Source organism: Procambarus clarkii, chromosome 13 (genome assembly GCF_040958095.1).
Source record: "Procambarus clarkii isolate CNS0578487 chromosome 13, FALCON_Pclarkii_2.0, whole genome shotgun sequence".
Classification (NCBI taxonomy): Eukaryota; Metazoa; Arthropoda; class Malacostraca; order Decapoda; family Cambaridae; genus Procambarus; species Procambarus clarkii.
This window is the reverse complement of record NC_091162.1, coordinates 33,892,057-33,964,145: the sequence shown is the minus strand read 5'-3', so window position 1 is coordinate 33,964,145 and position 72,089 is coordinate 33,892,057. Positions and strand designations below refer to the sequence as shown.

At 40.4% G+C, this 72,089-nt stretch overlaps 1 protein-coding gene across 1 annotated transcript; it reads right to left on the bottom strand.

Moving 5' to 3' along the window:
* Positions 1 to 34,115: 34,115 nt before the first annotated feature.
* On the bottom strand, positions 34,116 to 52,235 carry LOC138364451 (uncharacterized). Its single transcript, XM_069324087.1, has 5 exons — positions 52,211 to 52,235; positions 51,084 to 51,278; positions 49,212 to 49,936; positions 42,977 to 43,176; positions 34,116 to 34,293 (listed from the first exon to the last, which is right to left on the bottom strand). The coding sequence occupies exons 1-5, from the start codon at positions 52,233 to 52,235 to the stop codon at positions 34,116 to 34,118; spliced, it is 1,323 nt and encodes a 440-aa protein (XP_069180188.1).
* Between the last annotated feature and the right edge of the window lie 19,854 nt (positions 52,236 to 72,089).

Below are 72,089 nucleotides of genomic sequence, written 5' to 3'. Positions count from 1 at the left end.
ATATCATCAAACCTACCAAAAGCAGACCTAACCCAATACGGCTAAGGCCAAATTTAACCAAATTTTCCCCAATTTAAGATAATTTCCACCTAATTTGCCACAATTTTATCCAATTTCCACCAAATTTTACCATAGTTCACCTTATCATAGCACAGCCAAAGCCCCAGTTTGTCCAAGTTTCACCCATTCCATATAACTTTTATGTGTATTTCCAGTATCCAATATCCAGTGGTCGATGTCATACTTCATTCCCAGAGACCATTTCATAGTGATAGTGTAGGGTCCGACGAGCCATTTCCAATATACAGATGCGTTTATATACATCAATCCTACCTAAAAACCAGACCGAACCCTAACATGGCTAAGACCAAATTTAACCAAATGTATCACAATTTAAGACAATTTCTACCTAATTTGCCCCAATTTATCCAAATTTAAGACATTTTCTACCAAATTTACCCGATTTTACGTATTATAGCAAGGTCAATGCCCAATTTTCCCCCCAAGTTTCGCCTATTCCATACACTGCAAATTTAAGGCGCATTTTCAATATGCAGTCCAATAATCTCGACTGTTTTCTTTTTTTATTTGTTAGTTATGGATCTTTGTTAAATATTGTATTTTATATTCTTAGAAAAGTATTTGTTTGGATATTAACCCAACCACCCGGTACCCTAACCTGCGTGGATCTTTGCCGAATATTCCTGTCAATGTTGTTTATGGACTCAACAACCCTGAAGCTAACCTGCCTTGACCTGACGTTAATTGTTGCACCTTCTTTTTTTGGGGGGAAAATCTTATCTTTTATCTTATTCTTGGGACACAGCCAATCCATCCCAACCTAACCTCTATTAACTATGGGTTTAATGACCATTTTCTCTACATCAGTTCAAACACAACCCAACCTCATATAAATGGATCTGAACTCCATTTGTACACATGTTCTTAGGAAACATGATAAGATTCGCCATATCTCTATCATTAAATAATAAAATTTTTCCTTAACCTGGCCTATAATCCCCCCCCCCCAATTGGGACAAATTTGTGTTAGATTTGGGTTATATTAAGCTAATGTGAAAATATATTCCTACTTTAATTCTTTAATATCCATAATTTGCCAGAATTTCGAGGGGGGGGGGCGATTATAGGCCAGGTTAAGGAAAAATTTTATTATTTAATGATAGGGTTGGGATGGATTGGGATGGGTTGGGATGGATTGGCTGTGTCCCAAGAATAAGATACCATATATGGAACCAAGATTTTTGGTATCAGAGGTATGGGCAAGGGCGGTTGGGTTGATGCAAAAACATCACTTTCCCCCCAAAAAAAGAAGGTGCAACAATTAACGTCAGGTCAAGGCAGGTTAGCTTCAGGGTTGTTGAGTCCATAAACAACATTGACAGGAATATTCGGCAAAGATCCACGCAGGTTAGGGTACCGGGTGGTTGGGTTAATATCCAAACAAATACTTTTCTAAGAATATAAAATACAATATTTAACAAAGATCCATAACTAACAAATAAAAAAAGAAAACAGTCGAGATTATTGGGCTGCATATTGAAAATGCGCCTTAAATTTGCAGTGTATGGAATAGGCGAAACTTGGGGGGAAAATTGGGCATTGACCTTGCTATAATACGTAAAATCGGGTAAATTTGGTAGAAAATGTCTTAAATTTGGATAAATTGGGGCAAATTAGGTAGAAATTGTCTTAAATTGTGATACATTTGGTTAAATTTGGTCTTAGCCATGTTAGGGTTCGGTCTGGTTTTTAGGTAGGATTGATGTATATAAACGCATCTGTATATTGGAAGTGGCTCGTCAGGCCCTACACTATCACTATGAAATGGTCTCTGGGAATGAAGTATGACATCGACCACTGGATATTGGATACTGGAAATACACATAAAAGTTATATGGAATGGGTGAAACTTGGACAAACTGGGGCTTTGGCTGTGCTATGATAAGGTGAACTATGGTAAAATTTGGTGGAAATTGGATAAAATTGTGGCAAATTAGGTGGAAATTATCTTAAATTGGGGAAAATTTGGTTAAATTTGGCCTTAGCCGTATTGGGTTAGGTCTGCTTTTGGTAGGTTTGATGATATATAAACACATCTGGAACATGGAAATGGCTGGATGAACACTGCACTATTACTATGAAATGGTCTTTGGGAATAGGCTGTGACATTGGAGGGGGCGACCTGATATTGAAGATTCACATTAAATTTAATTGGGATAGGTGAAACTTGGTCAAATTGGGGCTTTGGTTGTGCTATGAAATGGTAAACTCGGGTAAATTTGGCGGGAATTGGATTAAATTTGAATAAATTGGATCAAATTAGGTGGAAATTGGATTAAATTGGGATAAATTTGGCCTTAGCTGTGTGTTAGGTTAGGTCTGGTTTCGTAGGATTGAAGATATATAAACACATCTGGATATTTGGAAACAGCTGGATGGACACTGCGCTATGAAATGGTCTTGAGAATAGGGCGTGACATAGGGCACCTGGATATTAGATATTGAAAATGCACATTACATTTATATGGGATAGGTAAAACTTGGGTGAAATGGGCTTTGGCTGTGATATGATTTGGCATATTTTTGCCAATATTTAATGGGGAATTGTCATTAATTGGGATGAAATTAGGTAGATGGCCACAGCACTAACACTATGAAATGGTCTTGGGAATGGGGAATATGTGGTGGCTGGATAATGGGCATTGGAAATGAACGTTATTTTTAGATGCGATAGAGAAAACTCGGGTGAATTGGGCTTTGGCTTGAACAAATCAGGCCTATTCCTGGGGGGGGGGGGGGGGGTTGAGTGGGTGGGGGATTATTGATTGATGAAGATTAAGCCACCCAAAAGGTGGCACGGGCATGAATAGCCCGTAAGTGGTGGCCCTTTTGAGCCATTACCAGTATCAAGAGCTGATACTGGAGATCTGTGGAGGTGCGACTGCACCCTGCGTGACGGGAGATATCTCCCGGACCAAGTGGTGACCAGATGGTGGGGTGGGGGAGGGGGAGGGACAGTATATATATATATATATATATATATATATATATATATATATATATATATATATATATATATATATATATATATATATATATATATATATATATATATATATATATATATATATATATATATAATATATATATATATATATATATATATATATATATATTGGGTATTGGCAATGCATTTTTTTAAATTTAGATGGGATACCTTGAGGTTACCTTGAGGTGCTTCCGGGGCTTAGCGTCCCCGCGGCCCGGTCGTCGACCAGGCCTCCTGGTTGCCGGACTGATCAACCAGGCTGTTGGACGCGGCTGCTCGCAGCCTGACGTACAACGGAAAAGTTGACGTATAGGGAAAGTTTAGGGGAGTATATTGGGGTTTTGGTTGTGCTATGACACGGCGAACCCCGCTGAATATAATGCATATTTTAGCTGAAAATAAAAGGGATCTCCCGCATGTAGCGGGGGAAAAGGGTTCGAGAGCCGTATAATTGATTTGGAAACTGAACCCTACATATTGTTTAGCTATGTAAGTGACAATCTCTTGAAAGCTCGTTACATACACACACACACACACACACACACACACACACACACACACACACACACACACACACATATATATGCACCCTAAGTGATTCAACAAGAGGCTTGCAACGGTCTCTATGCAAGGCATGGGATAGATGTTCATGATAATGACACGAAGTGTAAACTATGTGGTATGTTAAGGTCTCACACCCTTGCCCATTATATTCTTGATTGTCCGTTGATTAATGTATATAGAAACACTGAGATAAGGACTGTTCCTGAACAAATAGCCTGGATGTGTCACAACGGAAAGGTTGATGATATTCTTGAGAGATATAAGAATTTTGCACCAAGATTGTAATATTTTGTTGAATTATCTGCAGGTGTCTTGCAAATTGTCTATACAGTATACCTAGGTCATAAAAGTATTTGTGTGTACGTCTGATACCATACTACTTGTGAAGGAGGAAATGTATATTTTTATCTCTCAGAATGTTTGGTAATGTGTTTATTTGTGATGTGTGTCTATGTATATATTAACACGTTGTTAATATATACATAGTATATACAATAATATATATACGTTGTACTGAATGGGGTGAGAATAGCTTGAGCTACCTCATCCCTTTGTGTGTATTTTACCTCAATAAACTTATTTCAATTTCAATTTCAATTTATGCAAGGCATTTTTACGACTATGGGAAGTCTGCAGTTGCTGGTCTCACTCCACAACCGCCTAACCGGAGAGTCATGTGCATCCTGCACATACATACAGTAAGCAAATATTTTGGTTACTTTGCTAAGATTCCTGGCAGCGCATCATTATGAATGAAGTACAAGCGTATTTCTTGGACTCCATTGATGGTGTTATCTCTGAATTCTGCGAATTTCCTTTTCGTATTCCATTATATAATGACGCAAAGTATGCGAATAGTTAAACTTGCTCAATGAATTTGTGTTAGCTTGCTAATGTAATTGTATGGGGGTTGCATAAGTTTGTTGAGAATATAATTGAATGCTAGTTTAGTTCATTTATTATGAATCCCATCATGTGGGGCGGGTAGTGGGAAGGGTTACCACGGTGGGAAATGGACTCTGGTAATGAACCCAACAATTCATTTTCGGCTCAAGCAAGAAAAACAAACAAATAATGGGTAAACGAAATTGCCAAAATTAATTTGTGCAAGTTTTGCAAATGTGATTGTAAAGTTTTTTTTTTGTTAGTTTTAATTCATTTTATTAATGCAGCCCCCCCCCCTATTCCCATCTTGCTACGGGGGGGGGGGCTAAGCCGAGCAGTAGTAACATCTAGAAGTCTGCTGCTTTTATTGGTAGATCCATAGATGTGTACTGGCTCCTCTTGCATCATCATCTAATAAATTAAACAACTAGCATATGTAAAGAGCTAGTCTAACAATTTATGTTTATTTTTTTTATATTTTTATCAGGCCCACTGCCCTTCTATCCAGCAGATAGCTGCTGGATGGGTTACAATTGAGCCAAAAACAGTTGGTCAGGGCGAGATACGGCCTCATTTTAGAGACATTTACTTTAGAAAAAAGCTTGAACGTCGGGGACTGAACGCGGGCCTGCACGAGAGTTGTTCTTGACACTCAAATGTTTAGATTAAAATCTCTATAATTAGAGGGGGCAACTAAAATACCGCATTATTTAGTGAAATTTTGCAATGTCCAATAGTTTGGACGTTGGGGAACTGAGTCAGGACTTGCACGAAGGTTACTCTGCATCCGGTCCAAATGAGGACACACGTGGGAGAAAGAGAGGAAGCAAGATTTACTTCCTCGGAAAACCTTATAAAAAAATTTGTAGGCCAGAGTTTTGAAAACATTAGCAACCTTTTGATACAGAATGAAATTCTTAAACTGGTACATATATCTTGAAGAATAAATCTTCCTCTATGAGATATATCTTTTTAGTTTGTTAAAAGTAAGCATTAATTGTAATGATGATGCCTTCCTAACATGGCTCATTAAAATATTTTTTTGTTTATGAAATCGTGTAAGTATTTATGCAATATTTATTATAAAACAATCATAATACGCAATGGCATATCATTTTTATAAAGAGGCTTTATAAGGTAAATATAATAGCAACGCGAAAATCTTTCTATCTGACGTATTTTTATTTTAAATAAATACACTTGGGCGAAAAACATGTCTATTGCCCGCGTGAGCGACTTTGGTGGGCTCTTGCAGATTCTATGTATTTTAATCTCTAAACATTTGAGTGCCAAGAACATCTCTCGTGCAGGCCCGCATTCAGTTCTCGACGTTCAAACTTTTGCTATAGTAAATGTCTCTAAAAATGAGGCCGTATCTCGCCCTGACCAACTGTTTTTGGCTCCGTTGGCTCCGTTTTTGGCTGGTTTGGCTTCTTGACTGGCAGGACCCAGTGCAGGTTTGGAAGGCTTTGGAAATTAAAGCACCGTAAGATTGTGAGTGTTCAAGTCTAGGGGGGGACTAAGCATTTTTTTTTGTGTGAATGTGCAAAGCCTGTGTTTATTTGTGTAAGTTAAAAATTGAGTTTTTGTTTGTGTATAAGAGTTTAGCAATGTGTTTAAGTAAGATTGTGCAACAGTTTTAAGTTTAGGGGGGACTAAGCACAGATAGCGCCAGTCGTTGCGCTATATGAAGTTATTGGGCCTCCACCACAATACCTGAAAACTATTATGATGTTAAAAATGAAATTTAATACAGAATACGAACAGATTCCCAGTACGTATTAAATTGCTTAAAACACTCAACTACTTTCCTTTATAGTATATTTACGAGTGTCGAATTAATATATGGAGTGTCAAACCCAACATAATATGGCTGAGGCTCCACTATTTAAACTTCTTTTCGTATGCTATGAAATGTCACAAGTATTGTTAATGCTTGTAACGTTTATTACAGAAGATAGACATACATTTTATGCTATTTTTCATATTAAAATCTAATTTGAGGCCCGAAAAATATATCTATAAAATCTATAAACAGGTTAGAACCATACAAATGCAAGTATGCCTTTTTCACCAGTATTCAACTGAATACCACAGAAAATGGAATCTTTACTTTAGCTACAGAAAACGGAGCAAAGCCAAGGGGGGATGACTGAAATAAACAGTTTCCAACCTGACTCTTCTCGCACATAAACATGTCTTTCTTGACCTCATTTCAAATTATATAGAGTACTGAAAGCTCATTTTCCATAGCAAATATACTAAGGAACTCATTTTACGACTAGAACGCAAACTAGGACCCCTCATTCAGATTCAAAACACGAGAATTATTGACTGAACATTTCCCCACTATCAAGCACACAGGACTCTTTAAAGCTATCTTAACTTCTTTAAAACCCCAATATGACCCATCTCACATGCAGATCCTGTTCTATGACTCGCCCTTCATGTCAATGTACCCCACAGTATCATGCAAATTCAAGATAAGGCTTACTACACCTATATATCCAAACTTGGTCTTTGTAAGGAATCTTGACCCCCCCTTGAATGCTTGACCCCCACTGGGGGTTATCCACCTCTGACCATTACAGAAAATGGAGCTGTGCCCAAGGGCTCCCTATACTATTCAGTCATAGCCTCATTAAAGTACTCCAAAAACTTCTATATTCGCTTTCAACTGTGTTTCTTGGTTTGAATCTATTGAACATTCACCCTCTGATCCATTCAAAAGTAAGGGCCCCCAAATTGATACCGTAGTACTCTCGTAACACCCCCGGGACAAATCGTGCATTTTTGCTCATGCCATTAAAATACTCAAAAAACGTTTATACGCCTTTCACCAGTGTATTTTTTGGTTTCCAACTATTGAACATTCATCCTCGGTACCTCTCATAAGTAGAGACCCCCTCCTTGAGGCCCTAGACTCATCTTAAAAGCTCGAGACAAATCGTGCAAAAAAACAGGTTAGGATAGGGCACCAGTTCCTCAGGTACACCATTGGTGGTGGTCCCCCTGGGACCCCAGGGGGGACCATCACCCGACCACCGCCAGCCAGCCAGGAGCGCGCTGACTGTGCCCTAACCTAACCACCCAAATAAGAGGAATGGACGGTCTGGCCCGACAGGGTCAAGTCGGCATGGAAGTGCCCAACCGTGTCTGAAATTTTTTTACCTCAATCTGTCTCCTTATTCACTACTAATAGACACCATACAGCAGATTGACAGCACATATAAGACAGCAATGATCACAATGGTAAAGATGTTCAGATTGGGTACATAAAGATTGGGAGACTGGGTAGCAAAAGATACAAATAAACAAGATTTATAAACACCATACTACAGATTGGCAGCACATATAAGAAAACAGCAATGATCACAATGGTAAAGATGTTCAAATTGGGAACATAAAGGTTGGGAGATTGGGTAGCAATAGATACAGTGCAATTTTAAAGCAAAAAGTGAAAAACTATGAAGATGAAATTAGGTACTTTTTAGTATTGATTTTGAATGATGTAAAAGTTGGACAGCTTTTCAATTCAGTAGGGAGTGAGTTCCATAAACTGGGTCCCTTTATTTGCATAGAGTGTTTACACAGATTAAGTTTAACTCTGGGGATATCAAAGAGATATTTATTTCTGATATTTATTATAGATATTCTGATATTTATTATAGATATTTATTATAGATATCGTCTGGCAATAGTTCTTGATCCAAACAATGTTGTAATATTTCATTCACCAAAGTCCACTTTTTATCTGCGTCATTTAACTCTAGGACAATTCCTTGCCTAACAATACTAAATTAGACTTGGTAAGCTTCTTGATCTCTACCACTGAAGGATCCTTTACCAGTTCCTGCATTTTAGCCTCCATCACTAATTAATTTAGCTCCTAGCCAAAGAAAAAATTAAAAAATATAAATCGGAAAAAACTAAAATTTGCACGGCCCCTAACACAAGGCCACACTTACCTCAATCGTGAAGAGATCCAGCTGGGTGTCCAGTCAGTAAAAATGAATCCTTTGCTAGATGAGCTGGACCCTAGGCTAACACACAACCGTTCTGCAGTTAGTTTAGTTCATTTATTATGCACCCGATACCCATCTTGTGGGCGGTAGTGGAAAGGGTTACAGAGGCACATAATGGGCTCAGGGACTGAACCCCACAATTCATTTAGATAAGCAAGTTACAATCTTGATGAGCTAGTTACAACTTGCTTAGCTAAATGAATTGTGGGGTTCAGTCCCTGAGCCCATTATGTGCCTCTGTAACCCTTTCCACTACCACCCACAAGGTGGGTATGGGGTTCTGCAGAAAACAAGAATTTTTAGTTTTGGCACTCAAAAATTAAATTTTTTTGTTTAATTGACTGTTCCTTCTGGTCAGGCCAACCACTTGTTACATATGGGAGTCTGTACTATGGGGATATAGTATAACATGGGTGTAGGGGCAGTAGTTAGCATTAAGAGTTATCAAATATGGGAGAACTATAAAAGGCCCGGCCCCCAAAATAAACTATCCACAGTAATAATAACTTGCTACTAGATCATATCAGTCTAGAGGTTGATATAGATCTCCCACACAGGAAGAATGGATACTCCTTTAACTAACTTACTTATTTATTAACCCCTTAACAACCCTCCATATACACTCACACCAATAACAATAATAATAATTACTTTAGCACACTATCTTAACTCACACCAATAACAATAATAATAATTACTTTACCACACTATCTTATGTTAAAAGCCTTGGTCCACTTAGGCAGGATACAAGGTTTACAATGTGAACAAGCTAGGGTAAAGTACTACTGGATAAGAACTGAAGCTTGATGCAGCTTAAGGTAGTGGGATCACGTGGTACCCTAGCATCTCCACTCATTCTCCCTCCCTTCACTCGCTGCCAGCAGATTACTCAACTAATCGTACAGCATTCCTATCCCAAGTTTACTCAGGTTTACTTTACAAATGATTAGAAAGTATTAGTAAACATAGTTGGTGCCTATTTTAATATTTAATAATCAACCCCAAGCTCAGTCTTTAAATGCTCTTTGAGAAACAAGAATAGTCTTACGTCTGGCAGGGAAGATACAACAAATGCACCTCGTGATGCGTTTTCCTACTATAAGACAGTTTATTTAGCTCAATTTTGACCTCTGGTTTCCACTGAGGAACCCAGGGTCGTAACAGTGGGTAACAGCGTCAAAAGCCTTACGCAGGTCTACAAATAACCCAACAGGGAACTCATTTTTATCAAGAGCTGTATGTATCAAGTTAATGATACTAATAAGTGCATCGTTAGTGCTTTTTTGGGGTCTGAAGCCATATTGACAAGAGCTAAGTATATTGTGTTTGGCTAGATAAGAGTAAAGCTGCTTATAGGTTAGCTTTTAAAATATTTTTGACAAGTTTGGCAGGACTGATATAGGTCTGAAGTTGTTAACATCAGTGGGATCACCACATTTGTGGACAGGGGTTACTCTCGCTTTTTTTTAGAACATCTGGAAAGGTTTGGAGTTCAAGTGACTTGTTGAAGAGCAATGCAATGGCAGGAACTAAAGATCTGGAGGCTTTTTTGTAATTAAGAGTTGGTATCTCCTCAAGGGCACTAGACTTGGTTTTAAGGGAAAGGATTATGTCAGTAACATCAGTGTAATTAGTAGGCATTTGGTACAGAGACTGTGGATAGTTACCTGTAAGATAGTCCTGAATATTAGTACTGGAAGATGGAATATCATTTGCAAGGGATGACCCAATGGAAGAGAAGAACCTATTGAACTCAGGAGCAGTGTCAGAGGCTGAAAGCAGACCATCATTATTTGACAGGAGTATTGGTTTGTTATTTATAATCTTTTTTGATCCCAATATTTGAGAAATTGTGCTCCATGTTTTCTTAATATTGCTCTTTGTGTGGGTAAATTTATCTTCATAGTATTTAATTTTGGCTCTCCTAATTATTTTAGATAGCAATGATGAGTAATTCTTTGAGAATTCTTTGAAGACGATTCCTAACCTATACTTCTTCTCAAGGTCATGTTTTTTATTAATGGATTTAATAATAATAATAATAATAATTTTTATTTAGGTAAGGTACATACATACAATAAATTTTTACAAAGATTGGTTGACTTATAGGTAGAGCTAGTACATACAATGCCTAAAGCCACTATTACGCAAAGCGTTTCGGGCATGATAAACTTAAATGACAAGCTTAATACTAATTGAGCATAATGAGTAGAATGAAAACAAGAAATGAAAACATAGATGAAAAAGCAGCACACATACAATTATGTCAACAAACAGCGCTCTTAAAAAAAACAGACATTGGTTGACAATAGAAGGGTAAGGTAGGTTACAGGGAATTTATTAGGTATAGCTTCGTTTTGACTTAAACTGGTTGAGAGAGGTACAGTCTTTAACATGGTTGGGAAGGTCATTCCACATTCTGGGCCCCTTGACTTGTAGAGCATTTCTAGTTTGATTAAGTCGTACTCTAGGAATATCAAAACTGTATTTATTTCTGGTGTGGTGCTCATGGGTTCTGTTACATCCTTCTATGAAGCTTTTGAGATCAGGATTGGCATTATAGTTTAGCGTTTTATATATGTATAATACACATGAGAGAATGTGCAGTGACTTAATGTCTAACATATTCAGAGATTTGAGTAGAAGTACCGAGTGATGCCTGGGGCCAGAGTTGGATATTGTCCTAATAGCAGCTTTGTGTTGAGTAATTAGAGGACGTAAGTGATTTTGGGTAGTAGAGCCCCAAGCACAAATACCATAGTTGAGATATGGATAGATAAGGGAGTAATAGAGAGTCACCAGGGCAGGGCGTGGTACATAATATCTGATCTTAGAAAGAATGCCCACAGTTTTTGAAACTTTTTTTGATATATTTAGAATGTGTCCCTGGAAATTCAGCTTGTGGTCAATGAGAATGCCAAGGAATTTGCCATCTAATTTGTTACAAATTTGGGTATTGTTTATTTTGAGATTTATTTGATTAGAGGATTTATTGCCAAACAGAATATAGAAAGTTTTGTCAATGTTAAGGGTGAGTTTGTTGGCAGTTAGCCAAAGATGGACTTTATTTAGCTCAGTATTTACTGTGGCATTTAGAGCAAGGGGGTTAGGACTGGAGTAAATAAAGGTTGTGTCGTCAGCAAATAGAATTGGTTTGAGGTGTTGGGAGGCATTTGGAAGGTCATTAATGTAGATGAGAAAGAGGAGAGGGCCAAGTATGCTGCCCTGAGGAATACCAATGTTGATGGGTAGGGTGGGAGAAATTGTATTATTCACAGAAACATATTGGAGCCTGTCAGTAAGGTAGGATTTGAGGTATTGTAGGGAGTGACCTCTGACTCCATAATGATGTAATTTATGAAGAAGGTTTTGGTGGTTGACAGTATCAAAAGCTTTATGCAGGTCCACAAATAACCCAATAGGGAACTCATTTTTATCAAGAGCTGTATGAATCGAGTTAAGCATACTAATAAGTGCATCGTTAGTGCTTTTTTTGGGTCTGAAGCCATATTGGCAAGGGCTAAGTATATTGAGTTTGGCTAGATATGAGTAAAGCTGCTTATAGATTAGTTTTTCAAAAATTTTTGACAAGTTTGGCAGGATTGATATAGGTCTGTAGTTGTTAACATCTGTGAGATCACCACATTTGTGGACAGGCGTTACTCTCGCTTTTTTTAGAATATCTGGAAAGGTTTGGAGTTCAAGTGACTTGTTGAAGAGCAAAGCAATAGCAGGGGCTAAAGGTCTGGAGGCTTTTTTTGTAAATTAAAGTTGGTATCTCCTCAAGGGCACCAGACTTGGTTTTAAGGGAAAGGATTATCTCATTGACGTCAGCGGAATTGATAGGCTTTAGGTACAGAGACTGTGGATAGTTACCTGTAAGATAGTCCTTAATGTCAGTACTGGAAGATGGAATATCATTTGCAAGGGATGAACCAATGGAAGAGAAGAACCTATTGAACTCAATAGCAGAATCAGAGGCTGAAAGCTGACCATCGTTATTAGACAGGAGAGTCGGTTTGTTATTTAAAGACTTCTTTGATCCCAATATTTGTGAAATTGTGCTCCAAGTTTGTTTAATGTTGCTCTTTATTTGGGTAAATTTATCTTCGTAGTATTTAGTTTTGGCTCGTCTAATTATCTTAGATAGCAATAATGAGTAATTCTTTGAGAATTCTTTGGAGACGATTCCTAACCTATACTTCTTCTCAATGTCATGTTTTTTATTAATAGATTTAAGTATTCCCTTTGTAAGCCAGGGATTGTTGAGCCTTTTGGTTGTGACTTGTTTTGTAAGCATAGGACAGTGGGTATTATAAAGGCTAAGAGTTTTTTGAAGAAAAGATTGCACTGCTAGGTTGATGTCCTCTATGTTACCTAACTCGGACTCCCAGTTAACATTATCAGCAGCAGTTATAAAATTGTCTATAGCAGTTTCATTGTGCAGTCTAAAACGTATCTCTCTTGACTCAAGAGGTGGTTTGCTAATGTTAGTTAAGAGAAATGTGGGGTAGTGGTCTGTAGTGCTATCGGTGGTTATACCTGAAGTAAGCGGAGAGGTTATGTTTGTCCAGATGTGATCTAGAGTCGTGGCAGTGCTATCAGTGATTCTAGTAGGTCTAGTGATTAAGGGTATGAGGAAGCAGGAATTCATACAGTTGAGGAAGCTAACAGCAGTAGGGTGTTCTGGCTCGCAGAGGTCAATATTAAAGTCCCCTGCGATAATTAGGTGGTTTTTGTTCAGTCTGTTATCAAGTATTAGATTTCTAAGGTTTGAGTTGAATTCGGACACACCAGTGTTAGGAATTCTATAAACTGCACCCACAGACAGAACAGACTCGGCACCTTTGACTTTGAAGCTGGCGAAGATATACTCCCCATAGCAGTCTCTAGTTCTAATTTCTTTTAAGCATGTTAGTTCTTGGTGATAGTAAAGAGCAGTGCCACCACCTCTCTGAAGTTGACGACAGTTGTGAATTGCTGAGTAGTTAGGCATGTTAAAGAGTTGAGTAGTATCCTCTTTCAACCATGTTTCAGTAAGTATAATAAAAGAGAATTTGTTGTCAATAGTTTCAATCAAGGCACTAACATCATCGAAGTGTTTACCTAGGGATCTAACGTTCAAATTGATTGCAGAGATATTGTGATTATGAGTTAATACATTGTTTACATCATGTGCTGCAAAATATCTGCAATTTAAATCATTAAAGTGATTATTGTCATAGATAGTGGATAAGAGGTTAAGTTCTGGGTCTATACTTGTCTGCATAAAAAAAGCTGATTGCAGGAAAAACAAGGAAAGAAAGGCAAATTACAAGGTAGAAATAAGCTATAAAAAAGGGAAAAAATATATACACAATACTGTACAAAACAAACACAAAATGAATAAAAAAAAAAAAGTTAGCTTACAAGGGGCTTACAGGGGTACAATGGAGTAAGGGAGTATGGCTAGTCTAGGCATCCTAGGTAATAAATGAGATTAAAGAAAAAACATAAACATGGACTATACAAAACACAAGTTATAGAAGTATAACTTCAATAACGTATACTTCAAGAAGTATATAACAAGTATATAGAGGGTTGAGAGGACTCTGCTCCCTTGCTCAAAGGGGTGGAGGGGAGGGCAGTACCGGCGCCCCGGACCCCAGAGCTTCCAGACGGAGAAACACGAATATTGTTAGAGTTGGCCGGGATGGATGCCTTGTTAAGGGGTTTGTTGTCCTTATTTCCTTGCACAGTCACATTTTTAGGGGACATGATTGGTTAGAATGGACTGGGGGTATATATTGTGAAGAAACTTGCGTCAGGCAGCGCGGTGGCGGCAGCATGCACTGGTACTCACAGCCGTAGAGGATTGTTTTGAAACTTATTTGAGATGGAATGAGTTGATTTTGGTCGGTTACTTTGGTTCTGCTATAACATGCTTGGACTCCATGTACTTATAGCTGCCTGTGGGTGGCGGTCTACATCATCTGGCGATAGTTTAAGGGCTGATATACAGCTTAGAGTGAGGAGCATAGCGTGCACTCAACCGCGTCAGACGATAAACCTACGGTAATGTATCCCCTTTGTAAGCCAAGGATTGTTTAGCCTTTCAGTTGTGACTTATTTCGTTAGCATAGGGCAGTGGGTGTTATAAAGGCTGAGAGTTTTTTGATGAAATGATTGCACTGCTAGGTTGATGTCCCCTATGTTCCCTAATTCGGATTCCCAGTTGATATTAGCAGCAGCAGCTATAAAATTGCTATAGCAGTTTCATTGTGCAGCCTAAAGCTTATCTCCCTTGCCTCTAGAGGTGGTTTTTAATGTTGGTTAGGAGAAATGTGGGGTAATGGTCTGTAGTGCTATTAATGATTATCCCTGAAGTAAGTGGAGAGGATATGTTGGTCCAGATGTGATCAAGAGCCGTGGCAGTACTGTCAGTGATTCTAGTAGGTCTAGTGATTACGGGTTTGAGGAAGCAGGAATTCATACAGTTGAGGAAACTAGCAGCAGAAGAGTTATGAGGCTCGCAGAGGTCAGTAGTGAAGTTGAGGACTAGAGCGACGCGCGCCATCTGCCCAGGTGGCACTCATGAGTGTCACCTGGGCAGATGGCGCGTCGCTCTAGTCCTCAAGGGTTTTGGGGGGGATTTTCCCGGAAGTTTTGGCGCGTGTCGGAGGTATGTGGTGAGCAGGTGGTGCGCGTCGCTCTAGTCCTCAGGGGTTTGGGGTACTTTTTCCGTGTGTTTGGGTATGTGGTCAGGAAAGAGGAGATGGCATGTTGTTGGGGGTGTAGGAGAGTATGTGGTAGCGTAAGAAATACAAGGATAAGAGTGGAATATGAGGAAGGAGTAAATGAATATGTATGTGTGTTTGGCGTAGACTTAATCCTGTGTGACGATAATAGTTTTGATCATCGTAAGTAAGGTGAGAGGAGTCCCAACATAGTCTGTTATGTTGTTTGGGGTGGAGGGGAGGGGTGAGGGAGGGAGGGAGTGATGGACGGGTGAGGGGAGCTTCCCCTCGTCGTGAGACTGCTCGGGGTCATTTGCGGTTTTTGACAACCCATTAGCTCCCCCCTACAGGAAGCCGTAAGTGTGAGAGGATGAGAGAGTAGAGTCCAGCAGGAGGGATGTGGTCCATTGGCCTTAATCGTTTTTTTTTTTTCAAGTCTAATTTCTTCGAGTTATGCATCTGTGTTTGGAGATGGGTCATACATGGTATGAAGTGTGGAGGAGGAGGAGAAGGAGGAATAGAAAGAGAGCAGTCACTCTTAAGTTGTGAATGAGAGGAGGTAAACAGTTGGTGTTGAAGGAGTGTATAGGTGATAGAGTTGGACGGCTGTGAACCATTACCCTTAAGCGTTTTTCAACGTCTGCAGAGGGGTGTGCGTACTGGTCACCGGTTAGAGGGTAACTGAAGAGACTTTTCCAAGTAGTTTGGTTATATCTCCCCCTCCCGGAGGGTAGGCAATGACTGCCATTACTTCCTCAGACACGGCGGAGGTGGTTGGGTATCCATTACCCACTGCGTTTCGTTAAGGAAGGGGAGATGTAGCTACGGTCCGCGACTCCGTCTCTCTCTCTCTCTCTCTCTCTCTCTCTCTCTCTCTCTCTCTCTCTCTCTCTCTCTCTCTCTCTCTCTCTCTCTCTCTCTCTCTCTCTCTCTCTCTCTCTCTCTCTCTCTCTCTCTCTCTCTCTCTCTCTCTCTCTCTCTCTCTCTCTCTCTCTCTCTCTCTCTCTCTCTCTCTCTCTCTCTCTCTCTCTCTCTCTCTCTCGCCCTCTCTACCCCTTAGGTGTGCAATGTTCCACACATACAAAGTAAAACATACAAAGTACGTGAACCATTACCCTTAAGTGTTTTTCAATGTCCGCGGATGGGTGTGCGTACTGGTCACTGGTCAGAGGGTAACTGAAGTGCATTTCCAAGTAGTTTTGGTTATATCTTCCCCTCCCGGAGGGTAGGCAATGACAGCCATTACTTCCTCAGACACGGCGGAAGTGGTTGGGCATCCATTACCCAGTGCGTTTTCGTTAAGGAAGGGGAGATGTAGCTACGGTCAGCGACTCCGTCGCTCTCTCTCTCTCTCTCTCTCTCTCTCTCTCTCTCTCTCTCTCTCTCTCTCTCTCTCTCTCTCTCTCTCTCTCTCTCTCTCTGTCGCTCTGTCTCTCTCTCTCTCCAGATCATTTAATAGTTGGGAAAGTAACATCATTTCCTTTCTCCTGCTGCCGCTGTTCACGTATCTTTTTTCATTTCACTTAGACTGACAGCGCACCAGAGGATGGACGACTAATGTCAATTTTCGAGCCCCCATCACTCACACCCTTATAACCTTGTAAGGTAACACGACCAACATGATGACATCGTTCTTTGCTCAAATATCATTAATGTAACGTGAACAAATATACTAACTTCGTTCTTTGCCCAAATAACATTTTAAGAGTAACGAGCAACTTTCTGTCCGATGTCTGAATAATGAAATGTAAACCATGTTTAGCCATTACATCCAAACACAATAAAATATTTTTGTTCCACACATACAAATTCCAAGCAAAGTAAGCATATATACGACAATATGGAAAAACACAATCTTGATACTATTAATAATAATAATAATAATAATCTTTATTTAGGTAAGGTACATACATAAAGAGATTTACAAAGTTTGTTGGCTTTATAGATAGAGCTAGTACATACAATGCCTAAAGCCACTATTACACAAAGCGTTTCGGGCAGGAAAAACATTTATGACTACAGCTTAAAACTAATGGATAAAAAGAAAAGATGTGATGAGTACATATAAAAAATAGAGGTAAAAGAGGGGGGAACATTGTTGAAAAAGCAGCACAAATACAATTACAAATTATTACAGAAAATTACATTCAAACAGCGTTGATTTGAAAATCAAAAAAACAAAAAATATACATGGGTTGACAACAGGGGGGTAAGGTGGGTTACATGGAATTTATTAGGTATAGCTTCGTTTTTAACTTAAACTGGTTGAGAGAGGTACAGTCTTTAACATGGTTGGGAAGGTCATTCCACATTCTGGGCCCCTTGATTTGTAGAGCATTTCTGGTTTGATTTAGTCGTACTCTAGGAATATCAAAACTGTATTTATTTCTGGTGTGGTGCTCATGGGTTCTGTTAGAACCTTCTATGAAGCTTTTGAGATCAGGATTGGCATTATAGTTTAGCGTTTTATATATGTATAATACACATGAGAGAATGTGCAGTGACTTAATGTCTAACATATTCAGAGATTTGAGTAGGGGTACCGAGTGATGTCTGGGGCCAGAATTGGATATTGTCCTAATAGCAGCTTTGTGTTGAGTAATTAGAGGACGTAAGTGATTTTGGGTAGTAGAGCCCCAAGCACAAATACCATAGTTGAGATATGGATAGATAAGGGAGTAATAGAGAGTCACCAGGGCAGGGCGTGGTACATAATATCTGATCTTAGAAAGAATGCCCACAGTTTTTGAAACTTTTTTTTATATGTTTAGAATGTGTCCCTGGAAATTCAGCTTGTGGTCAATGAGAATGCCAAGGAATTTGCCATCTAATTTGTTACAAATTTGGGTATTGTTTATTTTGAGATTTATTTGATTAGAGGATTTATTGCCAAACAGAATATAGAAAGTTTTGTCAATGTTAAGGGTGAGTTTGTTGGCAGTTAGCCACAGATGGACTTTATTAAGCTCAGTATTTACTGTGGCATTTAGAGCAAGGGGATCAGGACTGGAGTAAATGAAGGTTGTGTCATCAGCAAATAGAATTGGTTTGAGGTGTTGGGAGGCATTTGGAAGGTCATTAATGTAGATGAGAAAGAGGAGAGGGCCAAGTATGCTGCCCTGGGGAACACCAATGTTGATGGGTAGTGTGGGAGAAATTGTATTATTCACAGAAACACATTGGAGCCTGTCAGTAAGGTAGGATTTGAGGTATTGTAGGGAGTGTCCTCTGACACCATAATGATGTAATTTAAGAAGAAGGTTTTGGTGGTTGACAGTGTCAAAAGCTTTACGCAGGTCCACAAATATTATTAAAATTGACTTGACATTAAAAATTGTTGACTTGACATTGAAAATTGACATTATTAAATTGACTTGTTCATTATCCCCGAGTTCGACACACACTCTCTTAAGACCTACATTATCCAATGTAAACAGACCGGATGAGACGATAGTGAAATAGCTCTGGGTTATGTCTGTTTTCAGTTCTTATAACATTTGAAAATGTATGCGTGGTTACTCATTCCGTCTCGTCGCATCTCGTTAGGGACTGACCTTGGGTTTTCCATAGCGCGAGTTTTCACTCAACATCAACCATTAACAATCGTTCAATTCAACAGAAAAAAACAGAGACTAGTGTTAGCATAATAGGTGAAAAAATAGTTGATCTTTCTCTTATTACGTTTTATTCATTAACTGGTAGACACATATTTATCTTGTCATTTTTTTTTTTTCAACTATTATGAGTTGTTTTCCATGTTTCTTTAACACCATGGCTAAGTGAGCCAGAGCTGTGTAATAGTGGACCTCCCATTCAAGCTTTTCATCTGGATTCAAGTCATCACTGTCAATCATTCCCAACCCATAAGGAATTTTAACGCGCTTGATTGAATTATGTCGCTTAGTCATGCTTAAAATTTGATTAATGCATAGTTGAAAGCTCCATCGTCTCTTGATCTTAGTATCATTGCGGAGTCCCTCCATTATACAATCTGTATCCTCCCCACACTGCTCTAATAGAATTTTTTGGTTAACAGCGTTATTTTCTATTGGTGGTCCTGCGCTATATCGGGTCACAATAGCTATAACATGTGGTAGACTTTCTGGTGAGGGAGAAGGAGAAAAGACAGCTCCTCCTACTTTGACGCGATCAGCCACCACCACATAGTTACTTAATGGTTGGATCGCTCGCTGTAGTCGTGTATAAGGATACCTTTCCCAGATCTCGCAAGACATTCCTCCTGAATGGGTGTGAATTGAAGGAATATCATACACTATACAGTCACCAGGATGGAACTCATCCGTTGCCAGATAATCACCTTCTACTTTGCAGTCTTTAAGACTGGTTAGCTTATGAAGCATATACCTTGAACACATCTTGTCAGTTATTAAACGCGAGTTTGCGGATGTAAGAATTATATACAGTATAGCGTTACCATTTACTCTTTTCATTCCTCTATTACATCTATAAACGCACTCAACTGTTTGTTAAAGTGGGAAGATAAACACAGAGTATAATATTATTTTTATTATTAATTGCAAGCAAGGAAAAATGGTAACAATAGTAAATAAATAAAGTCAATAGTTTATATATATTTCTAGTCGACTGTTAAATCAATGAGTTCTATATCCCCTGTGAGGTCTATTATAGGCACGGCTTTGCAATGGGGTTTTGTAGTTTCACCTCCAGCTTCATCCACATCTGCGTTCAAGTTGTTGTTCTTCATCCGATGATAAGCAGAGGCAACTCCTTCACTTAACTTATGTGTAAGCACACCGTGTGTAGGCAATGCTGCAGGGATTGCATTGCTTGCAGAGTCAACCATCACAAATTTCAACCCGCGACGCTGGTAATACCGCTCCAACTTCATCATTATGGGTAGATATTTCAGTCTCCATACTTCTTGATTATAGCTCTTCCAGTACTGACCACAGCCCATCCCAAGTCCAAAAGGGAAAATTATGCGATTAATTTTATATTCTTCTTCTCTTGTTAAGATGACTGCAAAGGCCTTACGCAGAGATTTTGTAAACCAATAACGACGCATTTCTTCTGTATCCAACTGTAAGCCTCTGTAGTAGTGCGGGTCGGCAGCATATAATGTCTCGATTTCCTTTATCGTCATGTTCAGGGGTTTAGATGATTTCCCTCCAGCGTGATGTGTTATTAATCCGATGAGATGAGGTAGATGAGGGTCATCACCAATTCGATTGTTGAATTGAGGGGGTTCACCATAGACAATCTCTCCAGGCAGGGCTCGGTCTCTTCTCTCTGCACGATTTTTGTAGGGTAGTTTGCTCCGATGAATGCGAGCATAGGGATAACGAGTCCATAATTCTTCAACCACCCCACTCATCATCGCACTACAAGCGTCCATATCATAGATGATGCAGTCGGAGTAAGAGTACTCCGAAAAAGATGAAAGGCTGCCAGCTACAGTCGTCAACATCTTATCTGATGAGTAGAGTAGAGGAAGTGAGTCGGAGAGGGGAGAGCAGCCACCCCTTTATACGGTCGTGCGAAGGTTAGCGGGTTTCCTGTTTTGTTTCGTTCCTGTTTCCCTGGGGCGGACTAAAATCACTTTGACGTTATAAGGTTTTAAACTCCCCTGCATATTTTGAATAATGGGGAGGTGAGTACCTTCCCACTCTGCATCTTCACACCGACTTGACATACCTACACCCCAGGGAAGAATAACTTTCGTGATCTCCTCGGTATCTTCAATATACAATAAGAGTTCTTCTAATGATTTCGTCAAGTATAACAAGCGGTTTTCTTTCGTATTAGCACGCAGCCCTTTAACCATAGAGTAATCTTTTGATTTATCGGTAATGGCTTGAGCAATATCATTCCTCTCAATAGGCTTCCTTAATCCATACTGCGTTGCCAAGGCTACTATGCTTGGTCCTTGACTGTCTCTGCTGATGTGAATGGATCCAGGTGTTGGACGATCTTCTCTGATGCATCTCTTTAGATTATACAATTGCGTTCTGGCGTAAGCAGTGGCGTGAGAATATTTATCAGCAATGTCCTGGGACATGCCGTAGGGGGAGCATGATATACAATTTACAGAGTAGACAATGCAGCACTCTCGATTGTTAAACTCCTCATCCGTCATGTATCCGTGATGAATTTCTACAGAGTTCATTTTGGCTATGGAGTTCATTTTTTTCCCCAACGCGATATAGATGAAACACAGGGGAGCGATGAGCGGGCAGTAATGAATTAGTGTGATCTACCCACCCCCCTTTTATCCTCGTCGTGTGTGGCGCGCGTGCGCGCATGCTCCCAGGTTAGTTTCCAATTAATGATTAACCATACTCCATAGTTACATATTTTATATTATTTATTTATTATTATTTAATAAACGTGGATTATAGTCCATTCTAGCAGTAAGATAGGTGTAATACTATATTCTCAACAATGAGGTTTTATATTGACTTTGCACCAGGCTAAGATTTTTTCTAAGTTGGGGAGAGATGGTACATCCCTTCACAGCTCCTTCCCTATAGAAATTAGTCTAAGGCGGTGCTGTATATATATATATATATATATATATATATATATATATATATATATATATATATATATATATATATATATATATTTTATTAAATATGACCGAAAAAGTAAGATTAATAATTCTAACACGAATTTTCTCAATCTTTCGTACATTATGCTTCACTGTTGGAGGTAAATCAAAAATCACTTCTCCAAAATTCATTTTTATTTCTAGTCTGACGCGACACGGGCGCGTTTCGTAAAACTTATTACATTTTCAAAGACTTCACAAATACACCACTGATTAGAACTTGCGTTTCCCTGATTTTATATCTACATTTGAGTGAGGTGGGAAGGGTGATGTGGCATTACATTTGAGTAAGGTGGGAAGGATGATGTGGCATTAGAGGATATTAATAGGGTATTAAAAGTATCAACACAAGACAGAACACGAAACAATGGATATTGAATAGAAGTGTTTGTAGAAAGCCTATTGGTCCATATTTCTTGATGCTTCTATATTGGAGCGGAGTCTTGAGGTGGGTAGAATATAGTTGTGCAATAATTGGCTGTTGATTGCTGGTGTTGACTTCTTGATGTGTAGTGCCTCGCAAACGTCGAGCCGCCTGCTATCGCTGTATCTATCGATGATTTCTGTGTTGTTTACTAGGATTTCTCTGGCGATGGTTTGGTTATGGGAAGAGATTATATGTTCCTTAATGGAGCCCTGTTGTTTATGCATCGTTAAACGCCTAGAAAGAGATGTTGTTGTCTTGCCTATATACTGGGTTTTTTGGAGCTTACAGTCCCCAAGTGGGCATTTGAAGGCATAGACGACGTTAGTCTCTTTTAAAGCGTTCTGTTTCGTGTCTGGAGAGTTTCTCATGAGTAGGCTGGCCGTTTTTCTGGTTTTATAGTAAATCGTCAGTTGTATCCTCTGATTTTTGTCTGTAGGGATAACGTTTCTATTAACAATATCTTTCAGGACCCTTTCCTCTGTTTTATGAGCTGTGGAAAAGAAGTTCCTGTAAAATAGTCTAATAGGGGGTATAGGTGTTGTGTTAGTTGTCTCTTCGGAGGTTGCATGGCTTTTCACTTTCCTTCTTATGATGTCTTCGATGAAACCATTGGAGAAGCCGTTATTGACTAGAACCTGCCTTACCCTACAGAGTTCTTCGTCGACTTGCTTCCATTCTGAGCTGTGGCTGAGAGCACGGTCGACGTATGCGTTAACAACACTCCTCTTGTACCTGTCGGGGCAGTCGCTGTTGGCATTTAGGCACATTCCTATGTTTGTTTCCTTTGTGTAGACTGCAGTGTGGAAACCTCCGCCCTTTTCCATGACTGTTACATCTAGAAAAGGCAGCTTCCCATCCTTTTCCGTCTCGTAAGTGAAACGCAGCACGGAACTCTGCTCAAATGCCTCCTTCAGCTCCTGCAGATGTCTGACATCAGGTACCTGTGTAAAAATGTCGTCAACATACCTGCAGTATATGGCCGGTTTCAAGTTCATGTCGACTAAGACTTTTTGCTCGATGGTACCCATGTAGAAGTTTGCAAACAGGACACCTAGGGGAGAACCCATAGCGACCCCATCTACTTGCTTATACATGTGCCCATCCGGGCTCAAGAAGGGTGCCTCTTTAGTACAAGCTTGGAGTAGTTTCCTCAGAATACTTTCTGGCATGTCAAGAGGAGTACAGGCTGGATCACGATACACTCTGTCGGCTATCATTCCGATTGTCTCGTCCACAGGTACGTTGGTACCAACGTACCTGTGGACGAGACAATCGGAATGATAGCCGACAGAGTGTATCGTGATCCAGCCTGTACTCCTCTTGACATGCCAGAAAGTATTCTGAGGAAACTACTCCAAGCTTGTACTAAAGAGGCACCCTTCTTGAGCCCGGATGGGCACATGTATAAGCAAGTAGATGGGGTCGCTATGGGTTCTCCCCTAGGTGTCCTGTTTGCAAACTTCTACATGGGTACCATCGAGCAAAAAGTCTTAGTCGACATGAACTTGAAACCGGCCATATACTGCAGGTATGTTGACGACATTTTTACACAGGTACCTGATGTCAGACATCTGCAGGAGCTGAAGGAGGCATTTGAGCAGAGTTCCGTGCTGCGTTTCACTTACGAGACGGAAAAGGATGGGAAGCTGCCTTTTCTAGATGTAACAGTCATGGAAAAGGGCGGAGGTTTCCACACTGCAGTCTACACAAAGGAAACAAACATAGGAATGTGCCTAAATGCCAACAGCGACTGCCCCGACAGGTACAAGAGGAGTGTTGTTAACGCATACGTCGACCGTGCTCTCAGCCACAGCTCAGAATGGAAGCAAGTCGACGAAGAACTCTGTAGGGTAAGGCAGGTTCTAGTCAATAACGGCTTCTCCAATGGTTTCATCGAAGACATCATAAGAAGGAAAGTGAAAAGCCATGCAACCTCCGAAGAGACAACTAACACAACACCTATACCCCCTATTAGACTATTTTACAGGAACTTCTTTTCCACAGCTCATAAAACAGAGGAAAGGGTCCTGAAAGATATTGTTAATAGAAACGTTATCCCTACAGACAAAAATCAGAGGATACAACTGACGATTTACTATAAAACCAGAAAAACGGCCAGCCTACTCATGAGAAACTCTCCAGACACGAAACAGAACGCTTTAAAAGAGACTAACGTCGTCTATGCCTTCAAATGCCCACTTGGGGACTGTAAGCTCCAAAAAACCCAGTATATAGGCAAGACAACAACATCTCTTTCTAGGCGTTTAACGATGCATAAACAACAGGGCTCCATTAAGGAACATATAATCTCTTCCCATAACCAAACCATCGCCAGAGAAATCCTAGTAAACAACACAGAAATCATCGATAGATACAGCGATAGCAGGCGGCTCGACGTTTGCGAGGCACTACACATCAAGAAGTCAACACCAGCAATCAACAGCCAATTATTGCACAACTATATTCTACCCACCTCAAGACTCCGCTCCAATATAGAAGCATCAAGAAATATGGACCAATAGGCTTTCTACAAACACTTCTATTCAATATCCATTGTTTCGTGTTCTGTCTTGTGTTGATACTTTTAATACCCTATTAATATCCTCTAATGCCACATCATCCTTCCCACCTTACTCAAATGTAATGCCACATCACCCTTCCCACCTCACTCAAATGTAGATATAAAATCAGGGAAACGCAAGTTCTAATCAGTTGTGTATTTGTGAAGTCTTTGAAAATGTAATAAGTTTTACGAAACGCGCCCGTGTCGCGTCAGACTAGAAATAAAAATGAATTTTGGAGAAGTGATTTTTGATTTACCTCCAACAGTGAAGCATAATGTACGAAAGATTGAGAAAATTCGTGTTAGAATTATTAATCTTACTTTTTCGGTCATATTTAATAAAATATGTCTACAGGAAAGACTGCTACCAAAATATACTAATATATATATATATATATATATATATATATATATATAATATATATAATATATTATTATTTATATTATATATTATCAGGTCTAATATATATATATATATATATATATATATATATATATATATATATATATATATATATATATATATATATTAGACCTGATAATATTCTACAAAACCAAGAAGACTTCCGAACTCCTAATCAAAACAGTTCCGAAGCGAAGGAGAACCCTCTACAGCAGTCAAGCGTTGTATACATGTACACTTGCCCCCCACGAAGGATGCAACCTTCAATCTAAGTACATAGGTATGACACCGACCAAGCTGACGAGGCGATTGTTAGATCATCTTCAATCCGGCGCCCCCAGGAATCGCATGAGACAAGCCCATGTCATCACTCTAACAAGAGAAATGTTGAACAAGAATATCTGCATAATAGACAAAAACCCCAGATGCAAGAAGATTGCGAATTCTTGAGACAATTCGCATAAGAATAGATCAACTTACCATGATCACCCAAATCATGGAGGTATTTACTCTACCCACCATGAGAGTAAGGACAAGACCAGAACATAACGTTACCGTCACAGAAGACAATGTCCAACATAACAGGACAATATATATATATATATATATATATATATATATATATATATATATATATATATATATATATATATATATATATATATATATATATATATATACATATATATATATATATATATATATATATATATATATATATATATATATATATATATATATATATATATATATGTCGTACCTAGTAGCCAGAACGCACTTTTATGCCTACTACGCAAGGCCCGATTTGCCTAATAAGCCAAGTTTTCCTGAATTAATTGTTTTTCGACCACCTAACCTACCTAACCTAACCTAACCTAACTTTTTCGGCTACCTCACCTAACCTAACCTCTAAAGATAGGTTAGGTTAGGTTAGGTAGGGTTGGTTAGGTTTGGTCATATATCTACGTTAATTTTAACTCCAATAAAAAAAAATTGACCTCATATATAATGAAATGGGTAGCTTTATCATTTCATAAGAAAAAAAATAGAGAAAATATATTAATTCAGGAAAACTTGGCTTATTAGGCAAATCTGGCCTTGCATAGTAGGCTGACAAGTGCGTTCTGGCTACTAGGTACGACATATATATATATATATATATATATATATATATATATATATATATATATATATATATATATATATATATATATATATATATATATATATATGTCGTACCTAGTAGCCAGAACGTACTTCTCAGCCTACTATGCAAGGCCCGATTTGCCTAAAAGGCCAAGTTTTCATGAATTAATTGTTTTTCGGCAACCTAACCTACCTAACCTAACCTAACCTAACTTTTTCGGCTACCTAACCTAGTCTAACCTATAAAGATAGGTTAGGTTAGGTTAGGCAGGGTTGGATAGGTTCGGTCATATATCTACGTTAATTTTAACTCCAATAAAAAAAAATTTACCTCATACATAATGAAATGGGTAGCTTTATCATTTCATAAGAAAAAAATTTGAGAAAATATATTAATTCAGGAAAACTTGGCTTATTAGGCAAATCGGGCCTTGAATAGTAGGCCGAGAAGTGCGTTCTGGCTACTAGGTACGACATATATATATATATATATATATATATATATATATATATATATATATATATATATATATATATATATATATATATATATATATATATATATATATATATATATATATCATATTTATCTCCAAACAAAACTACTCCCTCGAGCGGTGTTTAGAGTGAGTGCAAACTTTAATCCACTACTGGATAGAACAGATTAGATTTTTTTTTTTTTTTCAATCCGTGCGAAGCTACCTATTTCATCTTTCCCACTACCTCTGCTTAAACTAATTGGGTTTACCTTAAAGCTAATACATAGATTTCTCAATGAATATGTAGCGAAATGCGTCACCCCATTCTCAAAGATAAATAGCCCGGAAACGGTCAAACCTTTACCACAATTTTGAGTGTTCGACCAAGCATGGACGTCTTTCGCACCAAAACTTTCCGCAGCATGGAACGATTGCGTTGTGAGCAGATGAGGTTAGACACCTTTGTGGGATGGCGTCTTGACTGGCTTTTGCCCCAGGATTTAGCCAGTGATGGATTCTACTTCACCAAATCCGTGGATTACTGCATATGCAGTTTCTGTTATGCCTTAATTGGAGGATGGGTGGAGGGGGAGGACACCCCCCGCAGTCGACATGTAGCTGCAGCTCCACACTGTCCTTTCATCAGTGGTAAACGTACTGAAAATGTCAGCATTGCGCTAAGCAACATGGTCTACGCCTATGGATTGAATTTCACCTATTCCGTCCTGCAACTGGAAAGAGAGGGAAATTCAGCCAACAGTTGTAAGTATCCATCACAATTATGTGTTATCTCATAGTCTCTGTGAATAACGTTGCTTGTATAGCCATTGTGAATAGCTTGATAATAAGATTGTGTGAGTGTGTGTGTGTGTGTGTGTGTGTGTGTGTGTGTGTGTGTGTGTGTGTGTGTGTGTGTGTGTGTGTGTGTGTGTGTGTGTGTGTGTGTGTGTGTGTGTGTTTGTGTGTGTGTGTGTGTAATTACCTAAGTGTAGTTACAGGATGAGAGCTACGCTCGTGGTGTCCCGTCTTCCCAGCACTCTTTGTCATATAACGCTTTGAAACTACTGACGGTCTTGGCCTCCACCACCTTCTCACTTAACTTGTTCCAACCGTCTACCACTCTATTTGCGAAGGTGAATTTTCTTATATTTCTTCGGCATCTGTGTTTAGCTAGTTTAAATCTATGGCCTCTTGTTCTTGAAGTTCCAGGTCTCAGGAAGTCTTCCCTGTCGATTTTATCAATTCCTGTTACTATTTTGTACGTAGTGATCATATCACCTCTTTTTCTTCTGTCTTCTAGTTTTGGCATATTTAATGCTTCTAACCTCTCCTCGTAGCTCTTGCCCTTCAGTTCTGGGAGCCACTTAGTAGCATGTCTTTGCACCTTTTCCAGTTTGTTGATGTGCTTCTTAAGATATGGGCACCACACAACAACTGCATATTCTAGCTTTGGCCTAACAAAAGTCATGAACAACTTCTTTAGTATATCGCCATCCATGTATTTAAATGCAATTCTGAAGTTAGAAAGCATCGCATAGGCTCCTTGCACAATATTCTTTATGTGGTCCTCAGGTGATAGTTTTCTATCTAGAACCACCCCTAGATCTCTTTCTTTATCAGAATTCTTTAAAGATTTCTCACATAATATATAGGTTGTATGGGGTCTATGTTCTTCTATTCCACATTCCATAACATGACATTTATTAACATTAAATTCCATTTGCCAGGTGGTGCTCCATATACTTATTTTGTCCAGGTCTTCTTGAAGGGCATGACAATCATCTAAATTTCTTATCCTTCCTATTATCTTAGCATCATCAGCAAACATGTTCATATAATTCTGTATACCAACTGGTAGATCATTTATGTAAACAATAAACATCACTGGTGCAAGAACTGAACCCTGTGGTACTCCACTTGTGACATTTCTCCATTCCGATACATTGCCTCTGATTACTGCCCTCATTTTTCTATCAGTCAGAAAATTTTTCATCCATGATAGAAGCTTACCTGTCACCCCTCCAATATTTTCCAGTTTCCAGAACAACCTCTTATGTGGAACTCTGTCGAAAGCCTTTTTTAGGTCCAGATAGATGCAGTCAACCCAACCATCTCTTTCCTGTAATATCTCTGTGGCTCGATCATAGAAACTGAGTAAATTCGATACACAGGATCTTCCAGATCGAAAACCATACTGTCTGTCTGATGTTATATCATTTCTCTCCAGGTGTTCTACCCATTTAGTGTGTGTGTGTGTGTGTGTGTGTGTGTGTGTGTGTGTGTGTGTGTGTGTGTGTGTGTGTGTGTGTGTGTGTGTGTGTGTGTGTGTGTGTGTGTGTGTGTGTGTGTGAGTGAGTGTTATGCTAGTAATGTAAACTTTTTTTTAGATTATCTGGAGAAAGCTGGCAGCTGCGGTGTGAGCAGCAGCAGCAGCAACAGCAGCGGCCCCAGCAGATCCACCTCTGGAGGGAATATTTTCATATTCTTGGGAACCACCCACATACACACAAACACCGGGGAGGTGGTTGCGTCCTCCCCCCCCCTACTCCAGTCGACTACGGTGATAGCCCCCTGTTACGGCCCTCTCGGGACGCAACGGGGTTCTAAACTCTGATGTTGTTAGAGGAAGATATATATCCGTTCCCAAGCCAGTAGTGGCTATCAAGGGATGTGATCCGTGATGCAAGTAACTTAAAGGGAGTAGGGAAAGAAAGTTAAGAACTTATTATACTTATCACCATCACCAATTAAATATATAAAAAGAATACACAGGGGGAGGGGTATTAACACTATACAAGGGGATTATTCACAAAATAGTCTTCTGCTGAAGACTCTGGATCCAGAAGCTAGGTGCCGAGTCCTCGGTGCTTTCTTCGTGGCCTCACAACGAATTCTTCTGAGACGTCGAGCCTACCCTGGCCACAGGTCAGCCAAAACACAGGTCCACTGGGGGCACCGCCGTGGAGGCCGTCAACCACAAATCCAGCCGGTCTGCTGGCAGGTTCCGGACCAGCAAGGCTGGTCAGGCCACTCCACGAACGATATAAGGGGAACGCCCTGGACAGGAGCCTCGTGTGACACCACAAATCACTCTCCCGTCCTCAATACCCCAGTGGACGATCGTCTCCAACAGTCGGTTCCGGGTAAACCTTTCACTGCCACTCCACTGGCAGGCTAACACACCACAGTGTTCTTCCGGGGGGGGGGGGGGGGGACGACTTCGCAACTGCTGCAGCAAAGCTCAAGGTTCGGAGACGGCTGCCTCGGGTAGACTGACTCCACTTCCATCACAGCAGTCCCAGGTCGACTCTGTAAGCAGACACGTCATCAATAACTGGGACACACTAAGGCACCTCACTTACAGGCTCAGACACAAACGCTCGACACATCCACTTCATAGATGGCGTTGTAGTCTGAGCACCACCTCACCAGAGGTCAGTGGCGGCGGTGTAGAGTGCTCAACGGGACTGGAAACTGGCTCTCGTAGCTGGTACACGACGTCCTCACCAGGTGTCGTCGTCCTCTTGGAGGGGGTTTCGGGAGCTGACCCACAGATGGCACGGTTGTCACTGCTCCGAGCTCGGACACTGGATCCGGGTTCGTAACACCCCCCCTCCCACGTTGGTGCTGGTAACCATAGCGACCAGGACGCGACAGGTGTCGCCCCTGCTGGTGCCACACGCACCGCACGTGCTTGTCTCCCTACACACACCGCTACCACACCCGATACTGCTCCTGCTGATGGAGATCGTGGTGATAGAAGTACTAGTAACACCTTCCCTCATTGTGTACCACCCGGTCCTACTGCTGATCAGAGGGGGAATAACGCTTTATATTTTATGGATACCGTTGAAGAGGTGGTGTCCCCCAGCCTTTTAACTGGGGGGTGTAGAGTAGGTAGTGACCCTACTACTAGTAGTACTACTAGCGATAATAGGACTGAAGAAAAAGTAGTAAGAATGAGTGTGGATATTTCACAGGGGGGTGAGTATCCAGATCTCTTGACTATGAGTGAAGGTCTTGATGATGCGGTGTTCGCCGCTATTTCTCTCTCAGAGGACAACCCCGCTACTCAAACCGAAAATGATTTGAATGTAGAAGCCTTACTGGGTGAGCGTATAATGCTTACAGACAGTCAGCAACGTGGATTGCTTACTGACGTTGATGTGAATCTTTTCCTCAACCCCCAACTTAGTTCACTCCAAGGTGTGTCTACAAACCTTGACCCTGAACCATGCTCTCACCCCTCCTCCACATCCCACAACTCTAAACTAAGTTCACACAAAGCCACATCTCGGGCTAGAGGTCGTGATGCGTGTAACACCGTGTCTCAGACGATGATAATAAGCAGTGATGACGAAAACTTTACCCCTCTGCGAAGGATACGAGTTGGGGACGATCTTAATAGATCCCGCTATATTGACACCACCAGTGATAGTGACACCGACTGTGATAGCGAGGTTGAGCGTGAAATAATAGCACCTCCCCCACCCAAACGACAGATTAAACGAAGCGATAATCGTCTGACTATAGAAAAACCTAGCAAAAATCTAAAATCTAAGCCTAAAGCTAAAAAAAACTTTTTGAAACTCCGCTGATACCTAGTAGTCATGCAACTGCATTAAGCTGAGTGTTATGTCTGTCTGTCTGTCAGTTATTATGTTTTGTTTTACCAAGATAAATATGCGACTTATGTTATGTCTACCAGTTATTGAATAAAACGTAATAAGAGAAAGATCAACTATTTTTTCACCTATTATGCTAACACTAGTCTCTGTTTTTTTCTGTTGGATCGAACGATTGCTAATGGTTGATGTTGAGTGAAAACTCGCGCTATGGAAAGACCCAAGGTCAGTCCCTAACGAGATGCGACGAGACGGAATGAGTAACCACGCATACATTTTCAAATGTTATAAGAACTGAAAACAGACATAACCCAGAGCTATTTCACTATCGTCTCATCCGGTCTGTTTACATTGGATAATGTAGGTCTTAAGAGAGTGTGTGTCAAACTCGGGGATAATGAACAAGTCAATTTAATAATAGTATCAAGATTGTGTTTTTCCATATTGTCGTATATATGCTTACTTTGCTTGGAATTTGTATGTGTGGAACAAAAATATTTTATTGTGTTTGGATGTAATGGCTAAACATGGTTTACATTTCATTATTCAGACATCGGACAGAAAGTTGCTCGTTACTCTTAAAATGTTATTTGGGCAAAGAACGAAGTTAGTATATTTGTTCACGTTACATTAATGATATTTGAGCAAAGAACGATGTCATCATGTTGGTCGTGTTACCTTACAAGGTTATAAGGGTGTGAGTGATGGGGGCTCGAAAATTGACATTAGTCGTCCATCCTCTGGTGCGCTGTCAGTCTAAGTGAAATGAAAAAAGATACGTGAACAGCGGCAGCAGGAGAAAGGAAATGATGTTACTTTCCCAACTATTAAATGATCTGGAGAGAGAGAGAGAGAGAGAGAGAGAGAGAGACAGAGCGACAGAGAGAGAGAGAGAGAGAGAGAGAGAGAGAGAGAGAGAGAGAGAGAGAGAGAGAGAGAGAGAGAGAGAGAGAGAGAGAGAGAGAGAGAGAGAGAGAGAGAGAGAGAGAGAGACAGAGAGAGAGAGAGAGAGAGAGAGAGAGAGAGACAGAGAGAGAGAGAGAGAGAGAGAGAGAGAGAGAGAGAGAGAGAGAGAGAGAGAGAGAGAGAGAGAGAGAGAGAGAGAGAGAGAGAGAGAGAGAGAGAGAGAGAGAGAGAGAGAGAGAGAGAGAGAGAGAGAGAGAGAGACAGAGAGAGAGAGAGAGAGAGAGAGAGAGAGCGACAGAGAGAGAGAGAGAGAGAGAGAGAGAGAGAGAGAGAGAGAGAGAGAGAGAGAGAGAGAGAGAGAGAGAGAGAGAGAGAGAGAGAGAGAGAGAGAGAGAGAGAGAGAGAGAGAGAGAGAGAGAGAGAGAGAGAGAGAGAGAGAGAGAGAGAGAGAGAGAGAGACAGAGAGAGAGAGAGAGAGAGAGAGAGAGAGAGAGAGAGAGAGAGAGAGAGAGAGAGAGAGAGAGAGAGAGAGAGAGAGAGAGAGAGAGAGAGAGAGAGAGAGAGAGAGAGAGAGAGAGAGAGAGAGACAGAGAGAGAGAGAGAGAGAGAGAGAGAGACAGAGAGAGAGAGAGAGAGAGAGAGAGAGAGAGAGACAGAGAGAGAGAGAGAGAGAGAGAGAGAGAGAGAGAGAGAGAGAGAGAGAGAGAGAGAGAGAGAGAGAGAGAGAGAGAGAGAGAGAGAGAGAGAGAGAGAGAGAGAGAGAGAGAGAGAGAGAGAGAGAGAGAGAGAGAGAGAGAGAGAGAGAGAGACAGAGAGAGAGAGAGAGAGAGAGAGAGAGAGAGAGAGAGAGAGAGAGAGAGAGAGAGAGAGAGAGAGAGAGAGAGAGAGAGAGAGACAGAGAGAGAGAGAGAGAGAGAGAGAGAGAGAGCGACAGAGAGAGAGAGAGAGAGAGAGAGAGAGAGAGAGAGAGAGAGAGAGAGAGAGAGAGAGAGAGAGAGAGAGAGAGAGAGAGAGAGAGAGAGAGAGACAGAGAGAGAGAGAGAGAGAGAGAGAGAGAGAGAGAGAGAGAGAGAGAGAGAGAGAGAGAGAGAGAGAGAGAGAGAGAGAGAGAGAGAGACAGAGAGAGAGAGAGAGAGAGAGAGAGAGAGAGAGAGAGAGAGAGAGAGAGAGAGAGAGAGAGAGAGAGAGAGAGAGAGAGAGAGAGAGAGAGAGAGAGAGAGAGAGAGAGAGAGAGAGAGAGAGAGAGAGAGAGAGAGAGAGAGAGAGAGAGAGAGAGAGAGAGAGAGAGAGAGAGAGAGAGAGAGAGAGAGAGAGAGAGAGAGAGAGAGAGAGAGAGAGAGAGAGAGAGAGAGAGAGAGAGAGAGAGAGAGAGAGAGAGAGAGAGAGACGGAGTCGCGGACCGTAGCTACATCTCCCCTTCCTTAACGAAACGCAGTGGGTAATGGATACCTAACCACTTCCGCCGTGTCTGAGGAAGTAATGGCAGTCATTGCCTACTCTCCGGGAGGGGGAGATATAACCAAACTACTCGGAAAAGTCTCTTCAGTTACCCTCTAACCGGTGACCAGTACGCACACCCCTCCGCAGACGTTGAAAAACGCTTAAGGGTAATGGTTCACAGCCGTCCAACTCTATCACCTATACACTCCTTCAACACCAACTGTTTACCTCATCTCATTCACAACTTAAGAGTGGGCAGATGGCGCGCGTCGCTCTAGTCCTCAACTTCACTACTGAGGTCAACGTTAAAGTCGCCAGAAATAATTAAGTGGTTTTTGTTCAATCTGTTCTCTAGTATATGATTTCTAAGGTTTGAGTTAAATTCAGTCACATCAGTGTTAGGAACCCTGTAGACTGCTCCCACAGTCAAGACAGCATCGTTACCCTTGACTCTGAAGGAGGCAAATATATGATAGTGTTACCTTTCGTTACCTTAGCGTTACCAAATATATGATATGAACCTTTCCAGATATGCTAAAAAAAGCGAGAGTAACCCCTGTCCACAAATGTGGTGATCTCACAGATGTTAACAACTACAGACCTATATCAATCCTGCCCAACTTGTCAAAAATATTTGAAAAACTAATCTACAAGCAGCTTTAATCTTATCCAGCCAAACACAATATACTTAGCTCTTGTCAATATGGCTTCAGACCCGAAAAAAGCACTAACGATGCACTTATTAGTATGATTAACTTGATGCATGCTGCTCTTGATAAATTATGGAGTCAGAGGACACTCCGTGCAATACCTCAAATCTTACCTTACTGAAAGGCTTCAGTATGATTCTGTGAATAATTCAATTTCTCCCACCCTACCCATCAACATCGGTGTTCCTCAGGGCAGCATACTTGGCCCTCTACTCTTTCTTATCTACGTTAATGACCTTCCAAATGCCTCCCAACACCTCAAACCAATTCTATTTGCTGACGACACAACCTACATTTACTCCAATCTTGACCCCCTTGCTCTAAATGTCACAGTGAATACTGAGCTAAATAAAGTCCATCCTTGGCTAACTGCCAACAAACTCACCCTGAACATTGACAAAACTTTCTATATTCTGTTTGGCAATAAATCCTTTAATCAAATAAATCTCAGGATAAACAATACCCAAATTTGTAACAAAATATATGGCAAATTCCTTGGCGTTCTCGTTGACCACAAGCTGAATTTCCAGGGACACATTCTAAATATATAAAAAAAAGTTTCAAAAACTATTGGCAATCTTTCTAAGATCATCCACAAATCCTCACCAACAAATGTTCTTGTGTCAATTACATTTACAAAACCCTGTTCTTAAATGCAAATCCTGCTATGAAACTCTCCCTGGACAGATGTAATAGGACCCATTATCACCACACCAGAAATAAATATTTTTTTGATATCCCCAGAGTCAAACTTAATCTGTGTAAACTCTCTATGCAAATAAAGGGACCCAGTCTATGGAACTCACTCACTAACGAATTGAAAAGCTGTCTAACTTTTGCGTCATTCAAAAACAAAACTAAAAAGTACCTAATCTCGTCTGCATAATTTTTTACCTTGTTGCTTTAAAATCGCACTGTATCTATTGCTACCCAATCTCTCTATCTTTTTGTACCCAATTCGAACATCTTTACCAATGTGATCATTACTGTCTTCTTATATGTGCTATCAATCTGCTGTACGGTGTCTCTTAATCTTGTTTAAATTACCAATCAAGTTGTCAATGTAATCAACCAGAGCTTTAATATACCAATGTGCTTTAATATACTTACTATTCTCTCTCATCCCATTTTTTTTCTTGCAATGTATCTGTTATCATTTTATTAATTCTGCTAGAATTTACCTACTTAAAATATCTGTTAGATTAAGGACCTGCCCGAAACGCTGCGCGTACTAGTGGCTTTACAAGATTGTCAATACTATGCTATGTATTCTCTCTAACCCAATGTACCTTCTTGCATATAAATAAATAAATAAATAAAAATAAATAAATAAATCAAATATTATGTACCCCGCCCTGCCCTGGTGACTCTCTATTACTCCCTCATCTATCCATATCTCAACTATGGTATTTGTGCTTGGGGTTCTACTATCCAAAATCATTTACGTCCTCTAATTACTCAACACAAAGTTGCTATTAGGACAATATCCAACTCTGGCCCCAGACATCACTCGGTACCCCTGCTCATATCTCTGAATATGTTAGATATTAAGTCACTGCACATTCTCTCATGTGTATTATACATATATAAAACGCTGAACTGTAATGCCAATCCTGACCTCAAAAGCTTCATTGAAGGTTGTAACAGAACCCATGAGCACCACACCAGAAATAAATACAGTTTTGATATTCCTAGAGTACGACTTAATCAAACTAGAAATGCTCTACAAATCAAGGGATCCTGAATGTGGAATGACCTTCCCAACCATGTTAAAGACTGTACCTCTCTCAACCAGTTTAAGATAAAAACGAAGCACTACCTAATAAATTCCCTGTAACCTACTTTACCCCTCTATTGTCAACCCATGTCTGGTTTTTTTAAACAACGCTGTTTGTCGACCTAATTGTATTTGTGCTGCTTTTTCAGCCATGTTCCCCCTTTTTTATGTCTATTTTTATTTGTTCTCAACACATTTTATTTTTTATACTCAATTAGTATTAGGCTTTAGTCATTAATGTTTTTCCTGCCCGAAACGCTTTGCGTAATAGTGGCTTTAGGCATTGTATGTACTAGCTCTATCTATAAATCCATCAATCTTTGTAAAATCTCTTGTATGTATGTATACCTTACCTAAATAAACATTTATTTATTTATTTATTATTTTATGTCTGTTTTTTTTAACAATGCTGTTTGTCGACCAAATTGTATTTGTGCTGCTTTTTCTGCCATGTTCCCCCCTTTTTTATTTGTTCTCAACACATTTTATACTTTAATCTCAATTAGTATTAAGTTTTAGTCTTTATTGTTTTTCCTGCTCGAAACGCTTTGTGTAATAGTGGCTTTAGGCTTTGTATATACTAGCTCTGTCTATAAATCTATCAATTTTTGTATAACCTCTTGTATGTATGTACTTTACCTGGATAAACATATATTTATTTATTTATTTATTTATTTATTTATTTATTTATTTATTTATTTATTTATTTATTTATTTATTTATTTGAGTAAAAGTACCAAGTGCTGGTTGGGGCCAGAGTTAGATATTGTTCTATTAGCAGCTTTGAGTAATTAGAGGAAGTAAAGGATTTTGTGCCGTAGAACCCCAAGCACAAATACTATAATTGAGATAAGGATAGATGAGAGAGTAATAGAGCGTCACCAGGGCAGGGCGAGGTACATAATATCTGATCTTAGAAAGAATGCCAACAGTTTTAGAAACTTATTTTTATATATTTAGAATGTGTCCCTTGGAAATTCAGCTTGTTGGGATTGAGAACTACAGATGTTGGATGTAGCATGTTTGGGGCAGATGCTCTTTTGTTTATGATCTTATAAATAGTAAGCTATGTACCTGATAATTAACAAATCCACAAGGGCTGTGACGAGGATTCGAACCTGCACCCGGGAGCATCCCAGACACTGTCTTAATCGACTGAGCTAGGACAGGGTTAAAAAAGAGTTGAAACCGAAGTTCTACTGAACTTACTGGATCCCGCAGCCTCTCCGAGGCACAAACCAGGGTTTTACACAACTTCCCCATGCACTCGAGCTATGTCAATAGGCCGTTCTCCCTCTTCGCCCTTACATCATTTTTTTTTTTTTTTAGATAAATACAGGAGTTGTTACATTCTTGTACAGCCACTAGTACACGTAGCGTTTCGGGCAGGTCCCTGGAATACGATCCCCGCCGCGAAGAATCGTTTTTACAACCAAGTACACTTTTTTCTGTTGAGTTAAACAGAGGCTACAGTTAAAGATTTGCGCCCAGTAAATCCTCCCTGGCCAGGATACGAACCCATGACAAAGCGCTCGCGGAACGGCAGGCGAGTGTCTTACCACTGCACCATGGGAACCACAAACTTACAGAAATTACACACAGAAATCACACTAACGTGATGCATCCTCGTCACTGCCCTTGTGGATTTGTTCATTTGATGCATCACGTTAGTGTGATTTCTGTGTGTACCTGATAATTGTTTTGTTGTTGTTGGTGGTGGTTAAGAATAAACCATGTGGACGAAGATTATTTCTCTTCCGCCTTCAAACGTAACACAGCTTGTTATTGATGAGCACCTCAAGGGATTTGCCATATACTTTATTATTAATTTGGATATTGTTTATTCTTAAATTAATTTGATTTGAGTATTTATTACCAAACAAAATATTAAAAGATTTCTCAATGTTAAGGGTGAGTTTGTAAGCAATTAGCCAAAGATGGACCTTTTTAAGTTCAGTTTTTACTGTGACATTTAGAGCAAGAGGGTCAGGACTAGAGTTTAGTTAGTTAGTTTAGTTTAGTTTATTTATTATGCACCCCATACCCACCTTGTGGGCGGTAGTGGAAAGGGTTACAGAGGCACATAATGGGCTTAGGGACTGAACCCCACAATTCACTTAGCTAAGCAAGTTACAGTCTTGATGAGCTAGTTACAAAATTCAGTATAAGTCGTCACATCATAAATGGGTTCGAGATCGACCACAAGTACAGTTTCTAAATTAAGCAACTGACATATGAGGGGAGTTAGTGTCACAATTGTTGACCAGACCACACACTAGAAGGTGAAGGGACGACGACGTTTCGGTCCGTCCTGCACCAATCTCAAGTCGATTGTGATGATTGCAGGTTGATTGATAAAGATTAAGCCACCCATGAGGTGGCACTGGCATGAATAGCCCGGAAGTGGTACAATTTTTTGTTCAGTAATTCTTTTCAGTATTCTGAGGCTGCATTTAATCGTCTAGCTGTTATCGCGGGGGAGGATACTGCTTGACAGTTTTTTGAGGGTGTCCAGCTGCTGGACACCTTTTCTGACCAGGAGAGTGGCTGTGTTGAATGCTTCAGGGTGGCCACTGCAAGATTCAGGGACTCTTAAAGCTCTTCTAAGGTCGTTGGTTGCTTCACATTCCAGAAGATAGTGAAGTAATGGCTTTTCTGTGACAGTTTGGCAGAAGATGCACTCTCTCTGTCGGGGTTCACCAATCTCTCAGTTGCATCTGTAATCTAGACGTAGTCTATATAACATAACTGCTATTTCCCTGTGGATTCCTTTTGGGATATTTAACCTTTATAATTTGATTGCTTGAAAATACCATGTTGTAGAGGGCGAACCTTCAGCTATTCTCTAGTGTAGATAGGCTTTGTTGAGTTGTGAGAGTTTTTTGGTGATGAGAGGTTTTTTATGTTCTCTAGGCTGGGCAGAATTGTTTTATATATCACTGGATGACGAGTTGCCAATTTAGCAATTTCATCAGCTTCCTCATTTAATAGGATTCCAACATGGGATGGGATCCAGTTTAGGGTTATTTTGAGTCCTCTGCCTTTAGCGACTGCTCCAAGATACAAAATGGTGGTAATTATTTCCACGTTATCTTTCCACTGTTTTTGTCCTAATATTTGAAGTGCAGCTTTTGAGTCTGTGTGAATGATTGCATTTTGAGTGTTTTGTGCAATCACATATGCGAATGCCTGTTGTATGGCAAACAGCTCAGTTGGGTTGATGATACTAGTCCTCCCAGTCTCCAATATGCCTGTACGCTGGCCGTGCAAAGAGCAGCGCCAGCACTCTCATATTCTGTGTCCACCGATCCGTCTGTGAAGATGTGGGTGGCTCCTGCTACTACACGACAATCCTAAGGCGCTATTATGCGCCTTAGGATTGTCGGATCATAGGCAGCCTTTTCATTGGGAGATTTTCTATTACTATTTTGAAACTAGGCTCTTCCCACGGCGCGGAAGAAGTGTAATTTGGGTGTGGATGATCACCCTCTTTATCAAGAATCATGCTTTTTAAATGTAGTCTGTTTAGGACATTTCCTGCTCTTGCAGCCCAAAAGTTTCCGTTGTTTTGGCCAAGTCCAACCACCAAGGCCTGCCGTACTGGGATTGGATCATGAGAAATAATTATCTTACTGATAATTGTAGCTGTTATTTGTGATATTCTTTCTTGAAGAGAGGGCAAACCCGTTTCCAGTCTAAGAGTTTCAAGCCTGGTCCACATGGGGGCTCCCAGTGCGGCTCTCATAGCATTGTTTTGGGCAACTTCAAGCTTTTTCCACTGTTGGTGTGATAGACTTGTGAGTGCAAGTGCGGCATAGTCGATCACTGATCTGACTGCCTGTACATAGTATGTGCGAAGGACTTGCAGATTGGCTCCACCAGAGAGGGAGGTTAGCGACCTGAGGATTGCCGTCCGGGCCGCAGTTCGCTCTCTCAAGTTAAGTGACCTCAGCATTAAAATTCATGTGTGTGTCCAGGATTGTTCCTAGATACAGATAGGTGTCCACCCATTCAATTGGTTGACCTTGTACTGTGAGTTGGATGTTGGGCTTCGCTATTTTTATGGGCATGGCTTTTGACTTTCAGAGGTTGAGTTTAATACCAATCTGTTTTGCCTCTTTACTGATGCAGTCTAAGCATTTGGGTGCAAAGCGCGCCACATCCCTTCCTTTTATGATGATGACAAAGTCGTCCACGTAGTTTAGCAGCCTGCAATGATGTGGGAGTTTCAACCTCATTATTTTTTCCATTAATCAGTTGAAGAGAAGAGGGCTAAGAATACCTCCTTGCGGTGTACCATTTTCATGTCTTTTGTACTCAGAGACTGTGCCATGAAGTTTTACTCTTTCTTCTCTGTTTATGAGACAGTTTTTGGTCCAGGAGAGCAGGTTGCCTCTGACCTCTTTGTCAATGAGGCAGCAGAGAATAGCTGGAGCGCTAGCCAGTTCAAAGACTTTCTCGAGGTCCAGAAATATCAGCGTTCCTGGTCTGTCATTCAAGTGGGCTAACAGAGTTGTAATACATTCCACTGTGCCAACCCCTCTTCTATAGACATACATATCATGGTGCAGTTTAGGCATTTTCCACTCCAGTCTGTTGAGTGCCATTCTGTCAGCCGTCTTGTCTGTACAGCTTTGGAGAGAGTTGGGCCTGGGATTAGCTGGATCTTTGGGTTTTGGGATCGGCACTATGTCTGCTCTATTCCAAGCAGAAGGTCTAGTTTGAGAAGTCCAGGCTAAATTAATTAACCTTAGGTATGTAGCGTCTTCCTCTGGGCCGAGGTTTCTAATCATTTTATAGGTTATTTTGCCGTCTCCAGGGGATGTATCTTTGGAGTTTTTCTTAGCCCGATTGAGCTCATCCAGTGTGAAGGGAGCATTAGTATCAGAGACTTCTTCACATGCTGTAAGGATTCTGTGCCACCTTTCTTCCTCTAATCCTGTCTGTACTGCTAATACATCTGGTGGAAGTTGATTGCTGGCTGCTTTTTCTGCAAACCTGGTTGCCAGTACTTCGGCTTCCTGTTGAGAATCCTTGGGGTGTGGAACTTTAGGTGTTTTATTCCTTTTGGCCCGGTGAATTTGCTACCACATCTCCCCGAGAGAGGTGTGTTCATTCACATGTGAAAACAATTCCAGCCACTTTTGTTCTTTTATTTATTTATTTTTTTGAGATATATACAAGAGTTGTTACATTCTTGTACAGCCACTAGTACGCGTAGAGTTTCGGGCAGGTCCCTGGAATACGATCCCCTGCCGCGAAGAATCGTTCAGTGGTCTGGTATTAGTCTGGTCTCTCGATGCACATATTCCTTAACCTCACAATGTAAGGTCTTGTTGCGGTCATTTGGCTGTTTTTTGTATAGCTTTCTTGTTCTGTTGAGTCTATGGTTGAGTTCTTTGACACGTTCGCAATAGTACCAATGATCTTTATTGTGTCCGGTGGACTGTTTTTTCAGTGGGATTGAGTGGTTGGCTGCAATTTGAATCGCTTTGACAAATTCTTGTTCTGCCTGATTAATGTCTTCGGGAACATCATAGTTTCTTTGCCACTCCGAAATGAGGTTTTGAAATCGGTCCCAGTTTGCTAAAGCAAAGTTCCAGGCTTCAGATGGAGGCAGAGGTGGGGTGGGTAGGTCTAAATTAAGATCAATTTGGACCCCATAGTGGTCGCTTGTGAGTGTGGGCTCAACTGACCATGTTGCTGCATCTCTTAGGGAGGCTGAAACGAAGGTAAGGTCTAATCTGCCTCCTTGGATGTGGGTAGGTTCATTCTTGTTTAGGATTTGGATTTCTGGAAGCTGGTCCAGTAGATGTGCAATGTGAATGCCGGCTTCATTTGTTGTGTTCGAGCCCAATGTCAATCGATGATTGACATTAAAATCACCACAAATGATTGTGTTTGATGTAGTTGAGTGTCCAAATAACACAGAAAGATCCATTTCAGCACGTGGAGACCTGTATACATTAAACACTTCAAGTTTGTCGTGTCTTAGCTCTCCCATTACCTCTGTCCCTGCTCCACAATCGGGTGGGCTGGTTATGGACTTGGAGATCAGGTCACATTTTACATAGATTGCACATCCCCTGGATTGCCCATTGATCCATGGAAGGAAGAAGCCTCGATAGCCTGAGATTTTAGGTTCTAATCCGGCTCGAAGCAATCTCTCCTGTAGTATCAGGATGTCTATGCCCTTGGTTGCTGCTATGCATTGCAAGTGTTGCAATTTAGTGCGCAGTCCTTGCGCATTCCATTGCAGGATCTTTAGACCTCTAGGTTCTTGGAATTTGCTAATATTACCGTGGTAGCCATCTAGTCTGATGAACACGCCATGGAAGTTGCAATTGGTGTATAGGTTCTTAGTGGACCTGAAATTGACTCATCAATGTCGCTTTCCGACGAGCTGGACTCTATCTGTTTTTTAGGGGGGTGTCTCCTGCCCTGCGTTCTTGAAGGTGAGGATATTATATTTTCGAATTTCTTGAGCTTGTGCTCAATTGTCTTCCGAGTTTCTGTGGTTTGCTTGATACCGTGTATTGACAGCAGACTTTCGACCAATTCGGTGACCAAAGTTTTGAGCATTGGCCAGAGAGCGTCCAGTTCTGCGGGAGCACTATTTAATGCTGTGCAGGTTTGGGGCCTGGTTACTTTTGATCCTTCTCAGTGGTCACTTTGACACTGGAATTGTTACTCTTACTCTTATTGCCTCCAGTGTGCTTACTGGATGCAATGGGAGGGCGACTGCTTTGAACATGTTTCTTGTGGCCCCCAGCTATCTCTTTGTTTTGTACGGAGGTCTTCACACCCTTCACCATGGCCGATGGTGAAGGGCTGTGTGCCCCCTCTACCTGAATGGGTAGACCCCACGCGGTTTTAGTGGGCATGGGAGCTGGTATAAGTTTTGGTGGGGGTTTCGGCTCTGCTGTAGGCGTGGTGGGGTTCGTTTGAAGCCTTTTGAGCCTTTTAGGGCATTTCAAGTTCCAGGCGTGATGTGCCTTGGAGCAATTTTGGCACTTTGCCTGGACAGGATGGTTTGCCTTGTGTTTATCAATGCATATTTTTGTGTCGTGGGGCTGGCTGCAGACTCCACACCTCACTGGGCGTTGGCAGACATCTTTGTGATGCCCAAATCTTTGACATCAGAAGCATCTTAGGGGCTCTGGGGTGTAAGGCCTGTGTTGGAACACGCCCCAGGTTCCAAGGTCAAGTTTCTCCGGGATCCGTCCTCTTACTGTGAGAAGGACTTATCGGGTTTCCTGTTTTGTGGATCATACTTGGCATCTCTCTGCTGACACCACATAGTTTAGCTTTTCGAGATGGTCAAGGGCCATATGCAAGGGATAGTGGAGGACAAGGATTTTTCGTATTTTATCCTCTGGTTTCAGTTCCTCACATTTTGTGTAATTTTTCAAAATCGTTGCGGCCGACTCGTCTTTGGGCCTTAGAATATATTCTCCTCTGAGATTTGGTTTAGCTCTGATCTGGAGCTGGGGGTACTCTTTTTCGAGGTCCACTACAGTGGCGTAGGAAGACTTACCTTCGGTATGCTGGACCTTGAAAACTGGCAATGTAGATTTAGTCTGAGGAGCTGGAAGAGCTGGAGAAGCTGGAGTGTTTGTCGGAAGATGGGTCGTCATGGAGTGGCTTGTCCTGTTTGCCTTACACGATTCCACTCCCCGTCACTTTCGGAACTTGTATCGAGTATAGATTTTCTTTCCCTACACTGAGCAGCATTGCTGGATCTATCACAATTCATTTCGTATTCCATGATTTAATTCAAATGCTCACTGTGGAGTGGTGTCTGGTGAGTGAAGGTGATGCTCTGTGCTACAGGAGACAAGGTCAGCGTGGAGTTGGCTCACTGGGTGAACTGTGGATGATTGCAGAAGATGAAGATTAAGCCACCCAAAAGGTGGCACGGGCATGAATAGCCCATAAGTGGTGGCCCTTTTGAGCCATTACCAGTATCAATAGATGATACTGGAGATCTGTGGAGATGCGACTGTACCCTGCGTGACTGGAGATGTCTCCCGTGGATGATAGCAGGAGGAGAAGGCAATAAATACAAATACAAATACAAATACAAATATTTATTCCGGTAAAGTACATACATACAAGGTGAGATACAAAAAGTTGATGGATTTATAGATAGAGCTAGTACATACAATGCCTAAAGCCACTATTACGCAAAGCGTTTCGGGCAGGAAAAACAATAAGACTTAAACTTAATACTAATTGAGATTAAAGCATAAATTGTGTTGAGAAAAAATAAGAAAAAATGAAAAAAGGGGGAAGGAAACATGGCAGAAAAAAAAATACAATTTGGTCAACAAACAGCATTGTTTAAAGTAGTAGACAGGAAATAGGCAGAAGAGAGGTGAGGAGAAGAAAATCTTAGAGGAGAAGGCAAGGCAAAGGTAGGGAAGGTAAGGTGTGTCACAATTTATATATTTGTCCTGCACACCTCCCCTCATCCACAGTACAGGGTCAAACAATTGAATGGGTCGACACCTATCAGTATCTAGGAATCATCCTGGACACACACATGAATTTTAATGCTGAGGTCACATACTTGAGAGAGCGAACTGCGGCCCGGACGCAATTCTCAGGTCGCTAACCTCCCTTTCTGGAGGCGCCAATCTGCAAGTCCTTCGCACATACTATGTACAGGCAGTCAGATCAGTGATCGACTATGCCGCACCTGCACTCACAAATCTATCACACCAACAGTGGAAAAAGCTTGAAGTTGCCCAAAACAATGCTATGAGAGCGGCACTGGGAGCCCCCATGTGGACCAGGCTTGAAACTCTTAGGCTGGAGACGGGTTTGCCCTCTCTACAAGAAAGAATATCACAAAGGACAGCTACACTTGTCAGTAAGATAATTATTTCTTCTGATCCAATCCCAGTACGGTAGGCCTTGGTGGTTGGACTAGGCCAAAACAATGGAAACTCTTGGGTTGCAAGAGCAGGAAAAGTCCTAAACAGACTACATTTAAAAAACATGATTCTTGATAGAGAGGGTGATCATCCACACCCAAATTACACTCCTTCCGCGCCGTGGGAAGAGCCTACTTTCAAATTAGTAATAAAAAGTCTCCCAATGAAAAAGGCTGCCTATGATCCGACAATCCTAAGGCGCATAATAGAAGAGCAAATGTATAGCATAGCAGTAGCAGGAGCCACCCACATCTTCACAGACGGATCGGTGGACACAGAATATGAGAGTGCTGGCGCTGCTCTTTGCACAGCCAGCGTACAGGCATATTGGAGACTGGGAGGACTAGTATCATCAACCCAAACTGAACTGTTTGCCATACAACAGGCATTCGCATATGTGATTGCACAAAACACTCAAAATGCAATCATACACACAGACTCAAAAGCTGCACTTCAAATACTAGGACAAAAACAGTGGAAAGATAATGTGGAAATAATTACCACCATTTTGTATCTTGGAGCAGTCGCTAAAGGCAAAGGCCTCAACATAACTTTAAACTGGATCCCAGTAGTGAATAAGGAGACAGATTGAGGTAAAAAAATTTCAGAAACGGTTGGGCACTTCCATGCCGACTTGACCCTGTCGGGCCAGATCGTCCATCCCTCTTGTTTTAGGTGGTTAGGTTAGGGCACAGTCAGCGCGCTCCTGGCTGGCTGGCGGTGGTGGGGTGGTGGTCCCCCCTGGGGTCCCGGGGGGACCACCACCCATGGTGTACCTGAGGAACTGGTGCCCTATCCTAACCTGTTTTTTTTTACTTTTTGTCGCCTTGCTTTAAGATGAGTCTATTGCCTCAAGAAGGGGGTCTCTACTTATGAGAGGTACCGAGGATGAATGTTCAATAGTTGGAAACCAAAAAATACACTGGTGAAAGGCATATAAACGTTTTTGGAGTATTATAATGGCATGAGCAAAAATGCACGATTTGTCCCGGAAGGTGTTACGAGAGTACTACGGTATCAATTTGGGGGCCCTTACTTTTGAATGGATCAGAGGGTGAATGTTCAATAGATTCAAACCAAGAAACACAGTTGAAAGCGAATATAGAAGTTTTTGGAGTACTTTAATGAGGCTATGACTGAATAGTATAGGGAGTCCTTGGGCACAGCTCCATTTTCTGTAATGGTCAGAGGTGGATAACCCCAGTGGGGGTCAGGCATACAAGGGGGGGGTCAAGATTCCTTACAAAGACCATTTTGGATATATAGGTGTAGTAAGCCTTATCTTGAATTTGCATGATACTGTGGGGTACATTGACATGAAGGGCGAGTCATAGAACAGGATCTGCATGTGAGATGGGTCATATAGGGGTTTTAAAGAAGTTAAGATAGCTTTAAAGAGTCCTGTGTGCTTGATAGTGGGGAAATGTTCAGTCAATAATTCTCGTGTTTTGAATCTGAATGAGGGGTCCTAGTTTGCGTTCTAGTCGTAAAATGAGTTCCTTAGTATATTTGCTATGGAAAATGAGCTTTCAGTACTCTATATAATTTGAAATGAGGTCAAGAAAGACATGTTTATGTGCGAGAAGAGTCAGGTTGGAAACTGTTTATTTCAGTCATCCCCCCTTGGCTTTGCTCCGTTTTCTGTAGCTAAAGTAAAGATTCCATTTTCTGTGGCATACAGTTGATTACTGGTGAAAAAGGCATACTTGAATTTGTATGGTTCTAACCTGTTTATAGATATAGTTTTCGGGCCTCAAATTAGATTTTAATATGAAAAATAGCATCAAATGTATGTCTATCTTTTGTAATAAACGTTACAAGCATCAACAATACCTGTGATATTTCATAGCATACGAAAAGAAGTTTAAATAGTGGGGCCTCAGCCATATTGTGTTGGGTTTGACACTTCTAACATTAATTTGACACTTGTAAATATACTATAAAGGAAAGTAGTTGAGTGGTTTAAGCAATTTAATACGTATTGGGGTATTTTGTATTAAATTTCATTTTTTAACATAATAATAGTTTTCAGCTATTGTGGTGGGGGCCCAATAACTTCATATAGCGCAACGACTGGCGCTATCTGTACTTAGTCCCCCCTAAGCTTAAAACTGTTGCACAATCTTACTTAAACACATTGCTAAACTCTTATACACAAACAAAAACTCAATTTTTAACTTACACAAATAAACCCAGGGCTTTCACATTCGCGCAAAATACTTAGTCCCCCCTAAACTTAAAACAGTTGCACAATCTTACTTAAACACATTGCTAAACTCTTATACACAAACAAAAACTAAATTTTTAACTTACACAAATAAACCCAGGGCTTTCACATTCGCGCAAAATACTTAGTCCCCCCTAAACTTGAACACTCGCAATCTTACGGTGCTTTAATTTCCAAAGCCTTCCAAACCTGCACTGGGTCCTGCCCAGCTGACTGCGGCTGGATGGATTACAATTGAGCCAAAAACAGTTGGTCAGGGCGAGATACGGCCTCATTTTTAGAGACATTTACTATAGCAAAAGCTTGAACGTCGAGAACTGAATGCGGGCCTGCACGAGAGTTGTTCTTGGCACTCAAATGTTTAGAGATTAAAATACATAGAATCTGCAAGAGCCCACCCTAAGTCGCTCACGCGGCCAATAGACATGTTTTTCGCCCAAATGTATTTATTTAAAATAATACGTCAGATAGAAAGAGTTTCGCATTGCTATTATATTTACCTTATAAAGCCTCTTTATAAAAATGATATGCCACTGCGTATTATGATTGTTTGATAATAAATATTGCATAAATACTTACACGATTTCATAAACAAAAAAAAACTTTTAATGAGCCATGGTTGGAAGGCTTTATCATTACCGTAATTACAAACTTTTAAAACTAATAAAATATATGTCTCATAGAGGAAGATTTATTCTTCAGGATATATATTATTTAGTAATTAAGAGTTTCATTCTGTATAAAAAATGAAAGTTGCCAATATTTTCAAAGCTCTGGCCACTAATTTTTTATAAAGGTTTTCCAAGGGAGTAAATCTTGCTACCTCTTTTTCTCCCAAATGTTTCCTCATTTGCACAGGAGCAGAGCAACCTTCGTGCGGGCCCTGGTTCAGTTCCCCAACGTCCGAGCTAATGGACATTACAAATTTCACTAAATGATGCAGTATCTTAGCTGTCTCTAATTATAAAGGTGTTAATCTTTTTTTTTTAACCTTTGAGTGCTAGGTCTCAAAAAGGTTCTTTACCTCAGAAAGAAAGAGAGAGAGAGATTCTATTTTTGTCCATATTCGAGCGGAATGTTGAACAACCTTCGTGCGGGTCCTGGTTCAGTTCCCCAACGTCCGAGATATTGGACATTACAAATTTCACTAAATGATTCATTATCTTAGCAGCCTCTCTAATTATAAAGTTGTTAATCTTTTTTATAACCTTTGAGTGCTAGTTCTCAAAAGGTTCTTTACCTCAGAAAGAGAGAGAGAGAGAGATTCTATTTTTGTCCATATTCGAGCGGAATGTTGAGCAACCTTCGTGCAGGACCCGGTTCAGTTCCCCAACGTCCGAGCTATTGCACATAGCAAATTTCTCTAAATGAGGCAGTATCTCGCCCCCACCCCCCGGATCAATGATTTTAGGGCAGTAAATAAGCAATTGCAATCTAATCCCCCCCCCCAAAAAAAAATACTGTTCATGAAAATGTGAGCTTATTTATACTAATTTATGAATATAAAAAAACTACTCGACATTTGTACAATTTTTATTTACATAAATAAATTAGTCTCTATGCCTTTTTTGTCTTCTTAGGAAATAATCGGTCGAAGGACATGCGAAATGGTGCGTCTGCAAATGGGGCAGTTTCTCATAGATAAAAGACAATTACTGCATGTTACCATATGTCTGCAGGGCAGCAGTACGACACTCAACGCATTGTTAAAGCACACCTTACACAAAATATCAGCAGCCCAAGACGTTGGCGTAGATGTGTTCATCACAGTTTCAACATGGGATGTCGCATCAAAGTCTGTGGCCTCTTCGCCAGTTTCAACATCCATTTCATTAGCGACTATAGTCGTCTCTTCCGCCTCTGTTTCAACAGGAGAAGGCAAAGCCCGCAAACCAAGATTAGTGCTCATGAACCCGCTCATTGATCCAACAACGTCGACATCCATTTCATTAGCTGTGGCGACTGTTTCCATGTCAGAGGGCGCGGATTGCCATTCCAGATTCGCAGGCTCTACCCTACCTTCCACATCCTCATGATGAATTCCCCTTAAACCCATTTCGGCTTTAGTGCTCTCTTGCATATACCACAACATTAATTCTATACATCTGGCCTCTGAAACAAACGGTAATAAATCTTTGGTGCTTTTGAGATATAGCCTTAAGGCAGGTCTCACACAGACATCAGGAAATCCAAAATGTTCAATTAATGCTGGGAAAAAACCCAAACCTTCCATCAGACCAGTTAAAAGATGTTCATCTATGGGTTTTATAGTTCGACGCTGCGAAGATTCTCTAGCATTCTTAATGAACTGTGCATCCTTTTTAATGTTGACAAAGGTGCACTCAGGATACCATTGCGCGTGCAGTGTCCAAGGGTCGTCAGCGGGTTCCCAATTACGAAAACCATTCCCACAGAAAAAGCAGCGCATGTGGTCACTTAGGCCTGTAAATTTAAGAAAAAAAATATTCCCATTCATTATTATTATTATAGCTCACATCCGGCAATGTTGTAATACAAAAACACACACACGCGCGCGCGCACACACACACACACACACACAGGGGAATCTGGGGAGGGGAAATCCTGCAAGAATCAAATAGAGAGAAGGATCTGGGGGTTGATATCACACCGAACCTGTCCCCAGAGGCCCACATCAAAAGAATATCATCAGCGGCATATGCTAGACTGGCCAACATAAGAACTGCCTTCAGAAACTTGTGTAAGGAATCTTTCAGAACCCTGTATACCACTTATGTAAGACCAATCCTGGAGTATGCAGCTCCAGCCTGGAGTCCATACCTAGTTAAACACAAGACAAAGTTAGAGAAGATTCAGCGGTATGCCACCAGGCTCGTCCCGGAACTGAGAGGATTGAGCTACGAGGAAAGGCTAAAGGAGCTGAACCTCACATCCCTGGAAAACAGAAGAGTAAGGGGAGACATGATAACCACCTACAAAATTCTCAGGGGAATTGACAGGGTGGACAAAGACAAACTCTTCAGCACGGGTGGGACACGAACAAGGGGACACAGGTGGAAACTTAGTACCCAGATGAGCCACAGAGACGTTAGAAAGAATTTTTTCAGTGTCAGAGTAGTTAATAAATGGAATGCACTAGGAAGTGATGTGGTGGAGGCTGACTCCATACACAGTTTCAAATGTAGGTATGATAGAGCCCAGTAGGCTCAGGAATCTGTACACCAGTTGATTGACAGTTGAGAGGCGGGACCAAAGAGCCAAAGCTCAACCCCCGCAAGCACAATTAGGTGAAAACAATTAGGTGAGTATACACTTCCCGGGACCAAAGAGCCAGAGCTCCACCCCCGCAAGCACAATTGGGGGAGTAAACACACTTTTTTTTCAGATATATACAAGAGTTGTTACATTCTTGTACAGCCTAGCATTTCGGGCAGGTCCCTAGAATACAATCCCCACCTCGAAGAATCGTTTTTTACAACCAAGTACCCATTTTACTGTTGAGTTAAACAGAGGCTACAGTTAAGGATTTGCGCCCAGTAAATCCTCCCCGGCCAGGAGGATACACACGCACACACTGAAAATAACAAAAACTCCAACAATATTTGTTTACCACAGAAGAAAAATCCTGATTCTGCCAATTCGTGAGATGTTTGCTTGACACAACCAGTCCAGCTGAGGTCGAATGTTTCCAAACGCTGTTTGTATGTTGCCAAGCCTGGATATCTAGGTTTAGCGTATGGAATTACCCCCAGAACCTGCAAATCATCTCCAGTCATTTTAGTTTCTTCCTCGCGGGGTGGGGTCTCTAAAAAAACAAAGATGCTCCATCACATATATGCATAAGACACAGGTTCTAAGTCAATTCTTTCAAAAACAAAAAAAAATAAAGAAAAATTATTTGAAAAGACTTACTGCGTTTATACTTATTTTTTTTTGTCCTCCCTCCACATCGTCAATACTAATTATTCACAGATAAACTAGTAAATTATATTTATACAATATACTCATGATCAGATGTTGCTATATTCTTTGGTTCGAATAGGGGTGAAAAGAAATCCAGCCCATATTCGAATGCCAGTTTGGTGATTTCCAAAGGAACGTTATTGTCCTTTTCGCCTCTTATGAAGGAACAATTTGGCGACACTTTCGCATGCCTACTACGGGGCGTATCGCCCTCAATCCAAGCATGCACAACTTTACAACAAAAGGCGCAGGAACAATGATCCGCAACTCTCAGATAATAAAATCCCTCATTCACCAGGTCTTGGGGGTTTAGCCACTCGACAGGCCAATTTATAAAGGTGTCTAAACGCATTTGGGCACATTTAAGACTGTCCCTGGAGTAAAACGTTTTAGTACGGGAAGGTTCCATTGTGTACTGGTGCGACACTGGCGAATGGAGGCAAGATCCTAGGCTATATATTGCCCGTCCTTTCCCTCCCTGAAATAAGTGTCAAAGATCGCTACATATGTGCTAGTTTCTTTTTTTTTTTTTTGGTTTGGCAATTCTAGCCACCGCTACTCTTTTTTTTTATGGCATAATTATGAGGAAACAGGGAAAGGAAAAAATGACTCGCAAATGTGCTAAATCATGTTGCATAATGCAGTGAATTAAAAAAAAAAAGATGGCAGTTGGTAGTCTAGGAAAGGTGACCAAGTACTTATTTTTTGTGATAATTATCGAGAAATGTCATTAACTACATAAGGTATCCCTAATGTCAATAAGTTATCACAAACCTTCCAATAATGATGTGGCCTCCATGACTTTATATATATTTCATTAAGGGAATATGGTCTGACTACGGTTTTTTCATGGGGGGGGGGGGGAACATTAAAAAAAAAAAATTGTAACATGTCGCACTGTGTTTGACCTTTTCTGCTTCTGAAAAAAAAGGTTGCCAGTGTTTGGGTATTAAGCTGACGTATATTGATATTTTATGGCAAGATATTTTGAGATACATATTGCGCTATTTGAGGTGGTTTTTTTTATGCTAATTAAGTCAGTGAAAAAAAAATGTTCCTATGGGCTTCTTGTTGGTCGAGGCCCTTATAATAATAATATAAATATTTGCTCAGTACATGGTAACTTTTACACGCACTAGCAGGGATGGAGATATAAGGGCGCAAAGCCCCCACGACGAATATTCGCAGGGTCGACACAGGGCGGTTGACTAGGCTTTATCCAAAACATAAGGGAAAGTAAAAAAAAAAAAGAAAAATGGAGACGTGGCTGGAAACGCACACCGGATATTTAACCGATGAAGAATTTTGCAATAATGAAACTTGCATTGTGTATCCTGTAAACTGCATATCTTGCGTCCCGTACGGGATGGCGAAGGACATATCAGTGAAATACAAACACGCAAGCGCCTATGGTGAACGCAGGCCTTTGTATAATCTCAAGAGATGTGTTCCCCATGATCGCCCAATTCCTGGTTCAATTCATGTCTCCAATCGTCGAGCTGAAAATCTCCCCTGCATTATTGCTGCTGCAGTGCAATATGGTATAGGGGCGCCTGTAGAGAACAATGAGATCGCCAAGTCGCATATAGAAAAATCCAAAGATCGTGATATGCTCACCGGATTAAAAGAAGATACAACGCAAAATCGCCTCATCTATTTCAAAAAGGCTATAGAAGCCATAACGAGATTCATCAAGTCTTCTCCGGAAATCGCACGAGTTGTATTACCTGTGGGTATTGGTCGCACCTGTGTTCAAAGAGATGAAGTTTGGGAGGAAACATATCTTCCAATTATCGAAGATCTGTATGAAAACTTAAAACATTACGATGTTAATGTTATATTGGTGAGTAATGACCAGAGCTCCAAGGAAAAAAAAAATGTCCCTGGCAACTCTATGCGCAGTTGTCCCCCGCGCCGGCGTGAAAAGTGTATATAGACCCCCTTCCGAGTCACTACCTCACAAGCCAGCACTATGGAGCTCCCCTCCCTGATTGGCGACTTTGCCTCTTTGCCCATCTATAACAATCGTGATTGTCTGCTCTATGATTTGGATGCAACAAGCGTGCAGTTGAGCGAAATGGTGCACACTTTATGGGAACGATACCCCTATGCTCGATTGCATCGGAAAAACCTGCCGTACAAAAATCGTGCTGTTAGAACTGATAGAGATATCCCCGGCCTCATATTTGTTGGCGAAGTACCCGAATTCTGCAATAGGATGGATGACGACCCCTATGAAAGTTATGCTGTTTTACCGCACCTTATTGGATTAATCACCCAGTTTACCAACGGTCCAGCGACGCCATCTTCTTACAAAAAGCCCAGGTACGAAGCATGGAGTTTGGATGAGCATTTTTATGACGGCCTGAAAAATGATACCGAATACCAAAGATGGCGTTGGTTTGACAAAGCTCTGCGAAAAGCCATTGAACATATTCTTCAGAGAAGCCGAAGAGGACAAGTAGGAAGAATTATTTTCCCATATGGGTTGGGCAAGGCTTGCGGGCAGTATCTCACAAGTGGCGAACGCAACATATGGGAGACTAAATATTTCCCTGTGATGTGCAAATTAGCTCAGAAACTGCAAGAACGTGGTATAGACATTTTAATGATATGTCCTGTAAATAATGACACGCCAACTCGCTCTCCAACCCATGGCATCTTTAGACACAAGATTCCACGTATGGCCATTCCACCTGTTTCTACGAATGATAAAGACTCTGTTTCTACTGTCGGACCTGCCGCTGACGTGAGAGAAGACGGGTCAGCTGTCGTGGAAGATACCACGAGCGTTGCTGTGGAAGATGATCCATCTACCGGCGCCATGTCTGTTACTGTAGGAGATGAAGTGCTCACTATTGTGGAAGACGACGACAATGAAGACAAAGAGAAAATGGAAATGGAATATAATGAAGATGAGATTAGAAAAGCTGTAGAATCTATATTGTAATATTTCATACAAATTAAACCACAAAAAAAAGAAATGTTAACCTGTATTTTTATTTACTTTTCCTAATTTCTCTACACACACACACACACACACACACATTTATTTATTTATTGTTTCCTAATTTCTCTGTACAAAAAGAAAAACTATGAATTACATATTATAAAAGCCTCTAACAACTCTATGTGACAAGGTGTATATAAGACGAAGGTTATGTTAAAAAACCTTTTTAATCGCTTCGAGATGTGTTCCAACTACATGCGAGCCAAATTACGGAGACTCAAAGATTCTATTATTGAAGTGGATTTCCCCAACGATGATATATTTAAACCCGGGGACTGTATTGTCTATGATCTTCCTGCCCTACACCAGTTTTCTAATGGTTACTCCCAACAGCTGTGGGAAAAATATCCTTATGGGGTGGTTGAAAAGAAAATATGTCCTGAAACGCTTTGTGCTGTAGTTACGGATCGTGACACTCCAGGAAATATAATCCTCTCCCCGCCACCAGAACCTAATGTGCAGCCTTATCTCTTAGCCCTCATATGTCAATATAGTGTAGGTGCGTCTATTGAAAATAATGACATTAACCAATTTCATATTAAGCACAGTAAAGATATTGATTTAGTAGCGGGATTGCGGAAAGATACAACTATCAACAGACGATGGTGTTTTAAAAAGGCCGTGAGTCGCATTATGAGCGAAGCCAAGAGTAATAATTCTATCAAACGGATAGTTATGCCATTTGGTATAGGCTGCAATTCTGGGGTGGGTTGGTCTAGAGCGGGTGAAGAAGAAGAAGAATGGCTGGCATCTTACTACCCTACACTGGCTCATTTGGCCCATGTAATGAAAAAATGCAAAAAAGAATTTGTGCTGGTGCGTCCTAAACAAGATGGAGCAGGGAAAGGTCAAGTACCGCCACAAGTAGTGAAAAGACCATCGAGTAAAAGGAGGAACCTTAGATCTTATTACACTAACGACGAATAATAAAAAAGTGCTTGTTTTTTTTTTGTATATGTACTCATAATAAAATAAAAAATTGTATAAATGTCAAGTTTTTTTTTTATCTGTTAAAGTAGTTTTTAAAAATAAGAGAGAGACCTCATCACTTATTCACCCCCATGACAAGTACTCTAGCAAATACTACCTGACATTTTTTTTTTTTTAACATATTTCATCTTCAAGGGGAGTGTGCAATAATAATAATGATACATGATTTTTTTTTATTTAGGTAAAAAACACACACATATATATATATATATACAAACAAAATAATGTTCTGATTGAACAGAGTCTGGGTTGGGGGACAAAGTCTCGGGATTTGGGGATAACCCCCTCCCCCCCCATCAGGCCACCTGCACATTGTTCCTGTAGTATGTCCCCTTTGCATCATTAGTTCCTAAGAGTTATCTTGTGGGTGGAGCTTTATCTAGATCTGCCTTAATGACGGGATGCAAATTTTCCCTCCAATAAACCTCATCCTCTGGCGCAATTTCCTCAGCTTCGGAGGTGGAACAATAATCCCCATAATCCCCAAAGAAAATTTCTCTAAATGCATTCTGCGCTCGAACTTTGTCATGATAAATAAACCAGTTTTCACGCTGTTTAAAATCAATCCCCGCAAACTGTTTTTCTATTTCACCTTGGGCTTGCACCCACTCGATAAAGTTGGGTATTCCATTATACGCCACATTAATCAAGCCTATTCCTATTTCGACAGGTAGTCTTATTTCTGTTTCGTCACAAAAACCGCCATATACGGTCTCAACGGCGTTAATTTTTTTTGTTTTCTGTCTTTGAACATGTGAGTCTTCTAAATCTGCGCCTTCATACTGCTTTTCAATTGCCGCCAAAGCCTTGACGCGTGCGATGAACTTGGGCAATTCCTCATACTCCACGACGCAATGACCTCGTGAAATAAATACCAGGGGCGATTCCCTGCATTGCATCTTCCTCTTTTCCTCAACATCTACAGCCTGATGGCCGAGCTCTGATAAAAGATATAACAGAAAAAATTAATTGCATACGCCCATAGAGAGAGAGAAAAAAATCGTTGAACTTTATTGGATTTCTTTTAGATTTAACTTTTAACTACTTGGAACGAATTATCAATGAGGCACAAACCATGACAAGTCCTGTAAAGTATTAGGGTTTATGCATACCATTTATAGTCTCCATCACAGCTTGGTCGTATGATCTCTCACTGAGAACCCCACACCCACCCCAGCCAGATATAGGCCGAGACCTCCTGAACTTGCTGCCAGGGGTCGCCAGTTTATTTTTTTTTGTTTTTTTATCTATAAGTTGGAATAAATAAGCTCGTATTTCCTTGAACGTTTTTTGACAAAATTCTTGATGTGGGAAACAAATACTCAAATGTGTGAGGGAATGAAAATGCGCGAAGAGGCCATAATGGTCCTAAGAACACACATTCTTTCCACAGTCACTGATAAGTCGCCGGCTGGATGGATTGCAATTGCTTATTTACTGCCCTAAAATCATTGATCCGGGGGGTGGGGGCGAGATACTGCCTCATTTAGAGAAATTTGCTATGTGCAATAGCTCGGACGTTGGGGAACTGAACCGGGTCCTGCACGAAGGTTGCTCAACATTCCGCTCGAATATGGACAAAAATAGAATCTCTCTCTCTCTCTCTTTCTGAGGTAAAGAACCTTTTGAGAACTAGCACTCAAAGGTTATAAAAAAGATTAACAACTTTATAATTAGAGAGGCTGCTAAGATAATGAATCATTTAGTGAAATTTGTAATGTCCAATATCTCGGACGTTGGGGAACTGAACCAGGACCCGCACGAAGGTTGTTCAACATTCCGCTCGAATATGGACAAAAATAGAATCTCTCTCTCTCTCTTTCTTTCTGAGGTAAAGAACCTTTTTGAGACCTAGCACTCAAAGGTTAAAAAAAAAAGATTAACACCTTTATAATTAGAGAGACAGCTAAGATACTGCATCATTTAGTGAAATTTGTAATGTCCATTAGCTCGGACGGTTCAGCCCGTTTTCAGCCCGCACGAAGGTTGCTCTGCTCCTGTGCAAATGAGGAAACATTTGGGAGAAAGAGAGGTAGCAAGATTTACTCCCTTGGAAAACCTTTATAAAAAATTAGTGGCCAGAGCTTTGAAAATATTGGCAACTTTCATTTTTTATACAGAATGAAACTCTTAATTACTAAATAATATATATCCTGAAGAATAAATCTTCCTCTATGAGACATATATTTTATTAGTTTTAAAAAGTTTGTAATTACGGTAATGATAAAGCCTTCCAACCATGGCTCATTAAAAGTTTTTTTTTGTTTATGAAATCGTGTAAGTATTTATGCAATATTTATTATCAAACAATCATAATACGCAGTGGCATATCATTTTTATAAAGAGGCTTTATAAGGTAAATATAATAGCAATGCGAAACTCTTTCTATCTGACGTATTATTTTAAATAAATACATTTGGGCGAAAAACATGTCTATTGGCCGCGTGAGCGACTTAGGGTGGGCTCTTGCAGATTCTATGTATTTTAATATCTAAACATTTGGGTGCCAAGAACAACTCTCGTGCAGGCCCGCATTCAGTTCTCGACGTTCAAGCTTTTGCTATAGTAAATGTCTCTAAAAATGAGGCCGTATCTCGCCCTGACCAACTGTTTTTGGCTCAATTGTAATCCATCCAGCCGCAGTCAGCAGGGTAGGACCCAGTGCAGGTTTGGAAGGCTTTGGAAATTAAAGCACCGTAAGATTGCGAGTGTTCAAGTTTAGGGGGGACTAAGTATTTTGCGCGAATGTGAAAGCACTGGGTTTATTTGTGTAAGTTAAAAATTTAGTTTTTGTTTGTGTATAAGAGTTTAGCAATGTGTTTAAGTAAGATTGTGCAACTGTTTTAAGTTTAGGGGGGACTAAGTATTTTGCGCGAATGTGAAAGCCCTGGGTTTATTTGTGTAAGTTAAAAATTGAGTTTTTTTTTTTTTTTTTTTTTTTTTTTTTTTTGAGATATATACAAGAGTTGTTACATTCTTGTACAGCCACTAGTACGCGTAGCGTTTCGGGCAAGTCCTTAATCCTATGGTCCCTGGAATACGATCCCCTGCCGCGAAGAATCGTTTTTTCATCCAAGTACACATTTTACTGTTGCGTTAAACAGAGGCTACAGTTAAGGAATTGCGCCCAGTAAATCCTCCCCGGCCAGGATACGAACCCATGACATAGCGCTCGCGGAACGCCAGGCGAGTGTCTTACCACTACACCACGGAGACTGCTTAAGAGTTTAGCAATGTGTTTAAGTAAGATTGTGCAACTGTTTTAAGTTTAGGGGGGACTAAGTACAGATAGCGCCAGTCGTTGCGCTATATGAAGTTATTGGGCCCCCACCACAATAGCTGAAAACTATTATTATGTTAAAAAATGAAATTTAATACAAAATACCCCAATACGTATTAAATTGCTTAAACCACTCAACTACTTTCCTTTATAGTATATTTACAAGTGTCAAATTAATGTTAGAAGTGTCAAACCCAACACAATATGGCTGAGGCCCCACTATTTAAACTTCTTTTCGTATGCTATGAAATATCACAGGTATTGTTAATGCTTGTAACGTTTATTACAAAAAATAGACATACATTTGATGCTATTTTTCATATTAAAATCTAATTTGAGGCCCGAAAACTATATCTATAAACAGGTTAGAACCATACAAATTCAAGTATGCCTTTTTCACCAGTAATCAACTGTATGCCACAGAAAATGGAATCTTTACTTTAGCTACAGAAAACGGAGCAAAGCCAAGGGGGGATGACTGAAATAAACAGTTTCCAACCTGACTCTTCTCGCACATAAACATGTCTTTCTTGACCTCATTTCAAATTATATAGAGTACTGAAAGCTCATTTTCCATAGCAAATATACTAAGGAACTCATTTTACGACTAGAACGCAAACTAGGACCCCTCATTCAGATTCAAAACACGAGAATTATTGACTGAACATTTCCCCATTATCAAGCACACAGGACTCTTTAAAGCTATCTTAACTTCTTTAAAACCCCTATATGACCCATCTCACATGCAGATCCTGTTCTATGACTCGCCCTTCATGTCAATGTACCCCACAGTATCATGCAAATTCAAGATAAGGCTTACTACACCTATATATCCAAAATGGTCTTTGTAAGGAATCTTGACCCCCCCCTTGTATGCCTGACCCCCACTGGGGTTATCCACCTCTGACCATTACAGAAAATGGAGCTGTGCCCAAGGACTCCCTATACTATTCAGTCATAGCCTCATTAAAGTACTCCAAAAACTTCTATATTCGCTTTCAACTGTGTTTCTTGGTTTGAATCTATTGAACATTCACCCTCTGATCCATTCAAAAGTAAGGGCCCCCAAATTGATACCGTAGTACTCTCGTAACACCCCCGGGACAAATCGTGCATTTTTGCTCATGCCATTAAAATACTCCAAAAACGTTTATATGCCTTTCACCAGTGTATTTTTTGGTTTCCAACTATTGAACATTCATCCTCGGTACCTCTCATAAGTAGAGACCCCCTTCTTGAGGCAATAGACTCATCTTAAAGCAAGGCGACAAAAAGTAAAAAAAAACAGGTTAGGATAGGGCACCAGTTCCTCAGGTACACCATGGGTGGTGGTCCCCCCGGGACCCCAGGGGGGACCACCACCCCACCACCGCCAGCCAGCCAGGAGCGCGCTGACTGTGCCCTAACCTAACCACCTAAAACAAAAGGGATGGACGATCTGGCCCGACAGGGTCAAGTCGGCATGGAAGTGCCCAACCGTTTCTGAAATTTTTTTACCTCAATCTGTCTCCTTATTCACTACTGATCCCATCCCATATTGGAATCCCATTAAATGAAAAAGCTGATGAAATTGCTAAATTGGCAACTCGTCATCCAGTGATACATAAAACAATTCAACCCAGCCTAGAGAACATAAAAAACATCATCACCAAAAAACTCTCACATCTCAACAAAGCCTACCTGCACCGGATAATAGCTGAAGGTTCGCCATCTGCAACATGGTATCTTCAGCCAACCAAATTAGAAAGGTTAAATATCCCAAAAGGAATCCACAGTGAAATAGCAGTAAGGTTATATAGACTACGTCTAGGTTACAGATGCAACTGGGAGATTGGTGAACCCCGACAGAGAGAGTGCATCTTCTGCCAAACTGTCACAGAAAAGCCATTACTTCACTATCTTCTGGAATGTGAAGCAACCAGTGACCTTAGAAGAGCTTAAGAGTTCCTGAATCATGCAGTGGCCACCCTGAAGCCATCAACACAGCCACTCTCCTGGTCAACAAAGGTGTTCAGCAGCTGGACACCCTCATAAAGACTGTGAAGCAGTATCCTCCTCCGCGATAACAGCTTGATGGTTAAATGCAAACTCAGAATACTGAGAGAAAAAAAATTGTACCACTTACGGGCTATTCATGCCCGTGCCACCTCTTGGGTGGCTTGGGTGGCTTGGGTGGCATCAATCAATCAATCGCCCCCCCCCATCCAATAGGCAGCATTGGATAGGTTACAGTCACTTAGTTACTACCTACAGTTAGTAAACTGGGAATATTTGGCTAAAATTTCTGGTAGCAGATAATTTTGAATGAAATATTTACACGTCGTTGGAACATTGGTTATAGAATTGTCTCTGAATTCACGTATCTTTTCGCACTCCATCACATAGTGACGAAGGGGGTGGGAATAAGTTTATTTTGTTTGAGAGGCATGAGGAAGATCATTAATGTAGATGAGAAAGAGGAGAGGGCCAAGTATGCTGCGCTGAGGGACACCAATGTTGATGGGTAGGGTGGGAGAAATGGAATTATTCACAGAAACATACTGAAGCATCTCACCAGAAACAAATACCTATTTGATATTCCAAGAGTACGACTTAATCAAACTAGAAATGCTCAACAAATCAAGAGACCCAGAAAATGAAATGACCTTCCCAATCATGTTAAAGACTGTACCTCTCCCAACCAGTTTAAGATAAAAACTAAGTACTACCTAATTAACTCCTTGTAACCTACCTTACCCCTAAATGTCAACCCATGTCTACTATTTTAAACAATGCTGTTTGTTGACCAAATTATATATTTGCTATTTTCTGCCATGTCCCTCCTGTCGCGGCCTGTGCCGCATGCCGGGTTAGGTCTCCACAGCCCCTAGCCTGCCCGGTGTAGCCTGGATGATGACGCTGCTTTCTGGCAGTGGTTTATCCAGAAGCTTCGTCTGCCCGGTGTAGCCCGGTAGTTCTGCGGCATCCTTGGATGAGGTGTTCCAAATGTTTGTCTGCCGGTGTAACCCGGAAGAACGGCGACCTCCTCGGTTGCTAGTCACCCAGACGCCTCGTCTGCCCGGTGTAGCCCGGATCCTTCTGCTGGCTTTGCCAGTCGTCTTAGCTGCGTTCATTCAGGGGTTGATGTCCAAGCTGACTTTTATGATCCTGGGTTCCTCAGTGGAAACCAGAGCTCAAATTGAGCTATAAATAAATTACTTTACATTATTTGGTGCGCTTGTTGATGCGCCTTTGTTCCTATCTTCCTTGCCAGACGTAAGACGAATCTTGTTTCTCACAGAGCATTCAGACTCTTGAGCTTGTTTTTGTTATCAACTAATCTGACTTATCGAACTAATTATCAACTATTCTTAGAACTATTAAAGTGACCAGTTTTTACGTCGGTGAAGATTTGTAATGTTTACAAGTGGCACGATCAGCTGTCTCCCCGGCAAAAGCTGGAGAGAGTTCCTCTACCTCCTCCTCTTCCCTTACCCGTGTCTAGTTTATAAAGCTAAATATCGTGCTGCATGTTCGTTTTCTGGCCTAAGTGTGTAGTAATGTGTATAGGTTATGCTAGTGTTTATATTGCTAAGTACGTTACTCTAAGGGGTCTCAGTGGAACCACGTGTGCTCAAGTGGTACCATTAAGCTACCTAGAGTCCTTGCTAGTGTCCCTTGCCTAGTAGACTTTACCCTAGCTTGTCCTAATTGTAAAACCTTGTATCCTGTCTATGTGGATCAAGGCTTTTAACGTAAGATAGTGTGGTAAAGTAATTATTGTTATTGTTATTTAATGTATATGGGGGGTTGTTAAGAGGGTTTAATAAATAAGTTAGTTTTAAAGGAGAATCCATTCTTCCTGTGTAGGAGATCAATGATCTACCTCTAGGCTGACATTTTCTTGAAGCCACTAAGTTAATACTGTTTTTATATTTTTATTGGGGGCCGGGCCTATATGATCTCCATTGATTGTGATGCATCCTGATTCTAACTGCTGGCCCTTCTCCATAATACTCTAGATCCCCCATAACAGCCCATAAACTTATAACAAGTGGTTGGCCTGACCGGGAGGAACCTTTTAATTGTAAACAAATTAGATTTTTGAGTGCCAAAACTAAAAATTCTTGTTTTCGGCAGAACGGTTGTGTGTTAGCCTAGGGTCCAGCTCATCTAGCAAAGGATATCTTGCACTGACTGGACACCCAGCTGGAGCCCTTCACGATTGAGGTAAGTGTGGCCTTGTGTTAGGAGCCATGCAAATTTTTGTTTTTTTTCCAATTTTTATTTTTTAATTGTTTCTTTTGCTAGGAGTTAAATTAATTAGTGATGGAGGCTAAAATGCAAGAACTGGCAAAGGACCTTTCAGTGGTAGAGATTAAGAAGCTCAACAAATCAAATTTAGTATTGTTAGGCAAGGAATTTGGCCTCGAGTTAAACGACACTGATAAAAAGTGGACCTTGGTGAATGAAATTTTTCAGCATTGTATAGACCAAGAACTATTGCCAAGTGATACAATTTTAGGCGAGCCCAGTCCAGCGGAAAGTGTAGCTAGTAGAAATATGGAGTTAGAATTACAACTAGCCCAGTTAAGACTGGCAGAGCAAGAGGCTAGAGTAGCAGAACAAAAGGCTAAATTGTTAGAATAAAATGCTAAAGTTTAAGAGCAAAGGCTCAAAAATGAAGCGGCAAGAATTAGAGCAGATACCGCTGAACCACCACCTGCCGGGGACTCAAACTCCAGGCATTCTGATAAAAAGCATAACTTGCCTGAATTTTCAGAGTCAGACCCTGAAAGATTTTTCAACCATTTTCAGAGACTAGCCATGTCCATGAACTGGCCAAGGGAAGAGTGGGTGAAAATCTTACAGGGGCGGCTTAGGGGTAAAGCACAAGATATTTTTATAAACATGCCAGACAACGAGTGTTTTGAATATAGTAAAGTCAGGGAACGGATCTTGAGGGCATATGAAATTACGCCTGAAGCTCACCGCCAAGCTTATCGCAACCATAGGCCTACTCACAACCAACCTTTCACTGAATTTGCTAATGACCAAATTAGATTGTTTGAAAAATGGATTCGTTCGGCTAAAGCCGAAAAATACGAGGCACTTAAAAATTTAGTTTTAGTGGAGAATTTTATAGATAATATGACAGAGAATGTTGCACGTTACATTAGAGGAAGGATAGAGGTAGATTCTAATATTGTAGATTTGGCCAAGATGGCAGAAAACTACCAGTTGGCGGGCAAAAGGCCCAATAAAAATAATTCTATCCCAGAGTAACAAAACTTATACCCACAGCCAGTCCAGACCAGCTCATTCTAACCTAATAACTAATGCACCTTCTGTTTCAGACATAACTAACCCTGTTAAATTGTCTAGCCCCATGGCACCTAAGGATGAACCAAAGGGCAATCCTGTTAGTAATGTCTCTTCTCCCCGACGTGTCTCTGGTCACTGTAAACGTGCAAACCAACCTACTAGCCATTGTTGGCAACTGTACCCGGAGAAAAGACCCAATGCTCTTGTTGTGACACAGGGCTTGAGGCCTTCTGAAGGGTTAGGAAGTAAGACCTCCAACCCACAGTAGTTGGACCTGCTTACCCCATTCTTATCGAAAGGGAGACTACTTTTGTCTGAGGGTTCTTCCTGGAAGGACGTGGTGATCTTCCGCGACATAAGTCTAGACATACGTCTAGCTCTAAGAGACTGTCTTAGAGCTAGACTTCAACCCAGCTATAGGTGACGTAAAAGGGGTTTTCGATGTGGACTCAAAATATAACCTATTTAAAAATATTCTAAGCGAAGCCCAGGAATGTAGTATACCATATAAAATGAATAGATCGAATACTAATGATCCAAAGTGGATAGGACAGGGGTCTTAAGAAGACCTTGACAAGGCCGCCTACAGACGCCCTAAGGACGGCAAATTCATTTGCCGTGTTGGAGGACGAGTGCTGTAGTGCGCCGGCAGCGAGGAACGGCGGAGCGCAGGCCCCTCAGGCTGCTCAGAAAGTTAAGGAGGTGCAGAAGCGAATTTTGGTTGTGGGAGATTCCCAGGTGAGGTATTTAGACAAAACGTTTTGTGCCAGAGATAGGGGGAACAGATTAAGGGTTTGCTATCCGGGAGCTGGAATTGGTGATATTGTTGGAAACATGAATGATATTATGACGGGAAATGGGAACAAACCCATTATTTGTATTAGTGCAGGGGGTAATGATGTTGGGCGAGTTAGGAGTGAGGAACTAATACAGAGATTCAGGACAGCCATTGAATTAGTTAGGAGAAAGGGAGGAATCCCGATCATATGTGGCATTCTTCCAAAAAAGGGAGTGGGAAATGAATGGATGTCGAGGGCACTTGGTGTCAATTGCCGGCTGGAAAGATATTGCAAATCAAATGCAATATCTTTCATAGACAACTGGGAACACTTCTATGGAAGAAATGAAATGTATGCTCGTGATGGGGTGCATCTATCGAGGGCTGGGGTTGTTGCTGTTGCGAACTCGTTGGAACCAGTGGTTAGAGGTGTTTGTTTGGGTTTAAACTGTTAGCAGATAGTGGTATGGGAATTGATTTGGAGGAAAGAGGTAATAAAAGTATGTGTTCGTGGGAGAAAAGAATTGGCAAAATGATCAGGGAAAGAAAAGGGCCTCAAAATACCAATTCACTTAGGATATATTACACTAACAGTAGAAGTCTAAGAAATAAAATTAATGAATTAAATGCTCTTGTCTGCACAGAAAAAATAGATATTATTGCACTTACCGAAACGTGGATGAATGTAGAAAATAGAGAACTATTAGCTGAATATCAGATAAATGGATTTAAACTATCTCACACAGATAGATATATTAGACGAGGAGGGGGAGTTTCTATATATGTTAGGGACAATTTGATATGTAGTCTCAAAGAGGGAATCAAAACTGAGCCACACACAGAAACTATTTGGATAGAATTAAACGAAAAAGCATATAACATTATAATAGGAGTTATATATAGGCCACCAAATTTAGACAGATTGGAAGCAAAGCATCTATGGGATGAAATATCTAGAGCATCTAGATCTAACAGTATTTATGTCATGGGTGACTTTAATTTTAGTGGAATAAACTGGGTGAACAAAACAGGGAATAGTGAAGCAGAAGATTTTCTAGAATTAATTGACGATTGCTTTCTTACGCAACACATTAAGGAACCAACGCGGGAAAATAATATTTTACATTTAGTGTTAACTAACAGGGAAACACAAATTAATGACATCGAAATAGGGAGTGAGCTAGGGAACAGTGATCACAAAATAATCAGATTTAGCATAGAATGGAATAGACCTGTAGGAGAAAATTCTGTTAAAGTGCCAGATTTTCGAAAAGCTAATTTTAATAGCCTAAGAAATTTTTTGGGTCAAATAGATTGGAAAGTCTTGGGTATGGGGTGTGGGCCGGTCTTGGAGCGAGACATGAACCCAGCGATAGGTGACGTAAAAGGGGATTTCGATGTGGATTTAATATATAACTTATTTAAGAATATTCTAAACAAAGCACACGAACGTAGTATACCATACAAATTGAATAGATCGAATACTAATGACCCAAAGTGGATAACAAATAATTTAAAGAACCTTATAGGTAAAAAGAGAGCTTGGTACAAAAGGATTAAGAATGGGAAAGTCAGTTTAGAACAGGAATTCATACAACTGGTTAGAAATGTTAAAAAAGGGATTAGGAAAGCAAAAAGAAACTATGAAGTTCGCATAGCAGAGCAAGCAAAGTCAAATCCTAAAGGGTTTTTTCAGTTATATCGAACTAAGACTAGGGAAAGGATAGGTCCATTAAAATCTGAGACAGGTCAAATAACGGATAATGACAAGGAGATGAGTAGTATTTTTAACAAATATTTTATATCTGTATTTACTAAAGAAGAACTTAACAATATGCCTTCAGCCGAACAAGTCTATGTGGGTGGGGATGAGGACAGGTTGACTAGTTTAGCAGTTACCAGGGAGGATGTAATTAAACAATTAGAAAAACTAAAACCAAACAAATCCCCAGGGCCGGATGAAGTGTTTGCCAGGGTGCTTAAAGAATGCAAAGAGGAGCTTTCCGAGCCACTGTCTACCATATTTAATAAATCAATAGTCAGGTAGAGTGCCAGAGTCATGGAAGGTAGCTAATGTGGTACCAATTTTTAAGAAAGGAGATAAATCACTTGCGTCAAACTATCGGCCAATTAGCCTAACGTCTATTGTGGGAAAGTTACTTGAATCAATAATTGCAAATACAATTCGTCTCCATCTTGAAAAACATAAATTAATAAATGAGTCGCAACATGGTTTTACAAATGGCCGTTCATGTTTAACAAATTTACTAACTTTTTATTCCAGCATAGTTGAGGCAGTTGATAGTGGTAAGGATTGTGATGTTGTGTACCTTGACTTTAGCAAAGCTTTTGATACAGTGCCACATGAAAGACTAATTAAAAAAATAGAAACTCATGGTATTGGGGGTGCTATATTAAGTTGGATTAGGGCATGGCTATTCGAAAGGAAACAGAGAGTTAGTATAAATGGGGTTAAGTCAGAGTGGGATAATGTTGTTAGTGGAGTACCTCAGGGCTCTGTCCTGGGCCCTCTGTTGTTTATAATATATATAAATGATTTAGATTCAGGTTTGAGTAGCAACATTTGCAAATTTGCCGATGATACGAAAATCGGTAGGGAAATTAATTCGGAGGAGGACTCACTATCACTTCAAGTTGATCTAGATAGGGTTTTGAAATGGTCAAAGGATTGGCAAATGCAGTTTAATGCTGATAAATGTAAAGTTCTGAGGCTAGGTAATGATGATAGAGTTACAAGATACAAGCTAGATGGTGTTGAGATTGCGAAGTCGGATTGCGAAAGGGATCTGGGAGTTATGATTAGTAAGAATTTAAAACAAAAGGATCAATGCATGAATGTTCGTAATAAGGCGAATAGGACACTGGGATTTATTAATCGAACCGTTAGTAACAAGACACCTGGTGTGGTTCTTAAGCTATATCTTAACCAGTATTGGGTAAATACTGGTTCAGTCTTGGGTAAATACTGGTTCAGTAACAGGGTTGTTGATTTGTGGAACCAATTGCCGCGTAACATTGTGGAGGTGGGGTCCCTCGATTGTTTCAAGCACGGGTTGGACAAGTATATGAGTGGGATTGGGTGGTTATAGAATAGGAGCTGCCTCGTATGGGCCAATAGGCCTTCTGCAGTTACCTTTGTTCTTATGTTCTTATGTATCTTGCTCTGGTTAGGCCCCATTTAGATTATGCAGTTCAGTTTTGGTCGCCGTATTATAGTATGGATATAAATTCACTTGAACGTGTCCAACGTAGGATGACTAAGTTAATTCCCCAAATTAGAAATCTTTCATATGAAGAAAGATTAACAAAGCTTAAGTTGCATTCACTGGAAAGGCGAAGAGTTAGGGGTGACATGATAAAGGTTTACAAGTGGATGAATGGACAGAACAGGGGGGATATTAATAGGGTATTAAAAATATCAACACAAGACAGAACACGAAACAATGTGTATAAATTGGATAAGTTTAGATTTAGGAAAGACTTGGGTAAATACTGGTTCAGTAACAGGGTTGTTGATTTGTGGAACCAATTGCCGCGTAACATGGTGGAGGTGGTGTCCCTCGATTGTTTCAAGCGCGGGTTGGACAAGTATATGAGTGGGATTGGGTGGTTATAGAATAGGAGCTGCCTCGTATGGGCCAATAGGCCTTCTGCAGTTACCTTTGTTCTTATGTTCTTATGAACGGCCATTTATAAAACCATGTTGCGACTCAATTATTAATTTATGTTTTGCAAGATGAAGACGAATTTTATTTGCTATTATAGATTCGAGTAACTTTCCCACAATAGACGTTAGGCTAATTGGTCGATAGTTAGACGCAAGTGATCTATCTCCTTTGTTAAAAACTGGTATCACATTAGCAACTTTCCAAAACTCTGGCACTCTGCCTGACTTTATTGATTTATTAAATATGGTTGACAGTGGGTCACAAAGCTCCTCTTTGCATTCTTTAAGCACCCTGGCAAACACTTCATCCGGCCCTGGGGATTTGTTTGGTTTGAGGTTTACTTACTGTTTAAGAACATCCTCCCTGGTAACTGCTAAACTAGTAAACCTGTCCTCATCCCCACCCACATTGACTTGTTCGGCTGAAGGCATATTGTTAAGTTCCTCTTTAGTAAATACAGATACAAAATATTTATTAAAAATACTACTCATCTCTTCATCACTATCTGTTATTTGACCTGTCTCAGTTTTTAATGGACCTATCCTTTCCCTAGTCTTAGTACGATATAACTGAAAAAACCCTTTAGGATTTGTCTTTGCTTGCCCTGCTTTGCGAACTTCATAGTTTCCTTTTGCTTTCCTTATCTCTTTTTTAACATTTCTAACCAGTTGTACGAATTCCTGTTCTAAAATGACCTCCCCATTTTTAATCCTTTTGTACCAAGCTCTCTTTTTACCTATAAGGTTCTTCAAATTCTTTGTTATCCACTTTGGGTCATTAGTATTCGATCTATTCAATTTGTATGGTATATTACGTTCCTGTGCTTTGTTTAGAATATTCTTAAATAAGTTATATATAGAATCCACACCGAATTCCCCAATTAAATCACCTATCGCTGGGTTCATGTCTCGCTCCAAGACCGGCCCACACCCCATACCCAAGACTTTCCAATCAATTTGACCCAAAAAATTTCTTAGACTATTGAAATCAGCTTTTCGAAAATCTGGCACTTTAACAGAACTTTCTCCTACAGGTCTATTCCATTCTATGCTAAATCTGATTTCTTTGTGATCACTGTTCCCTAGCTCACTCCCAATTTCGTTGTCATTAATTTGTGTTTCCCTGTTAGTTAACACTAAATCTAAAATATTATTTTCCCGCGTTGGTTCCTTAATGTGTTGCGTAAGAAAGCAATCGTCAATTAATTCTAGAAAATCTTCTGCTTCACTATTCCCTGTTTTGTTCAACCAGTTTATTCCACTAAAATTAAAGTCACCCATGACATAAATACTGTTAGATCTAGATGCTCTAGATATTTCATCCCATAGATGCTTTGCTTCCATTCTGTCTAAATTTGGTGGCCTATATATAACTCCTATTATAATATTATTAGCTTTTTCGTTTAATTCCATCCAAATAGTTTCTGTGTGTGGCTCAATTTTGATTCCCTCTTTGAGACTACATTTGAAATTGTCCCTAACATATATGGCTACTCCAGCTCCTGGTCTAATATATCTATCTGTGTGAAATAGTTTAAATCCATTTATTTGATATTCAGCTAATAGTTCTCTATTTTCTACATTCATCCACGTTTCGGTAAGTGCAATAATATCAATTTTTTCTGTGCAGACAATAGCATTTAATTCGTTAATTTTATTTCTTAGACTTCTACTGTTAGTGTAATATACCCTAAGTGAATTGTTATTTTGAGGCCCTTCACATTCCCTGATCATTTTGCCAATTCCTTTCTCCCACAAACACATACTTTTTTTACCTCCTTCCTCCAAATAAATTCCCATACCTCTATCTACTAACAGTTTAAACCCAAACAAACACCTCTAACCACTTCTTCCAATGAGTTCGCAACAGCAACAACCCCAGCCCTCGATAGATGCACCCCATCACGAGCATACATTTAATTTCTTCCATAGAAGTGTTCCCAGTTGTCTATGAAAGATATTGCATTTGATTTGCAATATCTTTCCAGCTGGCAATTAACACCAATTGCCCTCGACATCCATTCATTTCCCACTCCCTTTCTTGGAAGAATGCCACATATGATCGGGATTCCTCCCTTTCTCCTAACTAATTCAATGGCTGTCCTAAATCTCTGTATTAGTTCCTCACTCCTAACTCGCCCAACATCATTACCCCCTGCACTAATACAAATAATGGGTTTGTTCCCATTTCCTGTCATAATATCATTCATGTTTCCAACAATATGACCAATTCCAGCTCCCGGATAGCAAACCTTTAATCTGTTCCCCCTATCTCTGGCTGAACGGCCAGAGATAGGGGGGAATAGGGAGATAAATAATAACGGCCATTTGTAAAACCATGTTGCGACTCATTAATTAATTTATGTTTTTCAAGATGGAGACGAATTGTATTTGCAATTATTGATTCAAGTAACTTTCCCACAATAGACGATAGGCTAATTGGCCGATAGTTTGACGCAAATGATCTATCTTCTTTCTTAAAAATTGGTACCACATTAGCTACCTTCCATGACTCTGGCACTCTGCCTGACTCTATTGATTTATTAAATATGGTAGACAGTGGCTCGGAAAGCTCCTCTTTGCATTCGTTAAGCACCCAGGCAAACACTTCATCCGGCCCTGGGGATTTGTTCTGTTTTAGTTTTACTAACTGTTTAATTACATCCTCCCTGGTAACTGCTAAACTAGTAAACCTGTCCTCATCCCCACCCACATAGGCTTGTTCGGCTGAAGGCATATTGTTAAGTTCTTCTTTAGTAAATACAGATATAAAATATTTGTTAAAAATACTACTCATCTCCTTGTCATTATCCGTTATTTGACCTGTCTCAGATTTTAATGAACCTATCCTTTCCCTAGTCTTAGTTCGATATAACTGAAAAAATTCTTTAGGATTTGACTTTGCTTGCTCTGCTATGCGAACTTCATAGTTTCTTTTTGCTCTCCTAATCTCTTTTTTAACATTTCTAACCAGTTGTATGAATTCCTGTTCTAACCTTACTTCCCCATTCTTAATCCTTTTGTACCAAGCTCTCTTTTTACCTATAAGGTTCTTTAAATTATTTGTTATCCACTTTGGGTCATTAGTATTCGATCTATTCAATTTGTATTGTATACTACGTTCCTGTGCTTTGTTTAGAATATTCTTAAATAAGTTATATATTAAATCCAAATCGGAATCCCCTTTTACGTCACCTGTCGCTGGGTTCATGTCTCGCTCCAAGACCGGCCCACACCCCATACCCAAGACTTTCCAATCTATTTGACCCCAAAAATTTCTTAGGCTATTAAAATCAGCTTTTCGAAAATCTGGCACTAACAGAATTTTCTCCTAAAGGTCTATTTCATTCTATGCTAAATCTGATTTCTTTGTGATCACTGTTCCCTAGCTCACTCCCTATTTCGATGTCGTTAATTTGTGTTTCGCTGTTAGTTAACACTAAATCCAAAATATTATTTTCCCGCGTTGGTTTCTTAATGTGTTGCGTAAGAAAGCAATTGTCAATTAATTCTAGAAAATCTTCTGCTTAAAAAAAAAAATAATAAAATGTTTATTTAGGTAAGGTACATACATACAATAAATTTTTACAAAGATTGGTTGAC

Excerpts from the sequence above, each read along its gene's own strand:
- LOC138364451 (XM_069324087.1), bottom strand. The coding sequence starts at position 52,235 with ATGGAGGCCACATCATTATTGGAAG. Across the intron at positions 51,279-52,210 it reads GGCCACATCATTATTGGAAG|AGACCCCACCCCGCGAGGAA; the intron begins GTTTGTGATAAC and ends TTGTTTTTTTAG. Across the intron at positions 43,177-49,211 it reads CTGCTGATATTTTGTGTAAG|GTAGAGGGGGCACACAGCCC; the intron begins GTGTGCTTTAAC and ends CTACCCATTCAG.